This window comes from Motacilla alba, chromosome 4 (assembly GCF_015832195.1).
Source record: "Motacilla alba alba isolate MOTALB_02 chromosome 4, Motacilla_alba_V1.0_pri, whole genome shotgun sequence".
Lineage (NCBI taxonomy): Eukaryota > Metazoa > Chordata > Aves > Passeriformes > Motacillidae > Motacilla > Motacilla alba.
This window is the reverse complement of record NC_052019.1, coordinates 47,044,902-47,116,990: the sequence shown is the minus strand read 5'-3', so window position 1 is coordinate 47,116,990 and position 72,089 is coordinate 47,044,902. Positions and strand designations below refer to the sequence as shown.

At 39.9% G+C, this 72,089-nt stretch overlaps 1 protein-coding gene across 3 annotated transcripts; it reads right to left on the bottom strand.

Moving 5' to 3' along the window:
- Positions 1–14,390: 14,390 nt before the first annotated feature.
- On the bottom strand, positions 14,391–69,779 carry DKK2 (dickkopf WNT signaling pathway inhibitor 2). Of its 3 annotated transcripts, XM_038136438.1 has the most exons (5): positions 69,688–69,779; positions 54,944–55,152; positions 20,252–20,462; positions 19,451–19,600; positions 14,391–18,922 (listed from the first exon to the last, which is right to left on the bottom strand). In XM_038136438.1, exons 2-5 carry the CDS (start codon positions 55,076–55,078, stop codon positions 18,672–18,674), a joined length of 747 nt encoding a protein of 248 aa, XP_037992366.1. In that variant the 5' UTR covers positions 55,079–55,152; positions 69,688–69,779; the 3' UTR covers positions 14,391–18,671. The 3 variants fall into 3 exon arrangements, with proteins under 3 accessions (XP_037992366.1, XP_037992364.1, XP_037992365.1); XM_038136436.1 differs by lacking the exon at positions 69,688–69,779 and having other exon boundaries at positions 54,944–55,773; XM_038136437.1 differs by lacking the exon at positions 69,688–69,779 and having other exon boundaries at positions 20,252–20,402; positions 54,944–55,764.
- Positions 69,780–72,089: the final 2,310 nt, after the last annotated feature.

Here is a 72,089-nt window from a genome sequence, read left to right as displayed (position 1 = left end):
CTGCTCTTCTGAGGGAAGTGAAGCACAGGCATCATAATAATTGTCGCATTATTTTATTAGCAATGAAGCCTCATATGCATTTTGGAGGTTTTTGACCACGTGCAGTTATACACAGAGTTTTGATTTTTTTTCCATGTGTCTCCAAAAAATCTATTTTCACAGAATCATATGATTGAAAAATTATATTTATTTTATAAAGAAATTTAGATTAATTTTATAACACTGCATGCAAATGTCAAATAAATAAATACAATTTCTCAGTAAAATCAGGTTTATAATCTGTTACACATGGTTAAAGAAAAACTTTTTTTCCTTAGACCATAGATTTTTTCCTTAGACCATAGAGCCTTAAGCACTCTTTCTGATTTGTCCATATATCCTTCCTAGTGTTCATTGTTTTATAACTATATTTGAATGCCTGTGGCAAAAACAAAAGCCAAGCATTTCAGCATGTAAGAATATATTTAGTCTATATTTATATATGGACCAAAGTTCCTGGAAGAAAAAGTTGATAGGCTCAAGCATGAGCCCGGTATAATGATAAATTTTGACTCCCTGTGGATTGCTTAGTGCTGACAGAAAAAATACCTTGGAATTCTGCTGACCTTTTTCCCAAAGGACCTGGCCCCAGTTACTCCTAGTTACTGGCTTCATATAGTACTGTCAGTAAGAATAACTGCTCTTCATTCTGTGCAAAACTTTGTAACTTATCCAAAGTACAGTGTTTGTGCATGAGATAGAAGCAGGTAGGGAGGGAGAGGGAGCAAAGAGGAGTGGCAGGACTTGTACGTTGAGAAATTGTTTATTTTACTTTTTGAAAATGACTTTTTCTCCTATCATTCTTCTGGCATTCCTTTCCCCACAATCATTATTGCTTTTTGCTGTATTCCAAGATGAGCAGTGTGCAAAACAGAAGGTGGACCACGCAGTAGCCTAAGTGTGATTCTTGGAAAAAATGTAAAGTATCTCTGAGAAGACGTTTTTTGTTAGAAACAGTGTTCAGAGGGGCCTTCATTCAGATAAATGGGCTGACAGACAAGAAGGGAAAAAATGGAGAAAGCAGTTAATAAAACCTCTAATTCTTAGGTTTTTTAATCTGGTGGAGGAAGGGCATACGTGTCTGATTCCTCAGGGCCGGTTTGGGTGTGGTGGACGTTTCTGGCTCCATACTCGCTGGACGCGGCGTTGGGTGTCAATAGCACGCAGAGCAGCACATCTGCATTTTCTGGCCTGGGATAGCTTATTTCATTACTACATCCGTTTGTGGGGAGTAGAGAGAGAGAGTGAATCTGCTCCTTAGGGAGGCAAATCCAGTGAAATGCTTGTGCCAGAGCTGTTCTGTGCTCTGTGCACAAACTATGTAACACTCCAACTGTGTAACTGAGAGGTGACTGCAGTTCTGTTCATATTAACTTATGTAGTTTTCTTCATTAGAAGTTCAAAATTTATTGTGAGAGAGTGAGAAAGTAATCTTCAGAGGAAAAGCAAAGCATTCAGTAAAACCTGAGGATCTGTGCAATGCTCTGCTACCTCTTTATCTGGACAAAGGGCATTCCGAGGACATGGCAGAGGGGCTGCCAAGCCTCAGCGCTGGTGCTTCCTGCAGAGTGGAGGGGACCTGCCAGGTGATGATTCAGACCACCTGAATTAAGGACTTAGCCTCCCCCCAGTGCTGTCAGAACCCCAGCTTCCTCGTGTAAGTGCTTGATTTAGATGCTTTACAGGAATTACACTTTCCTCTATTATTTCTCAGCTGAAGGTTTCTGTCTGAAAATTTTGGATCTACACATGTCATAAATCAGTGTAGCTCAGTATCAAGTTTGATTCTGGATGACATTTCCTCGTGGGGACTGCAGTTTAGCACCAAGGCTAAATGTATTCTTATGCTGATGATGCATTGAAGTAAGTGGAAGTCCTGAAAGTACTGAAGCTAAGGGCAAAATTATTTGGCTTCAGTCTATATTCCAGTCACACAAAGATGAACTTAATCTCCTGTTAACTTCTAGGGGCTTGGGGTGCACATCCCCAGAGAGCATTTACTTGCTCTTCCCTGCTGACCACCAGTAACTTCTTTCTGATTTTATGATTTTCTCTCTGTCATAGCTTAACATCTTTATGATGCCGTCCCACTCTCCATCTGTCAAGCACCAAGGATCTCTCTTTGTGTCATTCAAACCTCTCTTTGGAACAATCTTTCTCTGTGCAGACCTCTCCTAGTAAAACTGCTTTTGTCTGTGGTCTTATGTTCCAACTTCTTTGGGAACAGGGAGAGATTGCATGTTTTATCTAGTGAGTGAGATGTGACAGTAGTTTAGAGCATGGAGTCTTGAGGCATAAATCTATCTTGCCTCCTGTTGAAATACTAGATACAGTTACACTTCTTTGCTCCGTTTAATTCTTGTTTCTTTGATTTTCCATAAACATTTGATACCCTCAAGTATCAAAGCAAGATTCAAATGAACACATAGTCTATAAAAATATTATTCCAAGAAAGGATTGATTTCCATTACATTCAAAGCCATTTTTTTTGCATGTACTATGGGCACAAATCAATATCCAGTGCTTTTGTGATTTATACCCTTTTTAATAGCAATAGATTGTGTCAAAAATACCATTTCATCCTTTATAACATTTTTTCTTTTTTTTTCTTTACCAGTAAATGATGAAGATTGCAGTAGTGAAAACAATGTAAGCATAAAACTTGAAAAAATTATGCTTTTGTACAATTCCTGCACTGGTCTATCCCCAGTCTATTTAGGTAAGAGCATTATCCTTTATCCTAAGGCAAAAAAATTGTGTATTTGTTATAACATGTAGCAGAAGATACATGATCTGTTACATCATTGTTGACCATGCAAATAACTCTTTCTACTCTGTAAATTGGTCTTCTTGATTATGGTAGTTAGGAAAACATCTGTTTCCATTTTCACATGTTCACTGTTTTGTTTTTGGGTTTTTTTTATGATGAAGACCACCATTAATGTATACCAGACTTTGATTAGGTATTGCATTGATGAAAACAAATCAATTTGCATGCACATAAGTCTCACTGGCATGTGCAGAGGACCAGGATTTATTATTATGATAAAGACGGGGGGTGGGTCTGTTAGGTGAACATATGTGAGTACAAGAGACCCTAAAGCTTTGGTTTGGATATTTATTAGGATTTGTGTAATTTGACAAGTCTGTATTTTAACGTAGCTTGTTAAACTATAGTATATTTTATGCAAGTTAGGAAATATAAATGTAAGCACATTTTAGAAGCTGATCTTCAATAACAGTTGGTAAGCAAGGAGACAAGTTAAAATTAAGAAAAGCATTGCAACTTGCACATATAGAAATGAAGTGATTTGGTCAATGATCAGAGAAATGAAGGACATTTAAGGAAAAATCTGCTGCCAAAAGAAAATTTAAGCAAACCATTAGACCCCAATAGTCTCAAGCCTAAGACAGACTGGGGAACTCCAGATTGTCTTGAGTTTTCTCTGACTGCCTCTGTCTTCTACAAGCTCCCATTGTCTTCTGTCCTTCCCATGAGCTGGGAATTAGTAAGCACAGTATTATCTCACCCAAGGGAGAAGCAACCTGACATTACCTAAAATGAAGAAGAGGGGAGCCTGAACGAATTAACAGTAATGAGCTGAAGGCATGGTGCTTGCAGATGAGTTTAACAGTTGGGCTAGATGTTATTTATAGCAATGCAGGTAGAGGCATGGTCGCCTGGGGATTTCATGGGGTTTAACTCAGAGAAGCTTGCTCTGACCACAGGTTGGTCTGGATCAAGCATTTGTTTTGCAGGTAATACAAACTGTCATAGGTAACTCGTTAGAGTGACAATGACCAGGATTGCTAGTTGGAAGTAAAGTTCAGAATATGGTGAAGTATGTGAGGGCATGAGTTGGCCATCCTCCCATCTCAGGGCACCCATCTCCATGCTTTGTGGTACCTTGCCATGCTCCACCTAATGTCCAGGAAAGGGCTATTAGCTGACCATTATAACTAAAATTAATATGGGATGAGAATAAACAATACACTGTGGGACTCATTATTTGTCTTCCAGATGCAGGGGGTGAAGAAAATATGGGAGTTACTGTTTACCTTACAGTACTCGTATTCTGATGGCCACAGTCCAGGCCCTGACTAATGGATTTGAAATGCTGAGGACAGAAGTTAAACAGGCATCTACATCCCAGACCCCACTAGGGAAACCCTGATTAGTGTGCAGAGGGTGAGAAGCAAGGGAAGCGCTGGAACTTGAAGCCTGGCCAGCAGCATAAAACCCACAGGGCTTGTGGCTATTGCAGGTAATAACAAAGGGACAGTGTCCATAGGAGGGTAAGAGAGACGGTTCAGGGAAGGGCAAGCCAAGAAGGCAGAAGACTGAGGAGCCAGATGGTCTGTGCTGCACGTTTCAGTCATGGCTCAGGGAAGGCACAGCAGCTGAGCAATGGATCTGCAGTGAGACGGGCCCACAGGGGCGACCCAGTCCCCACCGCGCAGGACCGTGCACAGGAACCAGGGTCGGGGCAAATGGAAGCTCTGAAGAGCCTCAAGTGCCTGTTGAGAAAGAAAATGGGTAAGAACATGAGGAAACCTGGCAAGCACTGCTGGCAGTTGTTTTTTATAGCTTCATTGGAGCAAGTTTCACAGGTTTCCAGAATGCTGCACTCTTCTCATACTCTTCTCATACTGTCTGATTTCTCATTATGTTACATAGATTATCTGGGTCTTGGTGTAATTATTCTGTTTAAAAATGTCCTATAAAAATGACATGCAGAAATTTGGGAGAAATGGAAGTCTGGGTTGCTTTAGGTTTTAGGTTTTCAAGAAACAAAGTATTGCAGCTGTTCTATCTGAGTAATGAAGAAAAATTCAAAAAGAAAAGGTGGTAAACTTCAGAAACTGAAGCATTTTATTAGGCCATGAGGAAAGAAATATAGCCTGTGCTGTGAGTATAAACAACATTTAAGTCAACTTACTAAAAATATAATTTTCTACTTAGTGAGACCATGGTACTTTCTGTCAGAGAATGGCTTGAGAAAATATCACCATCAAAAATCCGGGTGAGGAAGTTTCCTTGCTTTTCTTCTTGCAGAGGTTTTACTGACTGTGTTATTTACGAGGGACTGACCAAAACCAGGCACATTTTGCTGGGCATGATACAAAGGGTAGGGTAAGAGGCAATCTTCCTGCCTTGGAGAGTGGTATAGGAATAGACAAAAGGGGGAGAGTGGTAATAGACAGCTATTAATGTTGTGATGATAATGGCATGTTAATTCTCCCTTTTTGGCAGAAGAATATTGTTTAGGGATTAGAAAGACAAGGAATAGGGGAAATTTGTAGTAAACAATAGGGAAAGAGAAGAAGATAAGGGCTGAGGAGCACTGCAGAGGTGGAGGGACTGAGATGAGATTGGAACAAGCTTGGATCAAGCACCAAGAATGACTTAAGCCCAGTCTGAATAGAAAGAACATTTTCAGTTCCTGCTTTTGCTTTTTCTACATCTTCTCTGCTGGTGTCGGTGCCTGGTTGTTGACTCCACAAAGTTCCTTTTGTAAAGCTTCTGTGGCTTGAGTCAGGGGAAATCCTGTCTGAGGGGACACACTGCCCTTGACAGAGAGTGTCCCAGCCCTTAGCACGGCGTACATCATGGGGGGAAAGGGCTGTGGCACCAGGACTCCCCCCCTCTCCTTTCCTCCAGACCAAGTCCCTGAGAAGCTGCTCTCCCAACCTGAGTCAGGCTTTTAAGCATGCAGAGGGTATCTTGCACTTCAGTAAGAAGTGTGGCACAATATGCAGGATTTATAAGTGTTACTAGAGTAAATGGACTGTTTTGATACCTAGGTTATTAGAAGTTTATCAATAGGATTTCAGTTCAAGTTGCAATTCTGAAGGTATGTCTGCTAATGATACGACAGGTACAAGGGCTGCAACGGCAGTGTAACAAATACAACAGCCATAAGAAAAAATATGTAATTTAAATTATTGAAGAATTCAACTTAAAAGCCAGGAGAATTACTAAAAGGTAAATCTTTCTGAAAGTCTCATTTAATTCAACATCTTCAGCTATCTTAGACAAAATAAAAATGCCCCCCATCTCAGGACTGGTATCTTAGAACTTTTTAAGTGTTTTGTCTCTGCAAAACATTTACCTTGTAGAAACAAGTACTGGAAAGTTTGTTTTCCTAGGATTGTAAATTTAATTAAATCATTATAACCATTTAAAATGTGATCTCATTCAAAGACAAGATTAGTTCAACTTACTGCATATACAGGAAAAAACACAGTAGAAATCTAGCCCTTGAAATTTTTCATATAAGAACAAAGTAATTTAAAAGTTTAAGCCTTTTTTATTAAGCTCAAGATACATAAATTAGATTGTTGTATCTGTGTTTTTAAACTCTGGCTAAGAACATGCCTTGCTTTAGAACAGCTAAGTAGTGTAAATATCTTTCTTCACCCTGTTTATTGTCTATAGTATATTCCAAAACCATTTTTACCTATTGTGTTAAAGTGGCTGCCTTTCCTTTCATCAATCATTTCCAAAATACTGTTTCCATATTTGTGTCTCAAAATACAGATTTTTTATATTTGTCCTTGGTTTTCCTAGCTCAGATGTGTTTGAAATACAGTTTGAAAAAGGTCTCTGAGGGACAAAACTAATACAAGTAGAACTACACAATTTTTTGTTAGAAACATGATGTCAGTGTTTGAAAACATTTGAAAGAGGTTGAAATTTTTTTAAAAAATTATATAGAAATGTGGTCATAAGGATATTTTTTTTTCTAATAAAACCACAGGTGCACATGGCTTCCTCCTTTCCTGAGGAGACCCCTCCCCATGTGTGATGGTCGGGTTGTGTCACTTTTCTCATCCCAGGGTGGCATGAGCTGATGGCTCAGCTCACATGGCCACAGCAGCGTGCAAGCAGCTCCCTTGAGAGGCATTTGTCAGGAGGAAAGCAGGAATTCATCTCTCCAGCTTATTTCCACCTTGGGTCTCGTTAGAGCAAAACTGAGGTTGCCAGTTGGACCGAAGCTGAGAACTCCACGTCTCTGGGAACAGGTCCAAGACCAGCAACCACCGGGTGAGCAGAGCCCTCACCAGCACATCTTCAGGACAAAGTGGAGTCCCTTGGCTGGGCTCAGACCAGGGTGCTTCAGGTGAAAGGTTACAGGGTTTGAAACTGGCTACACAAAGCGCCCTGTTCTTGTCACCCTCCTAATTAGTGGGTCTGTCTGGACCCTTCCTGCTCACAATCAGCTCCTCCACCTGCTCAGCTGGCCAAAGCCAGCACCTGTCCTCACTTCTCCAAGCAGGCTGTTTTTAATTCACAGTTTTGAAGTCTCCCTTCCATCCGTCCAGGGTTAAGTTGCTGTATTTTCCAGGCAATAGATAAAAAAAATAAGATTGATGAATGAGTTTAGCATATGACCATCATGCATCAGTTATTAAAAAGAAAGAATAGCTGGAAGGTCCATCTACAGCTTGTTTGCCTTGTCCCTATGGGAAATGGAATTTAAATCACCACATTGCTTGAGGAGCAGTTTGTAATCCCAGTGTAGTGAAGTCATGTTTTTCATGGGATGGGAACAGCAGATAGTAAGAGTTTCTGCAGTTAGCATGATATCAAGTGTGATGGCAAGATACTTTAAAGTGTTTTTGTTGTAGATGGAAATGTTCAGAAGCAGCAATTCTACCTCCAGACGCAGAACCAGCAATTCTACCTCTCTGGGAGAAGACACTGAGGAACTGCCATCAGTTTGCTCGTGTTTGCAGCTTGTCTTCCAGGATACCCACAGCTTGATTCACATTCTCACTGCAGAGGTGGAACAGCTTTCCAGAGCCTGTATTAGGGTCACCTTTATGCAGAGTATGAGGTCCTTCCTTCCTTCCTTCCTTCCTTCCTTCCTTCCTTCCTTCCTTCCTTCCTTCCTTCCTTCCTTCCTTCCTTCCTTCCTTCCTTCCTTCCTTCCTTCCTTCCTTCCTTCCTTCCTTCCTTCCTTCCTTCCTTCCTTCCTTCCTTCCTTCCTTCCTTCCTTCCTTCCTTCCTTCCTTCCTTTTTAACCATATTTTTCTGCCTTTTTTGTTTTGAAAACTCCTAATTCTTTTTCAACTTACTGACAACAGGCATACTTCCTAGTTTAAGGTCTCTGAACATGGAGGGGTCATGAAACAACTTGAAAACTGTTGTAGTGTGAGGCAGGACAATGCTCTGTATTCATTTGGCTCTAGGAATTGTTAACAGAATAATCCCATCTGAAATTTGTAGTAAATATAAATATATAGTAGTAAAAATAGGGATGGTAATAGACTTTTGTCTGTGAATTTGTATGCGCTTGTGCTAAGTGCTGTACAAATACAGAAAAAATATTCAGCCCCAGTACCAAAGGGTTTAGACTTCAGAGAGGTGGCTGCAGACTGGTGGGGGAATAAGTAAAAACAAAACAACAGGACCATGCTGGTGGTTCAGCTGACATCAAAGACACCTGTGGATGTCCTGTGTCTATAAGGAGTGTCTTCCAGAAACAAAGGATTAATGAGAGTCAAAACTCTGGCTGAAAATTTAATGATTAGTTAGTGAGGGGGGCATCATCAGGCAGAGCCAGGAGGGAGGGATGCTCAGGAGGGCATGATAGATGTCCTTCAAGGGTCAAGGCAGCACTGAACCCTGTTAGAGGTTTGAAGAACAGATAAAGAACCAGATGCAAAGAGAAGCAGTTTATAAAATATTCATTAGGTGGGTGCAAAAACTGTACCGTGATAGCGTGAGATATGGGAAGGTTAAAATATAGCTAGTGATAGATCTTCAAATATTGATCTTAGGCAGTATTTGTCCCACTCTTCCTGCTGTGCATATACTGCTTAAACCTTTCCCTCCTATGCACAAAGGGTACAATTCATCTTCTCTGTTCCTTACTCATCTGAAAGCTGCAGGTGTGCTATGAACTCAGTGTTGAAGTTCTCCCTCTACTCGGTGGAGAAACAAAGGCAAGCACCAAGCACCAGGCAGTCTTCTACAGAAGCAGGCTCTGACATGGGGCAGGTGAATTATTTTTTCAGTGTCTCTTGTCTGGATAATCTTGTCATGACACTTAATCTTCAGACAGTTAAAATTTGCTGAAAGGAATCCTGTGCCAGGTCTTGTCTTTGGCTAAATCCTTTATTAAGTCCTGTACATTTTTAAGCCTTAAAAATAACATGTTTAAAAATATAGTACAATCTTTTAGCAAACTATAAAACTATTATTACTACTGTTATTATGTTGTTGTTGTTATTGTTTTTATTGTTAATACACTGTACAAAAGTCTTCTACCAAACTTTTTCACTAAAGTTCCCAGGGATAATTCAAACTACTTTTTCTAGAGAAAATGTATTTTCCAATCCTTATATCAAATAGAAGGGAAGTTACAATTAATTTCTCATTGCTAATATTTCTCATTGCTAAGAACTGGAAACCATTCCTGTGACTTAGGGAGGCATGGAGTCCACATTTCCTGCTATCGTGTAAGGAAATTTTCTAAATATCAGTGTTGTAGTGGGTTGTTTGTTTGTTGCAAAAAAAAGATGCAACAGCAATATTGAACACTTGGTTAAGAGTAAAATAAAAAATTTGTTTGGCTTGGAAGGAACTTTAAAGATCGTCTAGTTCCAGCTCCCCTGCCACAGGCAAGGACACTTCCATGAATTCTGGTTGCTCAAAGCCCTATCCAACCTGGTATTGAACACCTCCAGGGATGGGGCATCCACAACTTCCCTGAGCAACCCATTCCAGTGCTTCACCACCCTCATAAGAAGAGCTTTCTTCCTAATGTCTAAACTGAACCTGCCCTTTGTCAGTTTGAAGCCATTCTCCCTTATCCTGTCACTACGTGCCCATGTAAAAAGTCCCTCTCCAGCTTTCCTGCAGGCCCCCTTTAGGCACTGGAAGGTGCTGTAAGGTCTCCCCAGAACCTTCTCTTAGCCAGGCTAAACAATTCCAGCTCTCCCAACCTGTCTGTAGAGGAGAGGAGCTCCAGCCCTCTGAGCATCTTCATGGCCTCCACTGGACTCACTCCAACAGGTCCATGTGTGTCTCATGTCCCAGAGCTGGATGGGGTACTCAAAAGGAATTTTTATCTAGAGTTTTCTAAAAATAAAAATTACTGATAAAAACCCTGCTTTCTAGCCTCAAATGGAAGCAGTAAAAGAGCAAAAAAAAAATTTCAATAGATTTTGCCACAAGTTCTAGTTCTGAGGAGCTGTAAACTGCAATATTTGACTGTCTCCACAGTTACTAATTTAGGTGTGAATGAAGCTGATTTGAGCTGTTGATCACTTTAGCAGTTTCTGCGCATGTTTCAAACAGTCTCACCAATTTCCCTAGGGGAATTGAAATGTGAGTGGCTAGATGCGTCTTCTTCATCCAAACAGAAAAAAAAATCCAGTTTAAACCAAATGGAGATAAACCAGGTGTATTTAAACATGAAACAAGCTACCTTCTCTCTTAGTGATTTCAAAGTGAAATTACTTTGAGGGAAATATTATTTGGTATCATGTGTGAGCTGTGCTTTACGACAGCGTTCTTGACTGTTTAAATGGGCTAAGTAGGTAAAATAAAGTATCTCATTATGCACATGAGTATTATGAGGACCGACTGCTTCTTTCTAACATGAAGGATTTTTATTTATTGCATCAGGTTACCTTCTTTCAACCTCTCATGACTTTATAGCACTTCATCATCATCTTCACAGTAATTTTCTTTCTAAAAAGTCGGTAAACCCTCAACCCTTGAACCAAACGCCCTTATTCCCTTCCATGAATCTTTTCCTGTAACTATTTCCTGTTTCTGTAATGTTGTTACTCCTGACCACTGAAGTGAGGGGATCACTGCTAAATCAGTCTCTATATACTCTGTTTGTATATCAGAGATGTAGTTAAGGAAACACTCAGAATGTACTGAAATAAACAGGAATTCTAGCATTTCTTTCAAGCTATTGCAAGCTTTATCTCGCATTTCCCTGCCAGTTTGTCTACTTGATTTTTTTTAGTGCTCAGTAGAAATTAGAAATGATAGTTCAGTTCTGCTTACCCCTACATTCCATGCAATTACTTTGATTTAAATTCTGAAACTGGGTTAGAGGTGGAATAAACCTGAAACAGTCTGAAAATTAGAACAGTTTATCTTTTTTAATAAATTAAGATATGTGAAGGTATAATCAAAAATAAAACTAGATTTGAGCTCATAGATGAAAACTAATTTCCTATGTTGTCTTTAGGACACGTAAAATTGCTCTGATAACACAGCTGAGAAGCTCATTAAATGTGTTTGGTCATATAAAAATGAATCTCTTTGTCCAGATGGGAAAGGCAACACCAGGGAAGTTGACTCTTATTATAGGTAAGTAATTTCAGCTTTTGTTAAAATGAATGCATGCAAAGCAACATTTCTTCATATGAGTGTCTTCCTGATTGACTAATTAGAGAGATTGTCAATAATTATAGTAATGACTGTCAACACACAAATTGTGTGGACAGGTTTATGGCACCAGGATGGGAATTGCCTATTTACAACCAAATATTTTCAACAAGTAATTTTCACATGGGTGAAATCCTGTTGTTGTAAATGCTGACAGGTATACAGCAGTGCAATGATTAGGTAGTGAGGGGGGCATGAAATTAATTACTACATATATATTTTAATATTTATATAGTTATAATTATATATTTATTTATATTTATATATTATATGGCATATAATATTACAGTCTTGGTGTCACTAGCATTCAGATGAGTTGTGCTAACACATTTTTCTATTTTTGGTTTGAATCATTCATATAGTCCCTATAAAATACCAGCTGAGTGCTGAATAATTGCACTTTGTCATGGGTGTCTTTTCATTTTCAGCATCAGATTTGGAAAGAAAATTTCTTTATTTAATATTTTCTGCTTTTTGAGTATGTAGTTTGTGCATTTCACAATATGGTATTCAATTGCAATCACATAAGGATACATTTCTACAAGAGCTTTTAAGATAGGAATCTTCACACATTTCAGAGTTGGTAATTGAACAAACATAAGGAATTCTGTATTCTGCTTCAAAGCTTCTGAACATTTTGGATTTATGTTTTGAGCTGAAAATCTCATGGAAACAAGTTCTGCAATGGCATTTATTATTATGAGATTCTAAAAGTTGTCAGGCTGGAGACAGTATGAAAATTGTATTTTGGCATTTTCCCATCTGACTCTGCCAAAAGGCAAAATCCAGAGATGCAGAGAAATCAAAATTAATCTGATGAATTCATATGTTTGGTACATTTTGAGTTCTCACTGGAAGCTGCGGTAGCAGAGGGAAGGCCTCTAGCTCCGGAGTTATTTACAGCCATCCTGATGAATTTCTAATGAAATTTCTATTTCTATTCATCTAAGGAAATTAATCTATGACCTGCAGAATGTTCCTTCCATAACCATTGATCTCCACGCAGGTTGGAAGGAAGCTCCAGGATAAAGAGCACTGGCTTTCAAGTAATTAAAAAGTCTTTATACCTTAATCCAACAGGTCTCCAAATGTACAGTACTACCAGCTATCTGTGTGCTGCATTGGCAAGGACAGTTATCACCCTCTTCTGAACTGCACAGCCGAGTGAAATGTTTCTTGAAACAGAAGAGTTAACTGTCCTTTGAGAGCACATACTTTAAGATTTTCCTTTAAGCACTGTTGCAATATCTAAAACTGCTCAGATATTGAGAAAAAGACATTGCCCAAATAACTTTGAGGTGGATTTTTCTAAAGCTTTGGGTGGTCATTGGATTCATTAGAGTGCTGCATTCCAAAATTCCTGGCAAATTTCTTCCAGAACTCATCGTGTCATTCAATGCTTTCAATGTATCTATATACTTTGGTGGCTCCATTAAAAATTACCTTCACTAAGGAAAGAAACAACACTTGTGAGCCCTACAATTAAAATTGTACTGAATAATTTAATGTTTAATACTTGATTTTTTAAAAAACATTTGCAAGTGAATATTGCTGAATAAGATGCTCTCAGAAATAAATAGCTTATGAGGAATAGAAAATTGGAACAACCATACCATAGCAACCACACTGGTGTACATTTCTGATTTGTTAACTAATCTGCAGCCAACTTTGATAACAGCAGTGGAGAATTAGAGTACAAGCTTTGCCAAAGACCCTAAAACTACTATTTGTGTCAAGAAATCTTTGTGTGTTAATGGTGTTTTCTTCCTTTTTTCTAAATATTTTTTTCCTGACAAGGAAAAAAAAAAACTTAAACAAAATCCATCCCTGTGCTTATTCAAATCTTAGTTTCCTCAAAAAGATTATTTCCTCTGCTTCAGGAAGTTGGCAGGCAGCAAACCACTTCTAAATGAAGCTGCAAGCTGGTACTGCAAAAAGCAGAGTTTATTGGTACCAGACATTTGTAAATAAGAAATTGACACTCATGCTATAACAATAAGCAATTCCAAAAAAAATCCAGGGAGCTGCCAGAACAAACAAATTTGCAACGAGCTCTATCCAATGCTATACATCCATCCAGGTCAGTCCCATCAGTGGGGGTCAAAACAACAGCTCCAGGACCAGCTGGAGCTCTGTAAAGAGCAGTTGTCTCCTGCTTTTGCCTCTTACTTCCTTCTGCACAGAATTTCAGAGGCATCCCCAGGCACGGGCAGGCTCTGAGCTATAGCAGTGCTATCCAAACAGTGTGCCTGAATCCAAAGCCTCTGGAATTACCAGGATTTGGATACATAGAGGACCAAGGTGAGAGGCACACTGCTTCCAGGGGAAATAGGCTCAACACTTCAGCTTTTGAGGGACCTGAGTCACTAAAACACACCTCCCCTCTTTGGGTCACTGCTGTGGGGTTGTGGCTCAGGAACAAAGAGAGGGCATTTGCCTTTCCCCGCTCTTAATGATTGTGTGGGATACCATTAACATTCACAGTGTTTGCAATAGCATCTAACCCCTTTTTGAGGTAGCCTGCCCCCTGTACCCACCATCTCAAACTTTGGGCTGGCTCCCACCCTTGCCACCTCCAGCTTTTTCGGTGCTTTCCCCTTACCTCCCTCATTTCTGCCACAAGCAGGGCTGTGAAAAGCTGGCAGAGCAGAGAGAGGAGCCTGCAGCAGACATCTGGGGCTTCCCAGTAACTCATAAAGCCGAGCCTAAACAAATGGTAAGAATGGAGACAGGGTCTGTGTTGTACTGTAAGCACTCTTTGGGAGTGGTGAGCATGTGAAAAACTGTATTAGCTGACAAGGCACTTGAGCTGAAAGTCTTAGTTTATCTCAGTGAAACACTGGGAGTGAGGGAGCACACACCTTGAAGTTAACCCAGTTTCTTCACTCCTGCCTTATGCAGCAGAAGAGAGATATCACACCTCAGACAGGTAAGCAAGGTAAGAAACCATAACTTTATTATAAAACAAAATTAATTATTCCTTTGGGTACACTGTGCCTGGAGCAAAAGAAATCCAAAACAACTGCTTTCCCTTTGTCAGGGACTACAGGTAAAGTTGCCTGGGTGAGGAAGAAATGTTTGTTTTTACTCCACCACTGTGGGCAGTTATATGCAGAACATTTGACTGACAACCCAAAGAACAAGGTTTCTTTATTTTTTATAAATGTGTTCTTGATATGACATAATTCTCCTAGCAATTAAGTTTTAAAAGTTAGAGGACAGATCTCAAAATTCCTAAAAGCCTCAGCTTAGAGCCTCTGTTATATGAGTTTCTGCTGACTTTCACCTTCAGGACCTCTTTCTTAATAGGCTTTCTTAGAAGGAAAGCAAACTGAAAGGGATGAAAAATACAAATTTTCTTTGATGGCACTCACTTTTGCTAGTGGGGGTGATGATGCAGAGCTCTAAAGTGAAAGCAGAGAGGGAAGGAATAGTTTAGGAATGTCTCTTCTCAGCCTCTGCCCAAGATATTTTAGGGTGTTTGGTGAGGGCAATTTTGCTGTTGCTGAGACAATGAGCTGAGCTGAGACAATGACAAGTCAGAAAATGCAGAAGATGGCTTAAATTTCAGTGAATTCTGGTTTAGGTGGCAGATGCTGGATGTATGCTGTCGAAGTGTTGTTATAGAACCAGATAAATAATTTTAATTGTTTTCATTTAAAAATGTTTAAAATAATAAATACTATAGACTGCAAACAAAATGAGACAAAGCAAATAGTACAGTAATAGATACACACCCACATTTATAATGTAAATCAAATATACGTAGTTATAAAGCAGAAATCCATTATTTTTAGGAAAGTTAGTAAGCATTTCCAAAGAGATGTTGCATTGCTGAGGCTATTCTAGGCTAATAGGAAAATTATTTGAATTGTTCAGCAATAACATCTTGTGTACTTGTGTCATGACAGCAGATTTCTGAAACGTTACTGAACCAAACTCATTCTTAATTCCTGTGATGAGTGACACAGTGAGTGAGAGCAATTATCCCAAAATTTAGCTGTTCTTTTATTCTCAAACTGATGTATATTTCCACAAAACATTGACTGACTGTCTTCTTAACAACCAAAGTTCGGTCTTTCGAAACTGCTTGCATGCTATCCCATTCAGCTATGTGGCTCAGCATTTGTGGTGTGCAAGGAACTGCCTGTGCCTATTGTTTTTGTTCCCAGATTAAATCTCTGAAGGCTTTGGCAGTCTTTGCTGAAGTCATTGGGCTCTGAAAATGCTCACAACTTTATTATGTTGATGTTAAAAGTGCTGGATTTTCAAAGGCCTACCAAACAAATATTGCAAATGACAGTAGCAAAACCTTTCCATTTTGTATGATCACTTGTTTGATTTGGAGATCATTCCATCCCCCAAATGTACATCTGTTGGAGCAAAGAGTTACCAGAAACAACTAACAAGGATATCAAGACCATTGCTCAATAACCACAGGCATTATTTTGCAATATTTATTGTGCTCTGCAGGAGTTTTCCTGGGATCAAAACTTGGCTGGTTTTATTAACAGTATGTGCAGTTGTGGCACATGAATTGTTTCTTGTTATTAGAGCTGAATGCTGTGAGGTGCTATTTCAGAATTGCAAGTTATAGATTTTGCAGGAGTGCATTTGCATGCTGTAGCCTCTAACAAAATGCTATGTAATTTGAATACCACCTTTATCCAGCATGAGTCCCTCTGGTATGTATCACTATCCAGGAAATGTGTCTGGATACCTTTCTGACTTAACCTGGTTGATTTTACATGACACAACCAGGTGCATTATGTTCAAAATGCACTCTTGAGTGTTTAGGGTTGAACTGACCCAAGAGAAGCATACAGGTAGCTGTCACTTAAACCAGTTTTGTAGAAATGATGTATGGGGATTTTAAGATGACCTTCATGTTCTTTACCAGAACTCAGCTTACATACAGACACAAGTACAATCAGATGTTTTTACTTGCATAGCTAAGATACACGATTGTTTTTCCAATTGATTTGCATGTCTTTCTGTAAAGAACTATTCTTCTTAAGCAGCAGGTAAGGAAAAGAATATGGGTAAGATACTTGGGGAGGAATGTGAAAAGAAATTTAATATATTTAATCTTATTATACATTTTTCTACATTAAATTCAACAGGCTGCAAATATATTTTGCTACAAAGCTTTGTGTAAGAAATATCTCTATAAGAAAATACATCTCATTAAACATTTCCTGTAAATAAATTATCCCAAATAACTGTGTTTTGCAAGAGCAAAATGGCGGGTAGGCCAATAAAAAGAGCTAAAAAATGCTGGGACAACCCCCCTGCTCATTTTCTTTTCTATGTAGTGAGCACTTGAGCAACGAAAGCACTTGAGTTCCTCTTCTGAGTATATGCTGTGTCAGTGTAAATAAATCTTGCAAAATTGGTTCCTGGACTTTTTTAGTATTTTGCAATTTCTGAGCCTTATTTCTGTTTCAGTGACATTGGAAAATGCTGGAGTAAGAAGAGTTGTTTCCAGTAGGGAAGGAGGTGTGTGAAATTCTCTTCTGCTTTAGACTCTTACGAAAGATAAGGGCAATGAAGACGAGGTCTGTGTTCCAATTAGGAAGGCTGAGTCAAGCAATGTAGCTAAGCTAAAGCTTTAAAGCATCCCACTGGTGGAAAAATGTGTCAGGTAATGGTAATGTGGTCTTCAAAGTTGAACTACATACTGGCCTACCCAGGTTGTGCAGAACTGAATAAACAGAAAAGTATCTTTTTATCTTTATATCATAGAACATGAAAATGGGTAATTATAAATGGGTAATTACAACTTAGCAGTAGGTCAATTATAGAATTAGACTTTTTAAAGTAATATCAGTCTCTTTACCGAAGTTTATACAAAGGAATATTTGAAAATAAGTAAAATTTTTAAAGTTTGAAAAGACCTGGGAGACAAGTCACGGGAGAGAGGCTGTCCTTTTTTTAACCAGTACACAAACAACGTAGGGTTGGCAGCTGTTTCCACAGTCTATATATTTCTGTCATTCCTGGCAGAACATTCCAGAGTGAGAGGACATCAGTTTCAGTCTGAATACATGCTGGAGGCTGGTATGCTGTGACATCACATGATGTTTAACAAGTCATTTGTGGTCATGCCATCTTCTTACATCCTTCTGCAGGAGAGGAGATGCTCACAAGACCCAACTCCTCTTTCTTTGCTGTCTCGAGAACAAATCCATTATACTGCTGCAGAGTGCCATAAGATGTAAAAATTTGAGTTTGTAGCACTATGCTCAAAACACCTCAACAAATGTTGAGGTGTTGAATATATTATATTATAACAGCAACAGAGAAACAACTTCAAAGCTCTTCGTATTAAGCACTTCAACACTCTGCTATTTCTTTTGGAAATGTCTATAATGCGAGAATGCTTAGGCAAGGAAAGTATATTTAGGACTAATGAGGAACTGCCTGTATATAATTCTGGATTCAGCATACACACATATTTGCTTCATCTGTTCAACCCCACGCATGTTAGCAGTAAACTGAGAAAAATACAAGTAATTAAGTGCCTTTCTATGACATTGAATTACATAAAGCATTTCAATTTACCCATGTATAGGAAACAAAACCCGGTTTAGATGCCTCCTCTTAGGTAAATTGCTGCTCTCTTGAAATTTTGAGATGGCCAGTTTTCACCTTCTTCATAGGGGCCTGGAAAACATAGCACTCTTGTCCTGCAGGAGTGCTTCCTTGCTGAATGTCAGCCCTGAATAATGAGGGCATGTGGACATTCACAGTAACTTTATTTCCATTTCTCACACCTGCAACATGGCCAATAATGTGTTGACAGATGAGTCTTCCTGGCATGCACTGCTTCCTGTAGGAGTACAATGTATACAATTTCTGTAGAAAATCCTTACCACGCTGTAGACCCACTGTAGCCCTAACACTGAACCCCTGAAACATCATGGGACAACACAGCGAGGTAAGTGACATTCATTTCCACTCTACTTGTTTGCATACTAGCAATTCCCACTAACTGGAGAATTATTTACAGGAGAACCGCGCGGTAGGTGAACTCCAGCTACACTTGTGTCTACCACCAGCTCAAAAAGAAATGCATTTGGTGTGACTTCTACTCATACTCTAACTGTTACTTTAGCCACTCCACTTTCATTTGCAGTCCCCTTTTTCCACCATGCCATAATGCACTAAACACAAAGCCACAGTCACTTAATAATATCTTCCCAATCCTCATTCAGATCTTCTGGCACACATGAAGTCTTGATTTGGAAGAGGAGGTCGCATCTTTCCATACTTTACAAGACAAACCCTTGGCACAGTCACATCGTTGGAAAATCTCCAGTCCATGGGACCCTTTCTTGCGCTGTTTGGTGCACACCTCCCCCTGATGCAACACAGGCTTGCAAATTTTGGTCCAGAAGTGGCGAGCACAGCAGTGTCCCTCAATACAGTCTGATGACCGTAGGCAGGGATCGCCTTCGTGTCCTAAAAAGAGCAAACAAATTACTTTATCTCATGGAAAAATGTGAAACTACAGATTCAGTGCAGACTTATGCAAATGGAACTGAGAAAAAGGAAAGGACATTATCCACCTGTGGACATTTGAAGGATGTAAACACAAGAGAAAATATTAATTAGGTAGGTTCAGGGGGGTAATTTATGAGACCTGCCATAAGACTTAGAAAGGAGAATTCAGTTGCAGGATTGTAAGCGGAATTACAAGTATTCAATTACATGGCTGTTACAAGAGGAGGATGTCTGCAGTCTTGCACAACTGATAACATGATTGTCAGTCCACATCTGATACAGAGAAGAAAGCAGATGCTGTTTCAATCACAGGAACTGTCGGTTGACATTACATCACTTTCTGAGTCATGCTGTGATCTCTCACAATAGACATTCACTCCCTGTGAAATTACTGCCTATTTCTGGTTTCCACTGCTGTATCTTAACAGCAATAACATGATTCATGACATGAAGGAACAGAGCAGTCCAGTCCAACTGCGATCTTACCCTTTATGTGTGACAGCTTGGATCGCGGCCTCCCCAGGTTGTGCCATCCCAAATCCTTGCCCGCATAATGACCATTCTTCTTGTTGCGTGGCCCTTCCAGAGCAGGGATGTGAGGAGTAAGGATGCTTTCAGTTACTGGTATGCAAATACCTGCAAGGAAAAGACAGCCACTCAAAGATTTGAGTAAGAGGAAAAGCAGCTAAGAGACATGCACTGACCAGGTCAGAATGATGAAAGCACCGGGGTTTGGCCTCAGTGAAGCTCAGCTCTCATGACACGTTCAACTCTGGTTCATGGCACTTAGCCTCACTGCAGCTCTGCTTCACTCACTGTCAGACAGTCTCTCTATCACTCTGGCTTTATAGTCTGAGCTCCTGGAGAGCTCCTTACAGACCTCTCTCTCCAGTCTCCATGGAAGTGCAAACAGTATGGCTATAACCCTCGCCAGGGTGAGTAGATTTAGGATTCATTAAGTTTCCTTTGCTTCCTTACAATATGACTTCTGTGAAGTCTTCCAGTGAATCAAAGCACATTGAATGTAGAGCTGTGATTTTAGGCAGCATTTTTGTGTTCCTCCACCACAAAATATAACAAAAGACTGGTAGTACCTGAGCCATAAACATAGAAATACTATTAAAGAAAATTAGGCAGAGTGGAACAAAGTAGACTATTAAGTTTTCTTGGCTTAGAAAAAGAAGAGCTATCACCTAGGAAAAAATACTGTTGCTGGTAACACTCATAGAAAAGATGATGTCAAGAAGGCTGATTTTCTGCAGGAAAGCCCAGAGCTGGCAGCCGTACCGTTGTTGCAGCGGTTCCCGGGGCAGCACATCCCATCCCGGTGGCAGCGCTTCTTCTTCCTCCGGCACATCATGCAGGCAGATGTGGCCTGGTGAGGGCTGTGGCAGTACCGCCCTACTTCGCACTCCTTGTCGTTAGTGCAGGGATAGGCCTGGCGGGGAAGAGAAAAGTCTACAGTGAGGCACTCCTTTGCACAAGGAATGGATGCAGCCTGTTTAAAAAAAAACCCAAAAAACAAAACAAGCAAACAAACAAAAAACAAGAGAAAAAACTACCACTGAAACCTCCAAAATAAAACAATATCTGAGGTAACAATTCACGGTGCTAGGAGATGCAACTAGGGGTGCTGCACTGCAGACACACAGCAATCTCTAAGCTCACACAACTGCTGGTCATTGCTTAAAGAATAAGAGATAGAACCTGCTTGCTCATGGTTTCATCTTTCCTTACTTCAAACGTATGTGGGCTCAAGAGAATTCATATTTTTCTGGAATCAGGGATCTAATTCATAGGCAAGAACTTAAAACTCCACAATGAACAATCAACACTGCCATGAAAGCCAGTAACAATACTGAAACACACCCTCCAATAGGTAACACTTCGTTTTAAACTGTGAGGAGGCATTCTTCCTTTGACAGTTGTCAAACATGCAGGTTTATTATCAATAGCTCAGTGTTGTCACTGTGAGTATCTGCATCACACTCATTCAAATGTCTGTAACTGCACCACTCATCCCTGGCCCATACCAGTGGGATTCCTTGGAAGTGAACAAATGTCACTGGCCAGCATTTCACTTCGATAACCTTTCATTCACTTCTGGTCTCAGTATACTCTTTAAACCTGCCACCTGCTAAACAGCATCCTACAGTATGCAGCATGGAATGTATTACAGAGCACAAAATATCTTTCACATATAATTCCCTGCAAGCAGATACAAGGGTATACAATTCTTCTCTATTCATCAAAACTAGCATTACCTCACAGGAAAACAGAATTTAAAAAGAGAAGAAAAAAAAAGCAAAAGCACTGCATTCTCCCATAAAGGTAAAGAAAACTTTATTCTCACAAAAGGAAAAAATAGGATTCTTGAAAGGCACACAATAACACACACTGCCACATTCCAGGATGCTTTCTGCTGACTCCCACACAGCTACAACAATGCTATCTGTTTGAATCTAATTTTACTGCCTGTAGAATTAATTACAGATTTTTTTTTCCATTCCTCAAAATTATTCTTGGAGAATTTGTTTAAATAAAAAAAAAAGATGACAATAAATTTTGTGCACTTCCTGGAAAATTATGTTTACACTTCCTCAACTAATTTTCTCAAGTATTTTAAATAAATAAAACTATTGCTTTTCAAAATGATTTTGCAATTAATTGTTCACCCCCCCAAAAAAGATCAACTGACTGATTTCGAGTGTAGAATGATTCGTTTTTGGTAATCATTTTTGAAATCAAGACTTGTATTTCTCTCAGAAAATAAAAACTTTGAGGTCTTTGAGAATTCACTTTGAAAGCTGTTTCTTTAGATGGAGAAATTCTTGTTTATCTCTCTTCATGAAATTCTGTTGAGAATCACATAAGAAACAAGAGGTCTTCCAAGAAAACCTAACAAATTTCTCTTGTGTCAGTAGTGGGAGAGGAAACTATGCCATTTCTCATGTGACTTCATGAGTTGTTTGTCAAAATTTACTTTAGAGTACAAAAAGTGCTGGCTGGGTATTTCCCAAGTGCTGTTGCCTCATTACTTCTGCCCTCTGAATATGTGCCTTTGAGAATTTTTCCATGGTGCAGCTGTTTGGAGTAATCCAAACTACGTGGAAGTCTTTTAGCCTTAAGAATGGACATTTCCTCAAGAGGATGAAATCAAAGAAGGCCAGATCTTTTAAGCTAGAAGTACCAATAAGAGATAAATAAAAGTACCTTTTTGGTACTCTTAAGGCATATGCAGATTCTACTTATTCTAGCAAAGTGGAGCTAAAGTGCTCTTTCCTCAATCCCATCACTTCTTTCCCTCATTTTTCCAAAACTAATAAATAAAACTGACTTAAAATTTATTATATAGTCACCATAAAAGTAAGACTTTCCTTATTTAAATTGTACCTTACTAACCTATGGATCTTACAATGCAAAAAAAAAGCGATTTTATATAGACTTGTGAATGCTCTTGGAAAAGTTTGGAAAATACTAACTCTGCTAGCTGGAGGAAATGCAAATAAAAAACAGATGGACGGGCTAAAACCTGGAGATGAAGGCATTTTAGACCCTTGTCTGTCATCAAGACCTTCATAACCGCATCTTTTTTCCAGTATGGGCATGTGGCATACACCTGCAACTTGTCAGCAAGAAACCTACTTGCAGTTTTATTTTGGTTCCTCAAATAGCTTCTTAAAAAATGAGTTCCCTGATCCCAAATGGTGCTAATGAATGCTCTCACATACCATATCTGGTGATTGTTTTCCTTTTGGCTTTTAAGCTGAGTGACATGGAAAAGATATTTTAAGATACACATCTAATTGTCAGCTCTATGCTCTGTCCTTGAGAATGTTAAACATAATAAAAGACAACTTCAAAAATTGCTAGGAAAATCAACAGAACCCAGCCTTTCTTCCCAATCTAGACCCATTCCTAAATAAAAATGATACTTCTGAATTCAAATAAGCCAAAACTGACCTACCTAAGGCAAATGACTGCAGCACATCAAAAAATAAGTCTGTTACATGTAGCTTAGATAATAACTAACAGGTCCACCCAAAAGACCAGCTACCAGCCAGCCATACAAGAAACCTTCTTGCAAATGCCTGCTGCCATCAACTATTTTGATCTGCCAAAATCACTATCCATTTATAGCCTGGCTATCAATCACAGGACCTTGAAACAAAAATGCCTATATAGCTTGTGTCTGTTTCCTCGTCACTAGATATTCATTAGAATAGGCATAATTCCTGCTCTCAGCAGAGTAATTCCTATTGCTGTGTAGTATTCATTATAGAAACAGAAAAATAAAATAACATATTGTGTACGTAGCCTTGGCTAGCAGGACGGAAACGCATCCATAATTATTCCTTTGTTGTCAGTTGAGTCAATCTAGGTATACGTCTTTAAAATACAGGGTAAAGAAATCATACTTGTAAAAACGTGCATGTTAACTATTATCTATGTATAAGTCAAGGTTTCCAAAATCTCCTGCACCACAGTGCCTGGAACAGAGTCTTTACGTTCAGAGAATTGTAGAGAACATTTCCTATATACAACACAAAGACACAGATCAGTCCCAGATGGAGAGGGAAGAAGCAAGCTGTAAACCAGCTCTACTTCCCCAGCAATGATAACTAATTCTATAAGGCACATCATTCCTTCACATTCTTCAGCTACACATATCATTTTCTGGTTGTAAATCTCCATCCACTAAACACAGCTTTGATAGCATGGGAAACCAGATCAAACTGAGATAAAATACGTAGCACTCCCTGAAGCTGCATTTAAACAATCTTATTTTTTCATCCTGCTCGCAGGCAATCAAGTCACCCATAGCATGACATGAACTAGATTTGCCTGTGATAATGAGTCACATTTTCAGAATGTGTTGTCTGATTAAGAGCATTGTTTACTGACATGGTTTTTCCTCAGCCATTTCAATTAGTTTTGTATCCTTGTATAAAAGATACTGTTGATTACTTGTCCAAAACTGTACAGCAAAGGGATTTTTGCAATGTTGGAGGACTCCGGCCAGATGTTGAAATGGGCGTTGCTTTGTGCTGTGCCAAAATGTCACCTGCATCAGTCCACCAAGACTGACCCTTACAAGTCAGGTCACAACAACACAGAGATGTTAAACTTTTCTCTCAGGGAGAAGGAGTATTCCTTCCCTTCTGAATTTATATTCAAAAGTTCATGAATGCATGATAGAAATACTCAAGGAAAATTATGCAGAGGATAGAGGACAAAAGTTGGGGACTTTTAGAGTTGAACAAGTCGTTCCAAGCACTAAGATCTTCCTTTTTATATAAACTTCCAAGGAACTAGTGAGGAACTGAGTAAGCTGAGTAAGGAACTATCTACATTTTGTGACTAAGTGGGTAATGTCATTCCCATGATTTGAGAATCATGAAGCAGTGAGGTTTATGCTTACCTTTGTCTTTCTCATTCTGACAGAGGAGCTCTTAGCCCCTTTTCTCAGTGCAATGACACTTTCTTAATATTGTTGCTCGAGTCATTTGCTATCACACATATTTTATAGGCACCACAGAGTTTCACTGCGAGTTGTAGCAATATTAAGTGGTGAGATTGTTGTGCTAAGAAGTCAAACAGTTTGAGTCTCTCTGTCTGGCACTATAAAAACGTAATGGAGAAGCACTCCAGGGGGAGAGTAAGACAGACGCTGTAATGTGCTGAAGGGTGAGAAGACTGATGGCAAACATACTTTATTGAGCTTTGGGAGATAAGGTCTTGAATTTCAGCATGGCCTCCAGCAAATATTTGAAGACAATATTCCCAGCCAGTGTCTTAGTCCCAGGCTTTCATCTGCTCGTATTAGGATGTCTCATTTGTTTTTATGCTGAAGTACTCCACACAGTACTAGCTAATCAAGTCAGTGAAAGGCAGGAAGAGCCCCTGGCATTTTTACCTAGACTGTGTCATCTCTTATCCAGCACAACCAATTGAGACACTGCTGGATTCAGATCCACCTTCAACGCTGAGAGGAGCTGTGCCCAAATAGGTGTTTTGATGGAACAGATATCAGTAGTGATTCCCCCAGAAGCAATGAACTTTTTTTTTAAAACACATCATAAAATCTAAGTGCAGAGTCAGTCCTGGCAGAAAGTCATGGCTACTACCCCTCCCAGCAGAAGAAACAGCATGGAGATTGTCCATTAGCCTTTCACTGCAGATGCCAAGCAGCACCCAGTAAGACAGATGAAGTTTCATGTACCACAGAAATGACAGTACCACTGCATGTATTGTTCTGCATACTCTGCCAGATTTGGTCCATACAATCATCCCCTGATGATAGTGGGGAGTGAGCGGAAGAAGAGGAGAAAAGCTACAACCAGTTGTACAGCCAGGAAGTGAGAGCTCTCCAGAGCTGCCAGGTCAGTCCTTCATCATCCTCTCTCACTTGGAAAGAGGCAATAGCTATATTGCAAAGGTGAGACAAGGGACTGAAGCAAATGGACACATACATTAACCCAGGAATGGGCTTGCTTCCTAGGTACCCATATATCAGAAAACTAATTTAGGCTTTTACTCAGTCTTGTACATACTACCCCTATTTATTAATATCCTGTGCAAATACCTGTGCCACTAGGCTGTGCTACCACATACTACAGACATCTTCTTCTGCTGTCAAAATCTCTTCTATATCACATCTACACAATCTTTTATATTCATACAGTGTCTGTGAAACAGGTTGCCACAAATGAATTGCTACTGCAACTCAGCTTATTACTCACTTGTTACTTAAGGAAAAATGTTATTTTCTCTATTTCAATTAATCGTACTTCTGTACATTTTAAAATAATGACTGCGAAGGAGGTGGAAGCTGACCTCTCTGTAGCCAATGTGCTGGCTAGATGACCAAAACTGTCCTGAACTATAGGAAAGAGGACAGAGTTTCCAACCTCCACTTGAGAGATGAACAAAAGAGCTTGTTTGCCTTTAGTCTTGGGCATATTGCTTAATATTCCAAAGCCATCAGGCACAATGAAGCAACCAACTGGCTCAATCATGGTGAGAGTCTTTCCTTCCCATCCTGCTTTGGACAGGACAGAACTATCTTTCAGAGCAAGGACTTGATCCCCATGGAGCAAACATATGAAATAGCCATGGGGGTGCCATGTTTTCTTTTTCTTTTCTCTTTCTCTGAAGAATTAGTAATCCAAATTAAAAGCATGCCAATAAATTAGGAAATGCAAACATATGCTTTAACCAAGTAGCCTGCTGTCAAGACTAACTACAAAGAATGCAAGTCATTGTTTGGCTCCCCAGTTGGGCCTGATTCTGAGTTGGGTCTCAAATTTGTTTTGGCTTTTAACAGATCAACATCAGTGGGACAGTTGTATGCAACATGTGGCCTGTAGAGCTAAATGAATACATCACATGTGGGATTCGTCCCACTCGCCTCTTTGGAGACAGAGTGAAGATTCTCTCAGAAGTCTGAGAGAAATCCTAACATGATCTCACAGGATACAAACCTTAGTAACAATGCAAATAGCAGCTCTTTATTCAGCACCACATGAATGTGATAAAGCAGAATGGAGGGGGTAAAAGGGGAACTCAAAGCTTTTTAATAACCAACAAACAAAGCAAACTCCCAGCTCTTTGTGGGTTGTCTTTTTCCCTGCAAAGCAACTAAACTACTTACTGATACCTTCTCAGGTGTACCCAGAAAAATCCACCTTTGACAGACTTCAGCCTAACTTTCTCTTAAGCTGCTAAGCAAACATGTAGGTTAAGATGTGGATTAGAAATTACCGTTATTTAATATTTTATTATTAATCCCAAACAAGAAAAGCATTTATCAGCAGCCATCTGGAGTGATGTATTTTTCCCACAGCACTGCTGATGTTGCTTTTTTCTATTCTTAGCTCAGCATAGGCATAGATGATAGCGAGGGATCTCACTGTGTGCAAGCACAAAGCCATGGTTAATTTATCCCACAGAGGAAATCATGCTGTGCTCTCAGACAGCTCCAGACATGGATCTTGTCTCAGACTGAGAAACCAGAAACTCTTAACTCTCAGTGACTGCTGTGGCACAGATCCTTCCTAAAAGAAAAACTTAACAGTAGTTGCAATGAAAGAGTTTTACATCTTTCAGTTGCCATAGCAAGCTTAATTCAAGATTCAATTTTTCTCACCAAATCTTGTTTTTGTTAAAATAATATAACCCTGACCCATTTCCCTGCCAGACCTAAAGAGAAAAGTGCCATATTCAGCCTCCAGATTCAGTACTTTCTTCTAGAGATAATTTATTTTAACTCTTCAATTTAACACAATACTGCTGTTACATGAGGTCTGATTCACAGAGTGCTACATCATGGATACATATACTACAGCTTCCAAAGATCATTCCTTCAAACTGTGTGGATAATGGTCCCAGAAGCCTACATTATTAAACAATAAATATTCATTTTTCAAAGGAATTCTCAATACACTGCTAGACCACCAGGGAAAGAACATTTCTATCACCTGCAGTAGTCCAGCTCCCATGATTTGCTAGAGCCAAAGAAAACTCAGATCTTAACAACCAGAAAACAAACCTCACTGAGGTCCCTCTGAACCAACTGAGGCAAGACTCACAGGGGTCCTCTTGTAAGTTTTCCTTCTCCAAACAATAATGCCATGGAAAACAACATCCTGTTCTGCAAGCACTAGGCAGTTGTGGAGGGAGCTGTGCTCGGGGTGGGGGAAGTGTGTAGCTGCATCTGGTGGAGAGAGAGTCAAACACTTCCAAATAAACAGGGGAGGTGTGCTGCCCTATTTCACACAGTACTAGTCAGTGTTAGTGGTGACTCTCCCAGTGTAGACAGACAGGAAAACAACCTCCAAAGATTTTCCTGAAAGATATCTCACTCACCTGTGACCCTATGGGTCTCTCAGCCCACATAACTAATTTCAACAAGCATTTTAGGTCTAGACTATCTAGATCACTCCAACTTATTACACACCTTATAAATCTACACCTTCTCTTACAGAACTACCTGCATTTTGTGTACTACTGGGAGAAGGTAGTATCTGTTTAAAGCTGGCCTTGTCTTCAGAATGGAGGAAGGTATTCTGAAAGAATGCAAGTGGATCAGCAAAACTTCCGGGAGACACTCTTATCTCATTTAAACCTGCCTCAATTTAGTGCATTTTACATGTGTCATGAAAGTATAAACATAAATGTTAAACACATTTAGAATAATCCACCTTAAAATTTTGTTGAACTTAATTCACCTTCAATTCCTCTTCATAGTTCTGTAAATTTTAAAATAATGACTGTGAAGAAGGTAGAAGCTGACCTTGGTAAAACCAGAAATGAGTTACATTTCCAAGTAACTTAAAGGGCAGCACAGTATGCCCAAAATATACACAGAGGTACATCGTTTATCACAGAACAGCATCAAACTTACTCCAGAATACGGTATATACATTGTTGTCCCTGATGGAGCACAGCTACAAGTTTTCCTATTCTATCCCATCTTTAAGACAAATGATCACCCTTAAGTCCATATTGGCATCACTCTGCTGAATCCTGTCTTCTCAAAGGAAGCAAACTCTGTTTCCTGCCCCATGCACAGTTTACATACAGAGGTGCTAAAGTTTTCCCTGTCTACCTGGTATTGTGACCATGATATTTCATAGCAGGGTTTCCTCCTCAACATTTGGAGAGATCACGAGCAACCTACTCTGCTTGATTTTGAAGGTGGTTTCCTGTTCTGTAGAACTGGGACCTTACAGAAGAGATTATTAAAGCAGGTACAAAAATTTGGGGAACATTCAGTTTGACCCCAAATCTTACAGGCTCTCTCAATGTGTCTGATTCATATTGTTTGGTGAACTACCAGCAGCAGCATCACAACAGAGCATCAAAACAATGTAAGTAATCTTTGAAGTCAACAGTGTAGTTCTAAATCAATATGACAGGAAGCCTCCAAGTCTTGATTTTATGGATGCTTTTAAGGATGCTTTTTTCAAAAGCATCACCAAAGGCTGCTCAAAGAATGAAGGTTTGTTAACGCATGCTTTGTTCTATGTCCAATCTTTTCAGCAGACTGTTCTTGCCCTTTTATCTCTGCCTTTTCCCCACTCTTTTTCTGAAGGTTTTTCTTTTTCGTTTTGTCTGTAATTGGCTATTTATCACCCATTTAAGCATGAGAGTCTTCTGTCTTTCTGAGCAACATGTTTACTGCAATGGATGAGCAGTTGGAATACTAAGAATACTATCCAGATGAAAACAGCTAGAGGACCCTATGGCTCCCAAAGTACCAGGTATTAAACCAGAGGGAAATACTCAGATGATGTGGTTGGGTGTAGAATAACACTGCTGGAAACTGGCAATGAGTTACTGCTTAACACCTGGGTTTGAACATCTACAAATCATGGCACACAGTCAAGGTGGAGCTTTTATTGGGAGCCATCTCTGCAAGCATGTATATAGAGCAAGAAAAATGAGATGACAGCTTTACCTTCTGTAGTATTCCTACTAAGCGAGTAAACTGCCTTTGCTTTCAAACACTCACACATTCTAGAAAAACCTATCTTATTGAAGTCAGTGCAAAAACTCTCCTTCGTCTGCTACACTGCCTGGAGAGAGAAAGCTTTCAGGTTATAAACATTTGTGCAGCATCTGCAACCATCACCCTGGAAATTACTTTAGTATTCCTTACAGAATACACTTTGCATTGCAGAACACAAAGCATTTAAGACACCATTTTTCAAAATGTGCTTTCTCTGCTTCTCATATTTAAAAGGACAGCCCTGAAAACATGAGTTTGTGGCAGCTGGAGATACAGTCAGATGTCTTATGTCTGAGAAGGAGGGACTGCAGTCTCCACCTCAGCAGACTGCTGACCACAATCTAACATCATTACTGAATGTCAGCATTATTGTCTCATTCCCTGATGGTCATCTGTGTGGGAACACCTGACTCATATGCCTCTTCCAACCCCCAGTTCTTTCTCTATGTGTCAGAAACCACCATTGTCATCTGATATTCCAAACACCTTCCCTCTTTTCCTGTTCTATGTGAGCCCCTCTACAACATGAATGCTGTGACTGCTCCATTGCAGGGGGAACTGAGAATGCCAAAGCACCTACAGAGAATTGAAATCAGACATCAAAATTCCATCAGTCCAGCTTTAATGTCAGAACAACCAACCAACTCTGGGGTACCTGCACCAGCTCCCACTTTCCAATCTCTTGTACCACAGATGATTCAGAGACATTGCCACAGAAGTCCATGAGTTTTAAGGAAAAAGAAAGGAACAAAAAAAGTTAGTATTTCTTCAGTTTTTACAATTGGTCTGCACGAGTGAGACTGAGAAACAGGACAAGTCAATAATGCAGCTTGGGGCTTTCCTTTTCATAGCACCAGGAAGAATTATAGTATGAGAGTGTAGCTCCTCATCCTGACTCATTCTAGGAGCAGTTGCACTTGGATGAGGAGCCAGCAGTGCTTATGCAGTGGGACTACCTGCAGAAAAGCAGCTGTCTTGGGAAAACACTTGGTCACAGTCCCCTGAGGGCACAGGCAACTTCTGTGAAGTGCTTAGACTCATACTGCTGCTCAGCTGACTCCTCAGCAAGAGTAAAATGAAAAATTGTAATACTAGGCTATTAAGGCAAATTATCACAGTTTACTCAAAGAAGGCCAAAGATGACAAAGGGAAAGTATTCCTAAAAGCTCCATTAAAATGCCATTGTACTCTTATTATATGATTAAGTTGGAACTGCCTACCAAACTTCAGCCTGTGGTAAATAACGTAGCAATCAAGGTTTCAACACTATTCACCCTTTTGCCCACTTTTCTTTTAAAATGCTCCTGGTTAATTTTGCACAAACAAGAAAACAGGAACAACACAACAAGGCAAGAATAGCTTGTGAGTAAAACCAGATGAAGACGAACATATTTACATAGTGTAATGACTTCACTATTAATTCAAACAAACCCAGACCCCAATTCTCAGAAGAGAGAGCGAGCACATGCAGTCCAGGAGGCAAGAACAGGGTGGCTTCAGAATACATTTATGTCTGCAGCCCCTGAGTTAGTAGAGACTGCTCTTAGTTTCAGTCTGCAATAGTCACTGGGGGACCATCTTTCATTCCAGACACTGTACTCAGACTACACCCTCTTCTCAATCTTATGGGCCCCTTTCCATTTTCAAGCAAGACTTCCTTCAGTGCTAGGGACCATAACACAAAAGAGACAGAACAGCAGGACTTCATAAAATATCTAATTTGTAGGAAAAAACACCCCACCTAATCTGAGAGAAATGAAAGAAAAAAAGAGAGGGGGAAGGAAGAAAGAAGAATCCTACACAATTTCTGAATCAAGCCAAAAAGGACATTATCCTATTCTAGTCATTGTTAGCAAGCAATTACCTAGAATTCTGGCATTTAACGTGCAATCAGCTCTAAATCTGTTCTCCACCCTCAAAATAAACTGTTCTGCTGCTGAGACATGCATTTATCCTCTTCCCTGCTACCTTTTTATCCTATCTTCTGAACTTCTGTTTTCAAGCACTCTCTTCTTGTCTGAAAATAATATTCTTTATGTGGAGTCACAGAATCTGTTTTGTTCCTCGATGTCTTGGATGTTGGTCAACAAAAAGTCATTAAAAAGTTTAATCCCCTATGTTTGGCACTACATCAGACTGAGAGCAATTTCTTTGTAACAGCCTTCGGAATAAATACACATTAAAGAGGGGGTGCTTTTTCCTTATACTGGTCACCCACACTTTATAGTGGGTGGCCCTTTCATTTATCCCATTACTATATTTCCACTTCTAAAGCTAAGCCAGATGCAGCAACCTGATACTACTTTTTAGTTCTCGCAACTGTATTGTAGTGAAAACTTCCGTGTATATCTGATTCTTGTTAGGAAAGGCAAAGAAGCAGGAACCATGGTAATATTGCACCACCTTCTTGACAACTTCTATCCTGCATGAGCTGCATTCCCCAGGGTACTGCACGCTTCGTTAGCAGGCATTTTTCACATTTATATGCCCCAGATTGCAAACGTAGAGTCATCCTGTATCTGAACTCCTCTTGCTGGCATTGTAACCTCACCCAGAGGCAGCTTCTAGGTGCTGTGCTGTCTAGGTGCTGTGCTTTCTTAAAATTGTACATGATCACTTCTTTACCTGCTAGATAGCCTACACAGCAAAACCAACAAGGGCAGAAAAGATTTCAAGTGTTTTACTTCATTGCTTTTGTCTGCCTTTTCTTTTTCCTTTCTTATTTCCTTTAAGCAGATGGGCCTAATGTAGTGAGGTATAAATGGCTTGCTGTGCCAAGGCCACATAAGAAGTACACAGAACAGAAATAATTCATTTAACTGTATGATTTTTTTATTTTCTGAATTTGTACCCTTTTCAGATGTGCTAAATATAAGTGATAGTGACTGCAACAATTATCTCCTTTACAGAGACACAAACACAAATCAAGATGGGCATATTTACCAGCCAAGTAGGAAAAAATGTATCCTACTCTTGAGTGATAGCCATGGAAGTATATTTTAGAGAAATAACTTGATTTTTAAAAGCATATTTTACAGACAAACTCTATTTATTTAACAACTGGCAAAAATCTTTTAGAGCATGTCTATGTGCAAAGTTCTCCTTAAATTTCATGCTGAAATCAAACATTGACCATGGCTATGTAATTATGACAAGAGAAGATTTCCTTCCTTACTTTTTGCTACAGTGTTTGCTGGAAGATATGGCAGATATGGAGATACAACTTACTGTTTCCCTATACTTCATATGACACTCCAGGGGGAAAAAAATTCAGTTAGACAGATAAAACTATTTATAACTAAGTCTTGGGTAGTTCAACTAGTAGTAGTGATGTTATTCAGATCCTTTCATGTTATTTACATATTTATATTTCTGACAATATATGTACATTTGTAATAGTTTACTGTACACAAAGCATGATTCACCTATTGGGCAACAGATTATTTTCCTACATGACAAGGAGGCAGAAAAACAGACCAGGCTGACAAGAATTAAAAGTAATTCATCACAGAAAAGCAATGATCATTAGGTGGTTTTCCTTAGTCATGAGAAGGGTATTTCCCAAGTCAAGCAATTCCCCTTCAGTTTCCTGCTCTTCTAAATCTCCAAGAGACAGGATTGCTCAGAATACATTGGAACTAAAACAACGAGACAGCACATTTCCCTTTGGGCCATGTCTTTAGCTCTGATGAGCAACTGGCCCTGAGGATCTCTCTCCACCTGCACTGAACCAACTCTTACATCAGCGGTGGTTACGCACCTGCTCTGCTGGAAGAGCTGCAAAACCCACTAGGCAGTTCTTGGCATAGCCAAGTGACTAAATTCACCTGAATGTTTGCATATTTTGTGAAAAATCACAAGGGGAAAAAAACCCAAACCAAGACAGAAAATGACCCCTTTTCCACAGACCACTCATTCTCAAAACAGGCACAATTCCTATTGTCCTAAGAAGTTTCTCCCAAGTAGGAAAATCAGCCCATAAAGTAGCTAAGTACCACTGTTTAACAGTTACGATTTTTTCATAAATCTGGTGGATTTTCCTTGAAACCAACTCAAAGGTTCATACGAGATAGGAGCATTCAGTGCTTTGCCTACTCAGAGGATCTCTCTAAACTGAGGCACTGGGGTACAGCCTTGTGCTACTTTCTGCCTGAAAACCCATAATTGGTCATTTTGGTTCACTATTCTCATTTTAATCTAAAGAACCTCACTTAAGCATGTCACTTCAGGACTTGGCCCAAAGGCAAGTCAGTTCTTATCTTAAAGGGTTAACAGCCAAGAGATAATATATTTTAGAGGGGTAAACTTTGTCAGTATAAGTAAATGATCAGTCAAAATTCTTGGTTTGAGAGGGTCAGGCTACCTTCACCTGCAACAATGGGGTATATTAATTACTCAATACTTAGCTCAAGCCTTAGATAGCACATGGTGTACTTTCAAAGATTTAATCTAATGTAAGTGTATTTATCCAGGTTTATTCAATAAAAGAGATTTTTTTTCCTCAGTTCAGGCTGAAGCCTACAGGTGGACTGTGTGAAAGAGCATGAGCATGGATACTGAGTAGTCCCTCAGAAATATGTCATTAGTGTACTGTCTATCAATTAGGTCTGTGTATACTTCAGAATAGTTCTTGAACATAAAATACAACTACATTGCTATTTTGATGTTTTTCCAACACATTCTGAGAGAACATAATCATTCTGCTCCAAAACATCCCTTTTGAAATATTTTCTTGTTTTTCCTTGTCTTGTATTAGCAAGACTTACCATGCTTGATCATGAGACCTGGAAAAAAACAGGAAGAAGCACATCCTAGTGCAATTAGTCCATTTTCCTTTAAACAGAGGACAAAGTTGGTCTTCACCCCCTTGCAATCACTGACCTACTCCTCTGCTGCAGTTTTAAATCATCATAAACCTGAGTGAAGCGAGATGGAAGGCAGTGACAAATATCAGCATTAGCAGCAGTGAAACAATTTGTCACACCACTAAGACCCAGCCATTTGTTGACTGATGGCCTGTAGAGAGTGCATGCTAAGAGCAAAATACAAACGTCTGTATCCTCCCCACCACCTCTTTCAGCAATTTATACGAACATTTGCTGACTTTCTTTCCTCATTTATTTTCAGTGTCAGCTGCTTTTTACCAATGCCTAAGCCACAGTTGTTTACAATGCACCAAAAATCAAAGGTAATGATCTTAGAGTCTTCAAGTCAAAGTACATCTGGTCTGGAAACATGACTCTGTCTTAGGCCCAACTTCCATGTAAATACACACACATCTAAGTGGAAAAACACCCTGTGTGTTACAGATTTGCTGAGGAACGTGCAGCAGTACACTTATCATTCCTATCGAGTGTAACTCAAGAAAGACTTTTGAGAAGTTCAAAAGAAAAGCAGCAAGCCACAGCTTAAATGAGACTCCATTAGGCAGAACTCTGCTCATGACTCTCCCAGATCACTGTTTTTATTAGCAAGCTACACGAGTAACAGTAAAGCTACAGGGCTTACCAGGCTGGGTGCAGGCACCCATCGTGCCAGAGAGCTTTTAGATGTTGAATCCAGCACTGCTGCTATCTGCTCTGTGAGAAAAAACCTGAGGTAAACAAACAGAAATTTTGTGTCTGGCTAACAAAGGGGATTTCTCAGCCAAAATCAGAATTAAGCTTTAAAGTTATTTGGTAAATCAAAAGGCTAAAAAGCCATGATCTTGTATTTTCTCCCAAAAGTGAGTAGTCCTCACAGTGATCCCATGGTTTCACTGAGCTTCAGAATAGATTTACTTATTACAGATTTAGCTCATGATAAAAGATTTGAAGAGCCAGTCACCAATATGTGACAGAAGAAAAATTATGAAATGAAAATTTTCTGCTGGTTGGAAGCATTCACTTTTAGTTTCTTTGAAGCAACTTGGACATACTTTTGAAAAGAGGCATAGAAAAGCTTTGTTTTGATCACAGAAAAGCTAAGACCATGTCTGTCAATTTTTCAGGAACACCACATCCACTTATCCATGTACTGAGTAATGTCATGGTCTGACAATGTCCACCAAAATCCATTTGGTACATCTGAAATAAAACTCTTAAAAACTTAAATAATCTGATTTGCAGACAAACGTAGTCTCTGAATATATGTCATTATAGCAGTACTTCATTCAAAAAGCAGCTATAGAGCACTCCATAAATCCATTTCTGCTTCCTCTGTGCAAAACCTCAGTTTCAGAGTTAGGAATCCAGTCCAATACTATGGAACAAACATATCTGAGAGAATAAACCAGATCAAAGACTCGATCCTAAGTGTTTTCCATTGGTAATTATGGCTGAGACAGTACTTCCATTTCGGCTGCCTCATACAGCCACCAAACCTACTCCAGAAAATCATTTTAAGTAGCTACAAAGTGTCCCACACACATGACCCCATTCATTTTGATGGGATTACTGACTGAAGGGTTTGTCTCCCAAGCACAAACACAGCAAAGAAGCACTGCTAATAACATTTCATCTCCCAAAAGGTGCAAGAAGTTAGTAGAGTCACCCTTAATTTGCTGCTATTCAATTAACTGCTGAACGTTGTTTGCAAAAATCAGGAAATTATACACCTCAAAAAGTATGCTATCTCAAAAAACCCACCACTTTTTACTAAGAGTTTGCAAGAAGCAAGACTATTGAAAGGCTACCAACAGTCTGACATGGATGCTCAGAGAAGAATCACCAATCAACACTAGCAGGAAAAAACTTCTTACAAAAAAAAAAAAAAAAAAAAAAAAAAAAGAAGCTGTTTTTATAGAATGGTCTTGGGAATAAGATATTAGCAAAAGGAAAACCAGCAACCATAAGTGCTAAGAAGCAGATATATAGATACAATTTAGAGGCTGGTCTGCACTCCAAAGCAGGACTGGTGAGTACCCCGAGCGGGCCAGGTGATCACAGGTTCTACGTGAATGCTAACACGTTCAGGATTCCAAGGGAGGGAGACATACACATGCTCCCATGCTTGAAAAATGTACTGCCTACGTGTGCATACTAACACCTATGAGAAAAGCAGTGATGAGTTCATTGTAAACATTCCTTCATTACCTAGATATATGTCACATGACTACATGGCAGAGATATAACGTGGGACCACGCTGGTGTATGGCAAGTGATAACAGAATATAGCAAACAACTACTTAACTTGCAAGTATCATTATAACCGTGCTATATCTACTTATATTTTTTTCTACTGAGGGGCAGTAGAGAAACCTTGGTTAGAGATGAGACCTGCATTGCTCTAAGCAAAGCAGAAATAGGAATTCAGCGCAAATGCCAAAAAGGTTCAAATCTAGCTCTAAAGGGGATTTACAAAGAGATGAATGAAGTCCAAAGCCTTTTAGGATATGACAACAAATCAAATTGAAAACACAGCTATTCCAACAAGCAATCTGTATGTACTTACATAGTGTATATTGGTGTACCTGCCGTGGAAAAATTTGGTTTAGCCATCCTAGTTACGAAACTCTGAATTTAAGTTTTATTTGCTTCTCCCTTTTGAAAACAGCATACTATTTTCCTCTTTTTCTTTTATGGGCCACCAAATAACATGTGACCAAATGTACCTTATTTAGTGAAAATGAGTTCCATTAGTATGTAATCTTATACTTGCATTGTTTTCTTCTGAAGGAAAATAATGGGGAACAGGTGGTGATGCTTAGCATCAGGCTCCTGTTTCTAGAATTACAATCTACTGGGAGCCACCAGCAATCTCTGAAAGCTGTCATAAGTGCTCGGAACTAGTAAGATCCAGAGCACACTCAATACATTAAAGCTTCTTTTTGAAAATTTAAGTAGGTGTGACAGGAGAAAACTGGCTGAATGGTGCAGGGATTCTAACGTGTCCCTGCAAAGGGTCGTGATTTCCTTCTGCATCCCACAATAAATAACTCAAGCTGGCCTCCATTTCCACAGCAGAAATTAGACATTTAAAAAATTCAAATAGGTACCATATGCACTATAAACCTTTCTGGTTTAGCATTCAAATGCAGACTCATTCACATTGTTGGAAAATATGGGATTGAAATTCTCCTAGAAGAACTTCAAACAGCTGGTCCTTTACACTTATTTATTCTTTTCTCAGTGCCACAAAAACAGCGGTGCCAATAAATATCTCCTTGATGTTGTTTGAAAACCTACTGTAGTCACACAGCATAAATAGTTTTACCCAGTGAGTCACAAAACCACATATCAAATGAACACTTCTTTGTTTTATCAATTCCATCCTTACCTTACCAAGTAGGAAGTGGTTTAGAAATAATTTGATATAACTGAGTTTTCCAACGAGTTTTCGTGATAAACACAAGACAGAAACACCAGCTAACAGATCTGTCTATACAAGCAAACAACCCTTATAGCCTTGTTTTAAAATGTGGCTCTGAAGCTGAGGGGTACGACAAAGACAACATATATTTGTAAGGCAGTTTCAACTAACATACAACTTTATACAAAAAGACATGGAAGGCTGGCTGGCATTCCTAACTACTGCTAGATGTCAAATATGCCAAGATGCACACTTTTAAGAGGAAAGAATCAATGCAGGCTTTTTTTGGTGCCAGTGTGGTTTAAAATGATAGGAATTAAAAGAATATAAAATTATTTGCAGAGCTAGATTTGCTGTTGGTAGAAATTTGTAATCTCCCACTAATTTCCACAGGAATATGACAAGTAGTACCAAGGAATCAGACTGTAGTTAACATTTCACATTTCTTGCACATCTATATGAGACCAATCTTACATTTATTATTACTGTGGTTATTTTTGGGGGAGGACCTTAGGCAAAGCAGTCCCTTCAAGTAGGAATTAGTTTATGTTTCAACAATGCTTCTTTAGCCAAATAAATGCTAGCTTTGTGCTACAAATGTCTTAGTTAGTCTTTCCACCTGAAATCAGTTTGCTGAAGTAAGGGATAATGTTGAATTGTGCCACCAGATCCATCTAAAATCAGTTGTTTTCCGAATTTCCTTAACACAGTAAATATTTCTCCTCATTTATCACACGTATTAACCTGAATCCAGACAGTAATCTTCTCTTGCATGTGCATAAACAGCAAAGCTCTTGACCAAAAAGCAATCACAAAATTATTACTATTGGTAATGAGTGAACCAGAAAAAGTGCACAGCTGGATCTCATAAAAGGTTTAATCTCCAAAAGATAGAATAATTCTCATCCCGTTTGTGAATGGATTAAATTTAAACTTTGGAAAACAATACACATGAAAGCACATTATGCCATTTTTAAAGCAAACTGGTTTATAATAATTTTACTTTATTTCCATACTCCAACCTTACCTCCAAAACTATTTAGAAAAGGAAATTTGCTATGCTTTGAGCATTTAGTAGGACTGAATAGTTAATTTAAAAATCATGAATAATTTAGTTTTCAAAAGACCTAATTTCTTTAAAGATTTTTTTTTCCCTAAGAAGAACTGAATGTTTTTGGTCTTTATCAATACTTCTTGCACTTTTATGGTGTTTTCCCTTTTCCTGATACTAGAGTTTGCAAAAGCAGTTCTAATAACAACACAGTATCAGCAACAACAAAAAAAAAACAAAACCAAAAAAACAAAACAAAACAAAACAAAAAAAAACCAAACCCAGAAAGTAAATTACAAACTTCCTGCTTAATCCACATATGATAAATGGTCTTGTATATATGCATATATGCACAGATATATAAGTCATATATAATATAAAAATATCAAATTAACATATGCTATTACAGTAGGAAAATGATAGATATTGTCCTTACTATTCCATGCCTAAAATTATGTCCTTGGCTGAAATTTTTGAAGTATTTTAAAAGTAGAAATGCTTTAGTTACCTTCTTAAAATCTTTTTCTGACTGATCACTTGCTAAATCAATTTAAGCACAAATTCATCTTAACCTGAAGCACAAAGATACTAGGATTTAGCTCTTGTGAGTATCACAAACTTACAAGTATTGTATTGTTGAAATTTCCTTTCAATTCAGATGACTTGCACAGGTGGAAAAAAAATCAGCGCAACTGAGGAAAAAATTGTATTTTCTAAATTATAATAGCTTACAGTGATTTTTCTTTTCAGAAAACAGCCCTTAGATTTCAAATTCACACAGCTGCTGGAAGAGGCAGCCGAGTTATAACACTGCATTTTGACAGGATAACTGGCCCTTAAGTCCTTACACCACTTTTCCTCCCTCCATCCTCAATAAGATTCTACTACTACTACTAAAGTTAGCTCCATGGAAGAAGTGATTTCCTTGCAAAAAAACTCAAAGCAACAACGATTAATTTACCAAATAACAACAATATTAGAGCAAAAGATAAACATGGAACTATGTGTCTGACCCTCCTAAAAGACTAATTTTTGTTTGCCTTTCAGATTTTACCATCTTTCTTCAAAAAACAAAAATCTACACTTTTCAAAACAAAGTGTTGAAAGATGAATCTGTTCTGAATTGCATCGTTCTGGTAGCTGGTGGATGGTCCATATGCATTAACCATTTATAATTCATGAAGGATAATATTCATGGTACCATGATTTCAACAGTTTGCTGACAAACAAACAGTTTAACTTTTGCCCAGTTTGCTTTTCCCCATAAGCAGAACATCAGTACCTTGTGGCAGCCCACTTTGCAAACAAACTGCATTGCACCGCTTATGACACAGTTGCTCACCCTTCCCAGTTTGTAGAGTCTGGATCCAATTTTCAAATGAAAGATCACTTTGCTGAACATTTATTTTTCCTGTGGAATTGCTGTTTGGTGAATAGGCTGCTTTCTGCCTTGGGGGTTATTTATTTAGATTTTCATTCTCTTCAAAATGTTGGTGGAAAATGTTTGTCTGCTGGAGGGGTACCATATGCTTCTGATCTGAAGACTGACTGACTCCTACTGTGTAAAAAGTGAGTGAGCAAGTAGAAACACAGACAGAAGATTGAATGATCATTAAGTATCTAAATGAACTGGGAATTACAGTCCCAGTTTCCAAAGTCTGTCAGATGAATTGAGTTCCAGTCTAACTCAGAGTCCTGGGAACCTAAATTTCTATACACTCAAGAGTTTAATATAATATCAGAAAGAGATGGATGAGAGACCATGAAAGCTGAGAAGGATACGAAATGAATGCTGCATAACCTGCTGATTCAAGAGCAAATGCAGGTTCTCAAAACAAATATTCTTCCTTTCTGCAATAAATTATGATATTGTTCTGCTTAGAATCTGTACCAATTGTGAAAACGGCACCTTTTTTTTTTTTTTTACATTGAACAACTAAACAGAAAAAAACTAGGTTCTTTTTATTCCAAGATTTTTTATGTTAGTTATGCATATTTAAAAATAAAAATATTCCAAGGCATGTTTAGAAAAACTACTGTTTGAAAGCATATTGACTTAAGTAGGGTCATATTCAACCTGTGCACTTCCTATTAAACTTTATGACATTTAATTTCTTCTGTCTTCCTCTTCTCTAAAAATACTCCCCATTGTGTAAATGTTTGGATTGGTCATCTACGTTATCATCTTCCAAGCACTTTTAGTTCCTTAAAATATCATACATTTGTTTCAAAGAGGAGCATTTTACTGATGGGGAAATTCAGATGGCATACACTGACAGGCTTTTGGAATCAATGCCATAGAAATTTAGCATAACTGATGACTGAGCCAACCAAGTATTATGCTTGAAGTCCAATCAACAAAGCATTTGTGGCCCCATATAACACCATAAAATACTATAGTATTTGTGGCCCTATAAAATACTATTTCACAGAGCCATTGAAAATGCTTTGCTCAGATAGCTAATACACCATATGCACAAAATGAACAGAATGAGCAGAATGAACAAATACACACCATTAGCTGGGATTTTTTTTTCACCAGCAAAAAAAGGCGTCAGAGATTTTAGCAAGCAGAAAATTTCAGGATAGCAAGTTCCTTTCCACATGTGCTTTAGAGAAGGGAGCAGACTGGTCTTGGTCTCATCTACCAAAATTCATGTACTGCATTAGCCATAAATGCACCAAGTATCTTCACATCAATCAACTGGTCACAAGATGTCACACCTTGCTGTCAAGCACAGTGGAGAGGCAGCACCCCTGGCAAGTTTTTTACTGAACCTGCATGGTTGGAATACAAGTTTGAATGCCAAAGTATTTAAACAAGTGGGTTAACCACAGCTTTTAACTCTTTTGGAGTTTGCAGGTGGAAGAGAAGATCAAAGGAGGGTCTAAAAATTTTTTTAAAAACTATCATACTCATTAAGTCAAAGATGGTAACCAGAGACTGCTGCAAGGGGAAAACAACAGAGGGAACACAATATTTTGTGAACTCCAGCTTTTGCCTGATGCAGAGAAGGATCTGGTGAAAGCAGGGAAAGACATGCACACAAACACACACATATCAGCACTTACAACACTGAATTCTATTTAGGTTCCTAAAACCTCTGGTCAAATTGACTTCAAAGATAAAACATGAGATTATTGGAGTTTGACTGTAATCCTGAGTTGTTCTTTGTCCTCAGCTTTTTTTATCTGTTTGTAGACAGAGCCAACCAACCCTGTACTTCCCTGGCATCAGGGTGGTTTCCATCAAAACTATAACAACTTTGGAAACATTGGACTTTTCAAAAATTTGAAGATACTCAGTCCTGTGTATAATGATAATATGCAAGAGAAGGATTTACTCATTAGCAAAATTCTTGAGGAAACCAGAAAGAAAAGCAAAAAGACACCCCCCCCCCAAAAAAAAAAATCTTTATTCGGATTAATGAATGACTTGAAAATCTTACCCTTTTTGGAAAGTATTACTTCTGTAGCTGATTACATTTTTGCAAAAGTCTTTGAAAAGTCTCCTCTGACTTGTGTATCCTACATACTTCGTGAATCTGTTCTAAGCCTCTTTGCCTCTTTCTTCTTTTTTCCATTTCCTTTTCATTGTAGTAATATTTTCCATTTGCTGCAGCAATCTCTTTGGACTGTTTAACATTTTGACTAAAAATGTGGATAACAAAGCCACACTGGCATTCATGGGAGTGTTAACACTGATGTCCATTGGCATTGGAGAGGATAAGAAAATCAGTGCCCACTGTCATTGACCCAAGGATTGGATTCAGCTCAGTGGTTCAGTTTTTGCATAATATTTGTATATTATGCACATCCTAACAGAAGTACACAAACCACAAATGCTTACATTGACCCAGATATGCTTAAGTTTCCTGATAAATTGAGGCAACAAGCGGGGCTACTTATGATACTGATAAAGAAAAAAACTACACAAGTACATAAAAGTTGCTATAACCTATCAGAGAAAAGTGGCCAGGCCAGCATCCAGCTAGATGCAAGTACTCAGAGGAATAAGATTATAGGCAAGCACAGAAGGACTTCTCCCAGGTGCATTCTCCCAGCTTCAGCCAACAGCCACTTAGACACATCTGAGGCTGGAAGTTCAGTGCCTACCAGTGCCATCTCTCGTCTCCATGCCTGTCTCCTCTCCATATGAGCAGTTCCCACACATGGCTCTCACAGCATCATGTGGCAATGAGCTCCACAACATGAAAAAGTAGTTCCTGGCTGTCTGATAATTTCACACTGTCTGCTCTTGGCTCTTCTTCTACAGCAACACTGAGCGACTGCTCCCCACCCACCTTCTTCTGACTCTTCAGTACTTTCTTTCTCTCTGTCCTGTTCTCCCAGAGGCATCTCTTTTCCAAACTGTGTCTTTGCATTCTATTTACTTTCTCCTGTATTTAAGCAGTTCTGGTGTTATGACCATCTCTTCTACATTTAATCCTGACTGCTTTTATATCTTTTAACAGCTACCCAGCACCATGAGATTAGAACCAGTTTAAAAATACCCTCTGTTGTTTTTTTTCACTTCCTGATATTCCACTTAGATTTTTAATAGGTTCTCAGTATTTAATTTTTGTCTCTCTGCTGCTGCTTCACCATGAAAGATAGCTAAATTTACTCCAAATTACAGGTTATCACTTATGTGCCAAATTGCCACCACATGGTGCCATATTATTGCTTTACACTATTAGAAATGAAATTTTACCCATGGGATTCATCTCTCAGGTGGTGAGTATAGTGGCATTTACTGCAACTCCGTGGTCCACTTAAGTTTTTAGGGTTGTGAATAAATTTTTGTAAAAATTTCTGTGCCCATTTTCCAGAAAATTTGCCAGAAAATAAGTTGAACAGCATCAGTCCTGAAAGGTTTATGTGAAGCTTTGCTCATAGCCGCCCTGCATAGTAAAATGTGGCAGTTTAATCCTGCTTATTTTTGATTAATTATAAGTTATTCTAATCAGCTATGAAATGGGTAATACCTTGGCAATTCCATTTCTTTAAAGTTTTTGTACTTGAGCTATGGCTCCATTGGCACAAGTATTTGAAGAGCAAAGATGGGGTAATTTTCACAAAATGCCCTCTAGTAGCTACTCTTGATTTCTTGACAATAGGGTCATTTAGGGCAGAAGGGGATCAAAAGTAAAAGCAGTGGCCATTTTACTAATAAATGGTCAAAACATACAAGAACCAACACTTCCAGTAGAGTCAAGAGCATCAGGAGCAGCCGAGCTCCCCGTACTAGAGGGACAGAGGTGTGCATTGTTCCACTGACAGGGCATGAACTCTGTCCATGGCTGCTCTTGTCTGCTCAGACTGTTCAGCAGTGTGGATCACCCTGCCTGAATTTCATTCCTGCACCACCTCCAGCTGCTGTCTCACAGAAAGAGGCTCACAGGCTGCTGGCCTGCCCTTTGATCAAGGGATAAAATTCAAATTTAAAGGGCTACATTGCAAAATTAAAACAACAACCCCCCTAAAAAAACTGAAACAAAAAAAAACCCCACCATTCATACATACACAGACAACGCACAAACTCTACAACTTCAGAACCAAATACTGACCAGCTGACAGAAGGAGCACTGGAGGTCAAACCAAGGAAAGAGAGAAAATCAAATCCAGAAACTGTCAGTCTGTGTTGTGCAATCTGTTTTCACAGAATCAGCTAAATCTGTACTCATGAATTCCATTTCAGCTTTTGCTCCTACCGGCCCTATATCCACAGTATCTGGAAAATGACTTAAACACTACTCTGGAGAACAGCATGGGACCAGTGCTTCCAAAAGGCCAAAGTCAAAACGTTCACATATCAGAGATATGTGCCAGGGTAGCCGTCCCAGCTGCACAACACATGATGTGTCAACTGCTTTACACAGGGTGGGTCAGGAAGAGGCTCATTAAAGACAAGCACTACAGCTCTCCTTGCAACATCTCTGCATCCATGTCCAGTTTTACAGAAAAAAAAAATTAAAAAAGATAGGCTGGTTTAAAAAAAAGTTACTCTGGATGAAGATTGTAACCCAGAGAGAAAGGCCAGCATAAACGTGTCTGCTACATTAGATATAACCTATAACTGATTTTTTAGATAATTATTTCATCCTTGAGGGAACAGCATAAATTATTCTGATTAAACTTTTCTGTAATAATAATAATTATGACAAATCATTCTGATGACCAAACTCGGACTACCTTACATAGGTCATAAAAGAGAAGAGAGGTCCTTGTCCCTGAGCATGCCTTGCACCAAGTTTTAGACAGATGACTTCCTCTGAATTTCTCTTGTGCGTGGAAAAGACCATGACTACACTCCCTAAATGCATGAAGAACCTAATTGCCACTGAAAACATTCAGGGAGTTAGGTACATATGTACATTTCAGACTCATCCTGTCAGTAAACAGGGCCAAACCTTTGAGATGGCTTTCTGTGCAGAAGTGTGTGGCACTTCTTGGATTAGAAGGACAATAAAGCAGCATATTTTGCAGAGCAAAGAGCTGAAGAGCTGCATTTCTGGCAGCATGAACTTGTGTCTATGGCCAAATTTTTTGGTGCATCTGCTGGAAAACAGTGTGGGAGAGGAGTGAGTTATATCACTTCTGTTTGGGTACTGAATTGTCACCACCATTATGGATGCTACCCTCAGTGTACCTGAAAGCTGTTCCAAACAAATTAAGATATCCTCACATGGCTGTTAATGTGTTTTCTCTCATTTTAGCCACCATCCTTGACCCTTCTGACCCTTTAACAGTAAAATAGACTTCAACCCCACCAAACATAAAAGTGACAAGGACACCCATATCTGGAACTGACACCCCACTATCACACCTTTCATACAATGTCTCCATTGACTTCTAGTAATCTAAAACCTTTAAAACAGAGTTAAGGCAGTGCTATCCTGCTTACCTGTGTATGCCTAAAGGAAGAGGACTTTGTGGGTAACTCTCCAAGACAACAGCCCGACAGTGGATAGCCCCTCCATAATCAAATGGCATCTTGGCTACCTGGGACTGTCTGTGGCACAAACCTATCAGAGATTTTCAGAGTGCTAATCTCTCTTACACAGACAATCTGCAGCCCATTTGCAGCTCTGTTTTGGCTTTATTTTTTAACAGGGCCTTAAAACATATTTTTCCTTAAAATGACAACGTTCTTTTCTGCCCTCTTTGTTCATGGGGGCTTTGTGTGCTCATAAACAGTTTAAGAGTTCCCTTCACACCTGGAGCACATATGTGTGCCTGAAATAAAGATTCTCTTATCTATTCTTCACTGATAACTTGAGAGGATAGTGCTTAGGAAAAGGCATCATCCTTTTAAATGCGTTGGACAAAACCAAACCCAAGCCCCAAAGCTACAGCAGTGACAGTGAGGCCAACATGTCTGGGGAAGGAGAGATCCTCAAAGTTAGAGCAGAGAGGCTGAGAGGAGGGCAAGCACACCTACATCTCCTTTCCAGGTGGCAAATCCTGCTCCAGGACACAAACATGCCTCCTGTACCATCTCAAGGTTTTGCTTCATCCTTCATTGACCTTCCTGGGCTCTGTATTGCTTATTTGGAAAATCATGCCAAAAATGCTTCCCAGTTAGCATAGCCTGAGCTATGCTGAAGCTGTGCTGCTACTCAAAACCCTCTTGCTCAGGAAATGCCCCCCACGGACTTGTTTCCTCAGCAGGAGGTGGACCAACACGCAATGGATTGCAGTGCCTTGACTTCTCAGCTGCCTCACGCTGTTACAGCTCTGCTTTTGCTGACATCGCTGACCAGCTAAAGCAGAGGAAAACCCTAAGCCAGCCTAACCACAGAACAGTTTGGGACTGGCAGGACTTTCTCGCCCTCTTGCAACTTTAGCATCAGTACAAAGTCTGAGAGAAATTTTTCTCTGCAGAGAAAACCTTAATCTTTTGGTTAGACAAGATCACACAATACAATTTGATACTTAATAAACTGTCGTGAAGCTATAATACAAGTATTCACTTGGTCACTTATCCTTTTAGCAATAAAAAACAATTGGGACTGAAGTTCAGTGGCAATTTGTTGCAGCTGCTGTGGCCAGGACCCTCTCAGAAAGTAATTTCCAGAGTATTCTTCTTGTTAAAAAGCCATTTTCCTGGCGAGGAGTGGGATGTCTGGAAGATAGCAATGGGGACAAATCCAAGCACAGAAGTTTACAAGCATTCCTAAAGAGCATTTTAAGAACTCTGTATTTATTTAAACAATTACAAAAACATTGTATGCAGCTAAGCAGTTTAGTACTACCACCAAACTATAAAGTAGACTTCTAAGCCTAGGCAGTTTTTCTTTTTACCTGTAAGATGACATGAGGTAACATCAATATTTGGCTCCATATGGAGAAAGTGTGGAGAGAGGATGGCAACCTCCTATATTCATGGTCCTTCCTTGGTTCCCAAAATTTCCATTCCTGAATTCTGACCTACACACACACTTTCTTACCCTACCACAGGAATTGGTTATTAATAATATACAAATGGAAATTTAGCTTTGTTGGGAGCAACAGCAACTGAACAGGTCTGAAAGAATAACTTTCAGTCTCACTGAGCAACCCCATAGCATTCAATTCACACAGAGTGGTTGGTTATGTGAGCCAGATGGTGTCATTATTGCTACCTCAGTGGATGATAAACTGAAATTTAAGAATGGCAGGTCTGGTAAAACATGACCATTTGATATGTCCTGTCTTCCCTCCCTCCTGAAGAATGACAGGGAGATGATGTTTGAAAAAGAAAGAAAGTACGCACCCAGTACTCCTACCAGAGGGTGAGTAAAAGACTCATAGCTCAGTCTCTCTGTGGGCAACCTAAAACCCCAAAAGATAGAAAGAAACACAAACTTATGCTTTTTGAGGTAGAAAACAGCATCCCGAGTCCACAACAAACTGGGTGGGAGGGCTCTGCACTCTCATTTTCAAGCCAAAAGAAAAGAAACAAAGAAATATGGCAAGTACACTGAAGTATGTACTAATCCTGACAGGTCAGGTCACAACAGAATGTCCAGTTTAGTATCTTATCAGACTGCCAAGAAGAGGTGCACCAATTTCAGTAGGAACATATAGCAAAAAACCCCAAAAACTAACCCAATTCTGGAAGCTACCTTGCTCTGTGCAAAAGGAAAAGTAAAGGAGATCTTCCCCCACCAGATGCACTACTTTCTCTGACGCTGTTCCAGTTAAGAATGAGATTCCAAGAATAAAAGTTTCCTGCTGCAACATCAACGTATTGTGTTCGCAGTTCCTTTAAGAGATCTCCACTGTAGTCATTTCAGATTGCAGAGAGGAGATCATGCTGACAGCAAGTCACTGCTTTACTCAAGGCAAGCTGCCAAAACACGTAGAACTGAACCCTGTCCTCTCATTCACTGGACCGATAAATATGCTTTTAAAAGCATGCACAGCCTGGTTCACACTTACATGATGCACAGAGAATGAGGCAGAGGGCTTGCAGAGTGAAGCAACACCTCATTCCCAAGCATGTGCAGAGCAGTCTGCCTTTGCTTACTGCTAAAAATGCTAAACCAGTGCCATTTGCACTACACATGTGCAACATGCATGTCTCAAAGATTCATTACTATGCATATGAAAATTCAATCATATCAAAGCTTAGCTTTAAGAAAGTCCCAAGGGGCTGAACCGTGTGCTTATGTGCTTTGAGGGGGGGAAACCCGACAACTTTCAAGTTTTTGGTTTTTTTTTTTGTAGCATTGCTCTGCTCTTTCCGTTAGTAAGAACAAAATAGCTGCTGAATGAGTGAACTCCACATTCCCACTGTGTGTTTGTATTTCATTTATTTTCCTAACTCAAGTTCTGTTTGTGTGAACACAAATGTATAAATCATAGATGGATTTAAGGCCTATCCCCAAAAAACTGTAACCAAGATGAACAAAATTCATTATTTTATTTGAAGATTGCTGTGATTTGGTATTATGCTGTTCTTTAGTAAGAACATATGTATCCTTTTAAGCCATCTCGCTCACTCTGTAACACTACATTCTGTAGCCTATTCTAGAGCAAAGGATTCTGCAATTAGCTTGGAAATACCATAAATCATCTATTTCCACATTTCATTACAATTTGAAAATTGCTTAATGTTCATTACAATTTCCATTAGAATAAATCTGACCTTCAACCAAAAAGGGAAAACGTTACACTGAAAAAAAGTGATGGTTTGGGGACACACACTGCCAATGACATCCTACACTTGGTGAAAAAAAGACGAGATGAAGTTCATGATCTCTAATGAAAATAAAAACTTTTGCAGGCAAAATTCATTTTAAAAGAGTAGCAAAGCAAACCTTCTCATCTTCTTGGCTTTTGTATTGGCCTTTCACATCCATGGATATTAAGCTCATAGAAGCTTCCTATAGGTTTCAACCTAAAAGTACCAGAAACACCACCTAGAACACAGCAGTAAAAGACAAAGATTTCAAAATAATTATCTTCAGTTCACTAAAAAAAAGAATAAATATAAAACTCCTAATACACTTGGGATTTCACCAGTGCAGGAAGAGCAGAATGATGGCTTCTAGCTTTCTCAACCATGTCTATGGTGTCACACAGACTCCAGCTCCTTAAATCCATCATAGACATTTCATGACTGCGGTGCCAAAACCAACACAAAGCTCCGCAGGACATGGTGACAAACCCCATGGCAATGATGGGCCACACAGGGGCTGCTGGCTCCAGGTGTGTCCCACCACACCCTGATTCCTGCCAGCCACAACCAGTGTGTGCACGCAGGCGGTAGCATGAACTTGGCTGGGACCTTGGCAAGCACGTGCAGGACGGGAAGCTCTCTGTTTTGAAGGTGTTCTCCAAATTAACATTTTTACACATATCTAAAACTTGTTTGGATATACTTAAAAAAATAAGCAGATATACAAAACCTGGGGAGAAAAGCCATGCTGGAAAACCAAACAGAAGCAGAAGCTTCGTGGGGCTCCTCCTCTGCAGAGCTAAATTCCTCCTGAACGACATTTCCAGGGTGAGGCATTTGTAAGAACAAGTGTAAAAGGACCAAAGGCTTTATTGACAAGCCATGAGATACGAAGTGCTTGCAAGATACATCCGGTGTTGAGATAATTAAGATCAAAATTAAACTTGTGCTATATTTGCATCTGCAAAGCATCAGTTAATCAAACATAATGAGTTAATCAGACTCACTTTTCTGAGGGGAAAATGTAATCATGCTTCATCATCTTCTGTGTTGTCATTAAGCACTGACAGGCTTTCCATATAGAAACTGACTCTTCCTAAGAACTTGCACACCCAGCAGCGCATCAGAGTTCTAGAAATTTTCTAGGCAATGTTGCAAAGCTAATAGGAAATACTGGTAGTAAAGCTACTTTTTAGGAGCTTTTGCTCTATATTATGACATCAGTTAATAATAAGAATTTGAAGGGGACACCAAGCATGACCCAGGAGGGAGATAATGCTCTGCACCCCATTTTTTGCAGTTAAAAGGGAAGCCAGTAGGTTATTTAGCAAGACTGCTGCCAGTAAACCAGTATGTCACCCAAATTTCTTACACCAAACAGCAAGAGCAAAGAATTAATCCTCTGGTGGATTTAGCAATTCTGTATTTTTTTAATTAAAAAAAAATAAAAGGCAGCTATTGCTGGATGTAATTTCTAGCTATTTTAATTAATTTATTTTTAATCCCATGAAGAAATATTTTTTACTGTCTTGGTTGCTAGCTATTTAAGATATTGTGGTTACATTTTTGTAGTCTTTGGTACATTTTATTGTAACATTGTCAGGGCACTGCATTCAATTACTACATCTCATGCTGTTTTACTCGCTACAAAGCATCATCCAAACATTTTCTAGCAAGTTCTTGCGGGTAACTATGTCCTGTCCAAGAAACACACGTATGTCCACGCGTTAATAGGTATGAGATCAGTATCAAATTAGTCATTTGAATAAATGCCTCTTTGGTCTGGCTTCTGTGGTCTCAAACATCTTAGCTCAAACTGCAATAGAATTTTAAAAAAATAAACACATCTTAACATTAAACCCTGTGCATTTGGAATACTAAGGCTTATCTGATAGCCGTCTGTTGTGCCTCTGCAGCACTAAAACTTGTCCCAGCTTTTCATTCCTCTCTCACTTTTCCAGACCTCACTATCTCTTAGTCAGCCCCACAGATGCGTCAGTTCCCTCTACTGCATGCCCCAGTTCTTCCCTTCATTGCTACTGCTCCCATCATGTTCATGGGGAAGGGAAAGTCTCAAGGGGAAGCACAAACCCAAACAGATATGCAGCAGCAAAGGGACACAGGGAATGAGAGACACATCTTGTTGGGGAATGAGCTGAAACGACAGCTTGTGGCCAGGAGGTGGGAAAGGAAGAAGATAATAGCACCCATAGATTAAAGAAGGAAAATAGCTGGAAATAAAGCTTGGTAGGTCACAGCCTACCAGATCATTAAAGGCGATTGAGTGTGAAGGAGTACAAACCCCAGCATTGACAGAAGGGACACGTCTCAGAGGAGAGAGGGGACTAAAACCCAGACGCAAGAAGTCTAGAAGATGGTGAAGTGAATTAAAGCGGCTACAAAGTCATCAACCAGGAATCTGTGGAAAGGCTATGCCTTTCAAGCATCGTTCAGTATGTTCTATTTTTCCTTTAAGGTTCATCTCTGTAGTTGAGCTAGATCACTCACATGGGAGACCTTGCCCAAACACAGTGGAAGCTATAGCTAACACACAGAAAAATTAATCTATCTTCACTGTCAATTATGACCCTGTTCACTGTATCATATTTTCCTAGAGAGGGGATATATCCAGAACACTTTCACAGACGGGTCATGGAACTGAGGTGTTGGATGTCTCTCGAAGCGTTTTTCTAAATCAAGTTTTGAAAGGAAATAAATGGCTGACAGTATATAATCCTGACTCCCCCCAAAGTAACCTAGATTAGCATGCACTGTACAATACTGGTTTTGAGCAAAAATTTCCCTTGTGCAAATGCTGTAGACACTTTCTGATTCTCCGTGAAATTGGGGAAACATTAACAGTTTGTAGAAAAGGAAAAGCAGCAGTGACAGTAAAGAACAGAGAAGAGAATGAAATCTCACCGATTTAGCACTCTCATTCTCTGCTGATCCAAGGCAGTAAAGGGAATAAGGCCAGAAAATAAATAATATTCCTCAGAAAGACATAAAAATGTTAAGTCTTACTAAAATCCACATTTGCCCCGCCAGTCTCTCTGCAAGCTGGATCAACTTGCTTTGCTCATGTGAGTATTTTCATTAATTTAAACTGGAACTTTGCCTGACAAAAGAGCGCTGGATCTTCCCTTTCTGGGCAGAAACACTGTTACTACCAGCTGAAAAACATCAACACTCCAGATAAGCCATCAACTGTTGTATCGGTTGATTTATTGCTGATTAAACACTCCCAAGTTGCTCCTAGTCTTGAGAATTAACATAATTGAAAAGCAAATAGGTTGTAGGCTGATGGTCCTTTCATCAGTTTTGGTGATTTCCACCATGTGTAAGTCCAGACCTGAAAGCACAGCTCAGAGACTTCACAACAGCAAAATTCTATTAATTTTTCTTTAACATGCATATCCTTGGTCCTTATTAAAACTATTTCCTAGTTGTAAACAAGACACTCAACTCACCATCTAATGTTGCCAAGAGATAAAAGATACCCTTACTTTTGAGACATTACAAATTCCACTAATTCAACAGATTGATTTAGAAAGAAATGCATAGGCCTGCTCTTTTGCAAGTGGCACGGTCAACTTCAGTGCAAGTCCCATAATCTAAACAAATTAAGCAACTAACCTAGTAAGAGAGTACTTTAAAAAAGATTACGAAAATGTCATGTCTTAATTGGTTGATATGCATGACACTGCTGTTAAAAAATGCAGCGGCTTACCAGCCCTACAGCTGGAAGTATCACCAAAGAGAAAACCTTTTCAGAAAAGATACTCTTTTTCTCTTTTCTTCTCTTTTTTCTTTTCCTTTACTTTTTTTCTTTTCCTTTTTTTCTTTCCTCTCTTTCATTTTCTTTTCCTTGTCTTTTCCCTTTTTTTCTTCTTTCTCTTCCAATTCTGCATTAACTGTGTTGCTTCAGGCAGATGGCCAAAAGTAGCATCTAGAATTATTGGGAGCAAATCTGTGTCATTTTCACATACATCTGTGTGAGGCCATGCAGGATCTGGGGACAGAATCTCAGGGAGAGAGGGAAAATTCAGCGCTGACAGCCCTTGATGGGAGGTCAGACTTCACTCCCTGGGAGTCACAGCCACCAATTCTCTGGGGGTCTTTGCTTATGCTACAAACACGAAGTCTTAACATGAATGACATCTCTTCTACCACTACAGATACTTACAGTGCTGTCTCTCACCTGAGGTGTGCCTTGTGAGTTCATGCCAGTAACTAGAAGCACTCAAAAATCCCAGTCCAGGCTGGCAAGTTAGGGCAAATCTTGCAAATACAACCAGTAGGTAGCACAAATTGTTTTTCAGGAACAAGGTGAATTATAGTCAATTATTCTCAACATTGTGCTAAATACACAGTGAAGTGCTGAGATGTTGTACACAGGGGAAGGTGGCAAGACTTCTCCAAAAGGCAAAAGCTGGGCAGCAGAGACTCACAAAACTCATGAGACTGCTAACACTCAGAGGGAAAATAGGACCTGAATTTGGACATTTTGTGAATACGTGGAAAACAAAAGCAAATCCAAGGAGAACTTATAAGAAGGTGCATTGGGCACCTCTATCTCCTCAAGGTGATTCAACAGAGCGATGTAATTGTAATTAGTAAAATGTGAACTAGAGAAGAGCACAGTACTTTAGTAACATGAAACTTCATCACAGCATCTCTTACTAAACTTTGCTTAGAGGTAAGGAGAGGCAACCAAATTCCGGGTAAATTATAAAGCAGTTGAGTGGCTAGGGAAAGGAAGCTTGGAAATTTCTCACATACAGAAACCAAAACTACCACTACTGTTACTATGCCTGCACACAAAACCAAATTATAACATTCAATTATTAGGAAGCTGATGTGAAACACTTTAGCAAATTCAGTGGATTACTTGAATTTTCAGCTTCTCTGCTGCTATAAGGAAAATTTAAGCAAGTACAGACCCTTCAGTCATTGAGTATTTTGCCTTTTTAGTGCTGAATGTTGGCAGCTCTCTTGCTGCTACACTGTTGCTTATGAAAAGCAGCTGTATTTAGAGATACTAATAATACCCAATAAAATCTACATTTTCTGAAGAAGTCTACTTCTTTCAACATCACAACACGCAACATTCGTACCATCCAAGTTAAGACTTGAGAGAGAAGAACAGGACGGATGACTTTAAATGCTGCTTTATAGTTTAGCGCAAAGACAGTTGAATGAAGATTATTTTCTATCAGACTTGAAAGTTTACAGACAGGGTACACAGGAAAGAAGACTGCACAAGCAGCTCAGGGTGTTGGGTTTTGTTGGTTTTTTTCCCTTAGCCTTCTTTTTTTTTTTTTTTTTTCTATAACCTTTCCTATTTTCTTTACATTCAAACTCTCATAACCAAACAAAACTTCCACAATCACTGGAGCATATTCTGGACAAGGAACATATAATTTTTCTGTCTTATTAAACAAAGGACTGTACTTTAAAGTATACCACAGGGATAGCATGCTTTTTTATTCTCACCAGGTATAAAGATACCAACTTTATAAAGAGATCAACTTGCCAGGTGTGATTTCTAAAACCAAGTTTGTTACACTGCTGTGCATTTTTACTTCACGCTCAAATTTTCCTCACCTATTCAAATTCAACTCATTTACTGTCTTGAGAGTTAATAAGAAATTTCTTCCTTTGCTTCTGGCAGCCTTTTGAAGGGGTCAAAAAAAGAAATGCTGAAGATGATAGTTTTTTTAGATTGCTCTTTCTTCCATCAGTTATTAACCCTACAGAGAAAAATGAATGGTTTAAACCTCCCACTTACACAGTTCTTAACATCTATTATGAGATTATATTGTCCCAGGCAAGCCCAATGAAGTAAATTAATTAATTTAGCATATTAAAGCTCTAAAAACAGTATGAGGGGGAAGACTAGCAATTATTTACATACAGCACACGGACAGACACTCAAGCAATGAAGCCATGTCCTACCTCTCCTTGCCGGTGATAGTGCTTGGGAGGTTTTCCCATCTGCTCTAGCATTTTGCCCTTCTTACTGCTAGCAAGCATCAGTCCCTGGTGGATGCCTGCAGATCTGTTGGTTGCCTGAGTTGGAGCCTCCCCCATCAGGGTGGACTTGATGGAGTTCACCTTGGAGCTGGAGCTGTCTAGCTGGGAGCTCTCCACGATCAGGACCGCGGCTAGTAAGAGGAGACAGCAGGAGCACTTATTCCACATCAGCATGATCATCTCCCCACTCCCAAAAGGATTATCTTTTTTTCTTTTTTTTTTTTTTGTTTTTCCTTTGGCTATGAAAACAGAAACGGGGGGGATGGGGGGAAGTTTCTAAAAATATCTCCCGAAGTTGATAAGGAAGCAATGGATTTCAAAGCCACTCAAGGAACTGCTGTTCTGAGACACGGGAGAAAAATACTTTTAAAAAAGAATCTCCTAGGAAAAAAAAAAAAAAAAGAAAAAAAAAAAGAAAAAAAAATGTGACAAGTCTATTGGCAGTGAGCAACTGTCAGGTCTGTGATGTCTTTTTCCTCCAGGTCCTCGAGAAGTCCGGGCAGTGAGAGCAATGTGCTGCGAAGGAACTGCAGCTCCCGGGCAGCTCCCCGCCAGCACAGGCACCAGCACGTTTGCTAAAGCTTCAGAGGAAAAGTGAGCGAGTTACTTCCCCCCACTCCTCCTTCTCTCGCTGCTCAAGCCAGCAGAGAGGAAACTCAAACCAGATCCAATCCAAGCAGCACCAGCAAAAGCCGGGCTTAGTTTTCTTTCACTCTCTCTCCCCCCTCTTTACTTTTTATTCCCCTCCTCCTTTTTCTGCCTTTTGCCTCAGCAGTCAGCAGGAGTGAAAGCGCCCGGTCTCCTCCTACTCTTCCTCCTCCTCCTCCTCCTCTCCTCCTCCTCCTCCTGCAGCCCGGCCGGTGCGGGGCGAGGGGTTCTGGGCATCCGGCGGCGGGGCGGCCCCGGGACCGGCCCCCTCGCGGCGGGAGCGCCGGGACCCGGGAGGGGAGGCAGAGCCCCCGTCGGGCTTCCTGCGCCGCTGCCCCTCGCACTCGGTGGTCTCGGAGTCTCTCGCTGGCCCCTCCGCAGCTCGCAATCCCCATCCCGGTGGGGACACGCCGCGCAGCGCCTTCCGTCCCCCTTCCCCCAGCCGGGCGGGTTCCTCCTCTCCGCGGCGGGGTCAGCCCGGGCCGGGCGTGCCCCGCTCCCGGCTGAGGCTCCTGCCCTGCCCGGCCCCGCTCGGGGGCTCAGCCCCGCCGAGCCCCCTCCCCGACACCGGGCTGCCGCACTGGGACGCGCGTCGAGGTGCCCCGGCTCCCCGAAACGCTCGGACGCGCAAAGCCCGTCACAGCCGCAGAGCTGGGAGGGCGCGGGGCGGCAAGCGAATCCTGCCGAACCGGCCGCCCGAGCCAGCGATGTCCAAGCTAAGGGCACGTCCAGCCGAGAAGGCTGCGCTGCACTCTTCCACACCTGACCCTTCTCAGTACCACAGTGCCAACATCAACCCAAGACACTTTCTTTGTATCCACCTTCTCCACTTCCTTGGCATGAGCACACATCCGATTGTAATAAAACCCCCGCTGCTACGAACTACACCCACACCATCCCCAGCATCACCAAAACAGTGTGTTTCAGAAACAGAAGGTATACAGGGACACAGAGCATAAAATTAGCAGAATGGTACAGCTCTTAACTTTTCCCTGCAAAAGCTCAAGAATGAAGCAAAGAACATCCCCGTGAAGCACTCAGTTACTGCCATGGAGCAGCTACAAGCCCTTGTCCTTCCCCTGGACATGTGAAAGTGGGGGTGGAAGGAACAAAAGATGGTGAGGGGAACAGCGTTCTTGCTGTCCCACATGTTCTTGTATGAACATTACCTTGTCTGGGAACAGTAGAGAGAATTTTCATGCTTTTCCCATCTTCTGGAGAGTCCCTCCTCTAATCAATCATTTCACCTTACTCTAGCCCTTCACACAGCAGAAGGGGGGGTGGGGGGTGGGACAAGAAATGTGCACTTTGAAATTTCATTTATTCTAAATTAACTGCTGGGCAAACTGCAGTTGCCAAGGCAAGAAAAACCAGAAAGGAACCAGGCACTATTGTGGCCTCCAGTGCTGCTGTTCCCTCGCAGTGAGCAGAAGCCCTCCTAGGGACTCAGGAGCTCTCTGCAGAAATGCCCCAGGAACCACACCACCTTGGATAAGGTTTGTCAAATGTTGTCTAGCTAGTGTCATGTGGCTGCTAGCAACCAATGTGTCCTAATCTCATGGGCTGTATTATATTAAACAGAGCACCTTGTGAAGAATGGAGTCATTTGTGTCTTTATCCACAGCTCAAACCTCTCAAACCTTAGAATTGTTTGAGAGAATTTAAATCCATCTCCTTGGGCAGTTTTTGGATGTTTTATCTTCTTTATCAAACGATCTCTTCAGGGGATTACTTTTTTTTTTTTTCTTTTTTTTTTTTTTAAGGAACAATTGAAATAACATGTCAGTGCCAAGACTGAGTTTTAAACTCTTCTACAGAGTATGGCACTTGCTTTGACTCAGGCTTCAGATGAGTTTGTGTTTACTGGGTTTGAAACTGAAAGAAATTTTATTTGACTTGATTTCAAAAATTTAGGTTTAAAATTATTTTTTTTTGTACTCATCTTGGAAAAGAGCAAGGAATGAAAAAAAACCCTTCAAGTTTGTCTTTTCATAGCATTTCCTTTTTTTCTATCTTTGTGCAGCTTCAAAGAAACTAAAATTACCTTTATGACTTGATCCTCAGTAATGTTTGAAGAGATTTTTAAGGAAATGTTTCTGAAAAATTAGAAAGGAATTTGCGACTTCACAGGAAAGAGATATAAGCCAGTCTTTTTTGATTGTTTTTGACTTGGCTTTTGACACCCAGGCCTCATGGTGCTTCAGCCCTCCCAAACCCAAAAGCAAACAGCTATCCATGCCCACAGGAAAAGCTCTAATAGGTAATGTCATGGAAAATTCTTATCTCACCTGTGTTTCTCTTTCCCAGGAAGGAACACAAATTTTTAAGTCAGTGGTAGAGCATTATCCACCAAAGTTTCTTGGAATAAGGGAAGATTATAAAGAGAACAAAATAATTTGATGAGACATGCAAAGAGAATTCATGCCATGAAAAACACAATACAATGACCTCATGCAAATATCATAAAACTCTTCTTGAAATAAATGGACATGGGTGGTATTAAAAGAGACACACAGCACCTAAAGGATCAGATAGTAAGTAGACTTTAAATTAATTAAATATATGTCTATGAATACCTTATTAAAAATTTATTTACATTAATAAATGGAAAATCCAAGCCACATTACAAGTCTTTAGATGTAAATAACAAAGTCCTTGTATATCCATAACACTTAGAAATTTGAAGAAAACTGGGAAGGAATGATCAAAGCTTTTCAGCTATCTCAGAACAGGTGCCCCAAGCTCATTTTGTCAATCAGTCCGGATTCATTGAAGTATGAAGTTCATCAGTCAGTTGTATTCAACTAAGTTTCCGGGCATTAATTTAAATTTAGTGGGAATAGAAATGGGTAACTTTACAACAGAGCAAGACCTATCTTGTGACTCACTGCTCTGAAGGGAAGATATTTTGCAGCATCTCTGAGGAACTGGGAACAGGTATTGCTTTATTAGCCTGCCAGACATTTCCCTCCAGAGGAAGCAACAACCCACTTCACTGCAGGGCAGCTGCTGCCAGACCAGCAGGATGCTCAAGACCACAGAAAGCAGAAGTAGATGGGCAGGACACTAAATCTGTGTTAGGGAGGAGCTTTTGTTTTTCTCCTCTTGACAAAAGCTTGTAGAGAAATACTTGCAGAGAAACAAGCTATTTGGTAGTTTGATGGGGAGGGGTTTTTTTTGTTTTTTCCCCCGCACTTTTAGCTAGCATTCAACCCATGCCTTTTCTACTTCAAACCAGTCAAATACAGACTTCTAAACTGACGTGTAAATTACCCATGCTCCTCACTTCAGCAGCCCTGAGAGTCTGTACACAGACTTATTTCACAATATCCACTTAAATAAGACAGTATGGAGGCAAAAATATCAAGAATCATCTCTGCTTTTCAGATTTTGACTGTGCCACTGCAACTTGGGTTTTGAGAAACATCAAGAACTTCTAAAACATTAAAATGCCACAGGGCACATTGTGTTTCACCGTGGGGCTCCTCTACCAGAGAACCAAATGCATGGAGTGCACTAAGCAGACGTTGTCATACTACAGATCATGCAGAAAGTCTACCTCTAAGTTCTCCACTAAGTTTGATGCCTATTCTGGAGAAGCTAAGGCCCACATACTTTGTGTGTGGTCAGTCGCACCACCCAGAGCAATTCAGTATTTTGTGCCCAAAAGGACACTTTGCAAGTAACCATACAGAATAATGGAAAGCAGTGGAAAAGCAATGGAAGCAGCATTAGCCCAAAAAACCAGAGTCAATGGCAAATCCTGCATCACGTATGGGAAGGTCACAAGAAATCTCTCACCGAGTACCATCCTGCAGGGACTGAATCTGCTCCTCACCATTGCATACATAACCACAAATCTTCCTGGGATGCTCCAGAGGTGGGACTTATCCCTCGACTCTGGGCATGTTCCACACTAACTGCTGTTTCTTCCTGAAGATTTCCAGTAGGCAGAAGGAGAGAGAGGCTGAGCTGGTGACAACCCAGGCACAGAAGTTTGACAGCAAGAGGGCCACGCTCATTAAATGCCAGTGAGACCTCCAGTGCAAACACTGAGAACTACATCAGCGGGTCACAAGGGTTCAGCTCTCCTTTCATTATAAAAGCCATATTTATTGCAATACAGAAACGTGCATTTGTATCTCTTTGGAGCTAAACCAGAATGCTTTCTGTAAGAAACATAGGGTTTTTCATTTGTCTCACTTGCACCCATGGAGAGGAGACACACCGCAGAGATTCTCTTTGTTTCTAAAGCTGGTATTCCTTCCCTGAACAAATGTTGGAGGTTTAAATGGTTCAAACACATACTTCTACTTCACAAATGCTTTGGTGTTTCTTTCAATTAAACTTGTTTATAAATTTAATGAGAGAATTGAGTAGCCTTAAGCAAACAGAAGTTTTACAGAATTTTTCCAGTTATACAACTTATTCTTGACAAGAAAAGGCATCAAATTTATTCAAATTTAGGGTATTTTCATTCACAGATATCAATATTTTATTTCCTTTTCTACTGTCTTTTTGTTTTTCTTTGCCAGGGAGTTCCATTAAGTTAATTGTAGGCCTTTTTTCATTTTTCTTGGGATGAGAATAGGATTTGGTGGGGGGAGGGTGTCAGGAGAGACACGGAAAAGAAAAGCAACCTTTTGTCCTCTTGCTTCCCCCTCCTTTGACTCTGAAAGTTTTAAAAGACGAAATATTTAGAAAGGGCAGAATCTAGCAGAAGTCAAGACAAAAGCAAGAAATAAAGGAATGCAAGAAATTAACAAACCAAATTTAAAGACAAAAGAGAAATAGGATGTAATGAAGAGATCCTTTACCTGACCTCCTCCAAAGGGGCAAAATTACACATTGTAAATGTAAACTATTATGGGCCAAATTACAATCCTGTGTATTTTACAGCATCTATATTATAAGCCATGTGACTTTAGTTGAACCCTTTTTGATTTACACCAGCTTTAGTTAACTCTAATGTCCGATGTTTTTCTTCCCCTTAAACAAACAAAATTACCTGTTCTTCAAATTAAATCTGTTTTTAATTCTTTATAAAGCATTTAGGAATACTTGTCATACGAAAGACATTCTATTACACAGAGGTGTATTGTTTTTTGTTATTATTTTTTAAGTTTACCAGCTGCACTGAATTTCCATTGCCCCTCACATAAACTCTAACAATTTGGATGTGGCCAAATCTCTCCTAGCACTGCTCCTGGGGCCTACTCTGTCTTTTATTTAATTTCTGACTAAAAAATTCAATCAGGACCATCAAACAATAACTAGTTTTTGCTAAGGCTACAGATCAAGAATTTTTTTTAAGTACCTTTAAGGATCTCCTCCTTGGGGATGACTTTTGGGTTCATTGATTTCCTTTTCCCACCATTTTTGTATTTAGCTCACAACCAAACCCTCTCAACAGAAAAGGCTTTGCATAGCAGTAGAAGGGCGAGAGTGCACAGGCACTGCTGGTGGAATGGGGACCAAGGGCAACAGGATGCCCCCACTGCAGCACTTCCACCAAATGTCTCATGGCCTGGGACTGTGGCCTCAGCAGAGCCCTCGGAGGACAAGCTGGGGCTGAAGCCATGACATGGGCGTCCAGAAATCCGCAGTAATGCAACCCACGGCCACCACAAACCCCTTCTCCACAGGTAACATTTCCATATTACCACCCCTCATCAGAGCTCATGTCACGTTGCACTGGAGTCCCTAGGTGGGACTCCTGCCCCAGGAACCGTCTCCCTGCTCCTCCCCCTCCTTCCCTCTTGACAGACGGTGTGTGAAAGCCGCAGCCATAACCCGGCGAGCCAAGAGCGCCACGGAGACCCTGCTGTGGATGCTGGGGCAGACGGCCAGAGGAGTAAAACTCCTCCTCCTCTTCCTCTGCCTTCCTCCCTTAGGGCTCAGTGCGGTGGGACACGCTGTCGGTGCCCCGCAGGGCGGCGCAGGGAGGGGCTGGCAGCGGTGGCATTGCCACCACAACGCCCCTGGCGGGAGCTCGGTGCCGGCTGCGGAGCATCCCCCGCTGACGTCGTGCCCGGCCACATCAAGCAGCCCCAGCTCACCTCTTCCTTTCCAGAGGTTCTCCTCTGTTGCCCCCAAAGTGTCAGCAAGCACAGCCGCTGGTGTACTTGCCGCCTGACCCGGCTGAGTCGCGGCGGGAGGCTCCAGCTGCAGCCCGAGCAGGAGGCACAACCGCAGCCCGGAGAGAGGCAGGCTCACAGCGTGCAACCCCGGGCACGGAAACAGGAGGAGAAATATCACGTCCTTTGAGTTCTGTATTTTTGGGTCTAATTCTTAACACCATGCTCCTCGTGAGCAGGAAGGCAAATGATGCAATAAAACTGTTTTGAAATTCTTATTTATATTTTTTTCTCCCGCTGATATTTTGTGAAAAATATGAGTACTGAATGTTACAGTTATTCCTCATAAATAACTCCTTTTCCTGATTAAAACAGTCCAGGATAGTGTCAGAGTTAATTCACAACACAGTGTCCTGTGACTAGCTTGGTGGCTCACAGTCCAGGATTTCAATCGGCCTCTCTGACAACAATTAACCCTTTGGAGCAGGAATAACTAACTTCTTGGAAGGATGACAAAGCACTTCCAGCCCATAAAAATTAATAACCATTGATAAACACTGCTTCAAAAGCCAATGCAATAATACATCATCTTAAATTACTTCAAGTCATTTCACTTATTTTCCCCGAAACACCTTCACTATGTCAGTGAACTAAATGCCACCCGACCACACTCCCAAAGCCACCCGTATTTTAGCACTGATCAGACAAAGAAGTTCTTTCCAAAAGGAAAGTTTCAGCCAAACACAATGAAGGGGCAGGTCCCACCCCTGGGAGACTACAAGCTAAATCCCCCAGTCTCCCCCACAATCTCCCTGGGTGCCAGCCACATGTGCAGAGCAATGGCCAGGCAATATTTCCTGTGTTCCTGCTGTATGTGTGAGCAGGAATGCTGCTGGCCCCACCAGAGCTTTCCCCAGCATCAAGAGCCGTGGGGAGGATGTATGTGAGCTACACTGGGAACGCTCAGCACGTGGTTTTCCAGAGGATCACAACTCACAAACCAAAACATGAATCCGCGGTAGCTCAGAAAGGCGGCTGGCTTGATATGGAAATAGCTGAAATTTCAGCCTCTCTCCCTCCCCCAGCTGCGTATGTTGAAGAGTTGTTAAAACAAGAAAAATATCTATAATTAGCAAGCCTACATACACCCATTTTCTTTGCAATATTTTTAGCAATATTGAGCCAAGTTACTCAAACTTTCCAAAGAAAAATAACCGTAAGGAAAATTCCCTTCTCTGAAATGAAAGCAGTAGAAAATTATGAGGTTAAAAAGGGTTAGAATGGAAACCATTGTGCAACCTTAGCTATAATAAGGACTGAAAAAACTGATTGTTGTTTATGGCATTTATTTCATGTTGTCTGATAAACAGATTCCATGTTGTCTTCAGCAGTCACAACTGAAGACTATATAAAAGACCAAAAGTAAAAATACGTTTGTTCATATGCTTTGGCTTTCAAACCTACCTTATATGTGGTTTTGGAGGTAGGATGGTGTATCTAGAGGCTGTAGATATCCCACTCTCAGGAAAACAGCAGACCCTCAGCTTTATAAATAACTATGCGGTTGCTTCCTTCTCTGTATGACTGTTCAATCTATGCCCTGTCTTTATTTTAAAAAAATAACTAAAAGATAAAGAGATAAAAATTTTAAAATAAGCTTCTTTTCACACCCCTTCCATCCCCCCACCCCCCAGTTTTTGTAGCACAAGTATATTGCTTTAGAATCTGGACATAATATGACAGGGCAAAAATTTCTTGCCCACAATATAAGAATTTATGCTGAATGTCTAGTTCATTACATAGACTCAAAATCTGTCCTATTAACAGGTTAATACAACTGTATTTGATTTTCCTGCTTGCATAGCAGAGAAAAAAGAACCTCAAGGCAGCACTAAAGATGTCACATCTCTTTGATCTATCTGTCACTGAAAGTGGACAGCAATAAAATAAGGAGTTCAGTCAATATTGTTTTAAAGACATTGTCTACATAGCTCCTAAATAAAGTAGGAGCAAAATGCAGGATTATGGTACATTTTTCTCCCTAAAATCTTTGAAGAAGGTAAAATTAGGATAGCCATTTAGTGAACTAGGCAGGCTTCATTCCTGGCTTAATGCACAGGTGATGGAGAGCAACTGTGAAGCTCGATGGTTACAGGTCAGAACAACGTGCTACAGTTTTCCTCTTGCCATATTTATACTCGGCTCCCTGGCTGTAGATATTTCCCCATTTTTCTCTCGGTGTAAGAAAATGACAAATAAAGGTGAGAAGGGGAAGAAAAGGGAGGCTCACCTCCTTGGTGTGCAGCCCAGTTTGCTAGCGAGAAGGGAGCTTGCTGCACTGCTCAAAGAAAAATAATCCTGGGAGCATCTAAATTTACTCCCATTCTGGCATTTGGTAAGCCAGCCTCACTCTGGCATTTGGTAATTCAAAGACAATGACTATGTAAACCTCAGCCTTAGCTTCCTTCCCAAGGCTTGGCTCCTTCTATCACTATGCTCCAGAGCCTGCTCTGTCCCAGAGTTTTCCAGCTGAAAGGGTTAATTGAACCTTTTGCCAGCCTTACTCAGCGTAACTTTATGGGACTTAGAAGAAGTTAGCACTTGAACCTCAGCTGGTGACTCCGAGACCCCCGCTAAATGAATTCCTGGTTTAAGTGCATTGACACTGATGGAGGAACAAGAGGAACAAAACTGGTCCTTTGCCTTATTTGCTGTTATCCACAATAGGCAGCTCTATTTTTCTACATAACAAGTACCAGAATACTGAATATACTAGCTGCCAAGAAATGCAGAACAAACAGACTTACATGTTTTTCCCTTTATTTCCATCATCTGACCTTTGCTTTTTATGTCTTAGGAGCAAGCTGCAACTTTATTTACATGTATAATCTAGATGAAATGCTAGTTTGTGTCTAGAAAGCTATGTGGACTTTGGTCTTTGAATTTAACTTTCCTTTTTTTTTTTTCAGAGCATAACATAATTAATTAATGGAAACATGGAAATGTTAGGTTTTAGAATTATTCTCATTTCAAGTTTCTGATTCTTTCAGCCCAGACTTGATCCTTTATTCTTCCCTAGAGGTTTGAAGCATTAGTTCATAGTCTAAAATATAAACTTTTGTCCTGACACAAAAGGTACTATAATCACTCTAATTGCCCAGTTCAATAATAATAGCTTTGGAATCCCCATGAAAAGATCGACTGCAACAAAACGTGCTACTAGCCATCTCAATTTTGCATAAAGTATCAGTAGAGAGAGAATTAATTATTAAAACAGTGGAATTCAAATTCTTAGGAAGAGAGAAAAATCTAAGAAACTGAGTAAATACTAAAAGAGTCAACAAAGTGAACCAGATCATAATCTAGGTATGACTTATGGGGGTGAGAAGAGTTTAAATAGAATCACAGAATCACAGACTGGTTTGGGATGAACAATCCCAATTCCCTCATCCTTTCCTCATACGAGAGGTGCTCCATCCCTCCAATCAACTTTGTGGCCCCTCCTTTGGACTCACTCCAACAGGTCTATGTCCTTCCTGTGGTGGGGACCCCAGAGATGGACACAGCACTGCAGGTGGTGTCCCCAAGGTTTCAAACCTGCAGCTGAATGCATTGACTCTGGTTTTCTTCACCAGTCTGATCAACTTTGGACATTTAACTTGTATTTTCCAAATCTCCAATTTTTTACTTCTATGTATCTGCCTAGACTTGGCTCTGATTGTTAGTGAGAAAGAACTACCCCACACTTCTACTCCATACTCTATGTCCAGGCTATTTTACATTCCCAATTTTACATACCAAATGAAAAACAATATGGTACTGAGACATGCTAAATCTTAGTCTTCCTTGGTTAGGAATTTTTCACAAAACAACAAGTAAGTAGCCCACAACATTGAAACAAGGGGAACGATGAATTAAAAAAAAATAAAGTGCTAACTTCTACTTACAGTTCTTATTAAAGCAAAGCATCAATTCTGACATACATATTTAAATTCTGTATATGTTTACTGAAAAAATCTTTTATATCCATGCCGCCGTACATCACAAGAACACTATTGTGATAAATCCACTTTATCTAAAACTGAACAAGAGAAGGTTCTTCACAGGGATTCTGTGCATAATCAAAGAAAAAACTAATTTGGGTTAACTGACATACCTGTTTTATTAGTTTTTTTTAACATTCACAGGGTATTATTATGTGAGGTTTTTTGTTGTCTCTGTCCCCACCAGTTTACAGATGATCATCAACTCAGTATCTCTGGGGCAGGAGCTGGGAGCTTCTCTGTGGAAAAAAATACCCTTCCAAATTGCATGGTACTATTTATTAATCAGTGGCTAAGCGACTGCTTTTTTTTATGTGCTACCACACACAACCCACACACACGGTCAGCAACAAACCATCAAAGCAGTCCAGATGGTTATTCCCAGAGTTAGGTATTTTTCAGACAGGAATGTAAAAAAACTAACAAACCAAAGGAGCGAGACCTAAGGCATTTTTGAAGGGACACCATTTACAACTCAAGAGCAACAGTGAGATTAACTCTAAGGCACAAGCTCAGCATGAAGCATCTGGGTGGTGGAGCTCTGCTGCTTCAATGAAAGCCACGGTTACCATGCATTCACTATCAAAGAGAGAAAAATCCTTCCCAAAAAATAATAATAAAAAAATCAATCAAGATGATTAAAGATGATTAAAACTTACTCACATCTCTCTGACTTCAACATTATTACCTCTCATCTCCTAAACACTGAATTTACAGGTGACCGGCTAATCACAGCACCTTTTGATAGCTTTTTCATTCTCCAGCAACAATGCACCCCAGTTTTGACTTGGAGGTTGTATTATTTTTTGATTGCATTGATTAAAATTAGAAGAAACTTAATCTACTCTAGTTCTAATTCTTCATGTGATCATAGGAAATAGGACTACATTTTCAATACCATATTTAACAATACCTGTAGAAAACTTACATTCCCACAGGCCTAGTGCTTTTCACAAGGTGGAAAAGATGGGTATTGCTTCCAGAAAACAAGTACAGTAGCTGGGGATGTGGTACAGCAAACTTGGTTAAAGTCAGTTAAATTCTGAAGTTCAGAAAATTTTGTCTCAAATTGCTCCTGGGAGGAGGAACGCAGTCTCAAAAAGCAGCTCCCCATAAAAACTGGCATGTTAAAGCCTCTAGGAAGTGTTGAGCAGATCTCCCATCAGCCTGTCAGATACTGAACTTCCCAAGACAAATGAAACTATCTCAGTTTCACAAGACTTTTAAAGCAAGAACGTATGTAACCTGCTTTTTCAAAACACACATGCTGCAAATACAGATACTGACTGTACTGACATTTCTCCATTACAGCTTAAAATAACATCCTGTGTGATGCCTATATGCTGAGCTGTTAGCTCAGTTTTGGATTTTCTAAACACTGGGTTTGCTTTCAAAGAACAACACTCCAGTCTCTGTACAATACATGAGAGCACACTGGCTCTTCAGCTGGGAAAAAAAGTTAAGAATGTGTGGGCTTTGGCTTCAAAATTAACCATGCTTTAGTAATCTAGTATACTAAACTGTTTCTTATTAACGTATCATGCAAATACTCTCCAGTCCTCCCACAAGTCTGACACTTTCCCAACATATCAATAGCAAATGTTCTGTGAAATGCAACTTTTCTGATGTAGGCCACCCTGACTTTCAGTGTGATCTCAACCCACCATCCAAATCTTCATGGCAGATGCAGAATGGGTTCTTTAGCAAGGGAAACAATATAGGGGGGGAAAAAAAGTTTTGTTGCTACTTTGATACATCAAATTAATTTTCTACAGCGGAGAGACTGCTTTTGTTTACTCTTTTTTTCTTAATTATGGCAGAACAGCATCAGGTTTGTTGTGTTCTCAGAGTCAGAATGTAAGGTAACGTTGAGAGATGGTCAGCACTAGCCCTTCATTACTGTAACTAGCTGATTTTACGTACAATTTTGAAGTGCCTCAGCTTAACCCCAGCTGTTTTCTGTCTTAATGCAGAGGAGATGGAGAATATACCCAGGGACTTTTGTTACATGACAAATATGCTCTGCAGAGGCTCTGCCACCACGGTCCCATCTCCCACAGCAGATTTTTATTTGACATAGCTGCTGCCAAGCCACCCGCCAGCCTCACATCCCTTCTCCAGGTGGCAGATGGGACAAGGGCATTGCACAGGGCAACGTCTCATTAACCAAGAAGAGCTATTTGTGTGCAGGCTGGCTGCAGCAGAAAGCAGGGGGACCTGCCCTGCTAGCCAAGAGACTTTGTGGTTTTCCCCAACAGCTGCCCCATCTTGGTTGCTAGCAGCACCAGTGTGACCCTTACCCAAGCTGTTTCAAATCCACCAGCCTGCAGCCCAGGGATCACCACAGGTTGTGGCCCTAACAGGAGGCCATTCAAAATGAAGGGTATGAGAGCAGTATATAGCCACTGATATTTGGTTTTCATGTTTGTGCTTTACATCTTTTTATGCTACAATTAAAGACACAGTGTGATCTACTCTCCTCTGACTCGGCCATGGCATCTTTCAGGACCTTTCTGTAGGCACTGCTGAAATGGAGAACCTCGAGAATGATAAAGGAGGGTAAGGTATTCTAATTTTTAGCTTTTTATCTCCCTTCTGCTTTCAACATTCTCTGTTCAGTTGCACTATGGTTTTCCCCCATGAAATGCAGAGCTATCACTTCACAAAGGCTACACTAACAGTGCAGGAGACAAAAGCCATGTGAGCTGTGCAAAGGCAGATCTGGGGTGACGCAGTGGCTGAGCAGAGGAGTGAGCTCAGAAAAATAACAGTGCATACATCAGAGGTGGAAGGCAAATTAAAGAGCTTTGGAAGCTTAGGTGGGGCTGGATGCTAACCAGACGCTGGTACCCAGAGCACACAAAAAACCAGAGAGAAGTGCCATGATAGTGACATGGATCAAGGAGAAAAAATTAACAGCTGTGTTTCAACTGAACTGCATTTCAGAGGGGAGCTGACAGGCTCCAGTGGCCACTCATGGACCACACAAACATTTCACCACTTGCCTCTTTATACATGGATGGAAGATGCAACAAAAAATCTCAGCAAACATTAGTCTCTCTGCAATACTCTTCACTACCTAGTCCTATAGAATGCCTGGACTTCTTTTTTTTTTCTTTGCTCCTTTCTAGATCCAGGTCTTAGAGTTAGGAGATGATGAGGAACAATGTTTTGGAAAAACATTGCCACTGCTCAACAAAGCTCTGTCTGTACTAGTAAGAGTTTGAGCTAAAACAAAAGCTAAGTGAAGTAGTCCAGAATTTAGCCCAGGGGTCCCAAAGCAATGTCCTCTGCCATATTTCATTCTGCATCCATACTTAACTGATAGGTGCTATACCTGTGTCCTCTAACCTCAGCAAATGCAAACTCCCCACACTTGTAAAGGACAAAGAGCTTTGCACTTGGGCTTAACGCGAGATACAAAAGAAAAATGAGGGGGAAACTGGTTTCACTACACTTATTTGGATTATGCCTTTTTTACCCCCAAAATTGAAAACAACTGGAAATACTTAGGAAATTCAGGAGATTTAGGGGTTGTTTATACAGCAAATGAAAACAACTGACCCAAATGCCTCTATATTTTAAAGCTCCAAGGTAGGGGCATATTAAAAATAACCAGGTCCTCTAGTTTCTATTGCCTAAAGAAAACTTAAATCTAAAATAATTGTTTTTAAAAATTGATTTCCTTTAACATGTGTACAAGATTAAGTGCTTACAAATAGAAATGCTAGATATTCCGAAATATTTATGGCAAATATCTGAGTTGCTTATTCTGGCAGCTTCCATAAGAAGGGATCATTATGGTACCTACATTTTTTCTCCCAGAGAAACAGCAGGAAAAAAACAGCAAGGAAAAAAAATAGGATAAAATGAATTCAGAGTAAATTGCAGCACATACCTCTGTTTCCGTTCCCTGGTAAAGAAAAGCCATTATATGCATACTGCAAGACTTATCTAAACTTCTTTTCCAAACAATGTACTCAAATAAGCAATTGCAATAAGTGAGTGCAATTCTTAACATTTTCTGCTTTCAATGGAGCAATATCTGGTTCACATATTCTTTTCTCCCCCACCCCCCCCACCCTCCCACCCCATTTAATAAGAATTTCTTTATCTTCAGGATTATAAAGCACGGCCACATGCCCTCTAGTGAGCTACACAACAACTGCATCTCAGTAGGTGGAGAGTGGTTACCTCATTTAAGAGATGCTCCTTTACACCACCATGTGCTGTTTTCCTCACAAAGGTATTCGTCGTGTTTTATGCTTAAGTCTTCTGCACCTTGTAGTATTCCGAGAATTCCTTTTTTTAAGTCCATGAAAGGAAATGTTCTGAATTAGGGAATAGAAATACTTAGTCCAGTGAGCAGCATTTAAAACAAAGCTAGACTTGCAAACTACTGAAGCCCTGTGGCTTCAGCTAAATATCAAAGGCACAGTGTATCAAGAACATTTTCCTAAGTGTTTTCAGATTTCTTCGGAGAAAAAAAAATCTAACCTAATAAACAAATGCCCAGAAGCTATAAGAAATGTACTAATATACACAGTACCATCACAGCTTGGACATGCTCTTCCCTGTTTTGGAAAGAATCTGTCCCTCCTTACACACCATTGAGTGAAGTGGATGGAGGCACATCTCTGAATGTCTTATGACATGAGGACCTGGAAAAGGATCTTCTGTATCGTGGCCTTCTAGGAGGGCTTATCTGTCCCCTTTTAGGCAGTAGCCATTTGAAAATGGAGCCCTGCTGGCGTTGAGGTGCTTGCAGCAAGCAGGTTTGTCCCATGCTAACACGTGACTGGAGGATACTCAGTCACCTTCTTCAGGGGGCTCTCAGATATGTGGAGATATTTCACAGGTCACGTGTGCCTCCCATGCCACAGACTGGCAGCTTCCCCTTAAAGCCATGCTCTTGTTCTAGATAGATAATTCAGCTCTTAGCCAGCAGCTGCACCACTCACATGAGCAATGTTTAACATGTGCTGGAAACTTTACAGGATTCGATTAAAACACAGGGTTATGCAAAGTATACTGCAGTTTCTTTTTTGTGCCGCTGCAATTACCCACATGCTTAAAGAGTCTTACTCTGTCATAATCCATAATATTTGGCCTGATGCTAACAAAGCCTGATTCAGATGAAAAGAATAAGAATTGCTCTTGCTACTGCCAGTGGTAATAATGAAGTATCCTATTCTCATTATACAAATTAGAGATGCAAGGAACATGGGATTCCTGTTTTATGATCATCATTCTCCATAATTAATAAAAATTGCAGCACAGTTATACCAAAAGCAGCAACAAATAAAAAGACTAGAAGGAAATTTCAAATTAATCCTTTTTCTCTAGATAAACTCAAAAATTACATAATATATCAGAAAAATCAACTTCTGACTTACAGATTATGTACAACATTTGGAATCCCAATCGCATGTGAAAAGTATAAAATGCCTTTTTGAAATGTTAAATTAACTTTTCATGTGACAAATGAGGAACTGTTGTATCCAGTTATGCAACACAAGTAACTGTCACTCCCTCCTTTGCCATTTTACCAGCTTCATACCAAAAAGCAGCATAGCAAATGCCTTTTCCAGTTTAGACTCTTGCATATTTTCCAGCTATTAACTTGTGACCTATACATTTACCCCAAGTCCTCCTTCAGCTGTGCTAGGTTCAACTGTGCACTTAATAGGTGGCTTGAACGTATTTCAGCCTGACATTATGGGCTCACCAACCCAAAGAGATGCATCAGTCCTAAAATCCCCTTTCCACAGGGAATATCTGCAGATTATAAATACGATTTTAATATGAGTCTATATCCTTTATGTAAGAGTTTACGTATAAGCTGTTTACTTATAAATTTACTTATAAGTTTACCACTGCTGTCTGAAAATCTTGTCATCCCAACTGGAGTAGGAGATGGAATTTCTCCATGTTGGGCAACAATAAATGTTCTTCATATGAAGATGTTTATCTGGATGCAGCAAGGCAGTTATTCCAGGGGAAATTATGGCTGAAAGCATAAAAAAGTCTGGTTAGTAATCCAAGTGACATCTTGGGATATGTAAAAGATTAAGTAACAATGTCTGGAATGGACTAGATCAAGACAAATCCAAGTTCAATGGGAACTTAAGCAACTAAAAGAGCACTAAATAATCTCAGGAATCCATCTAAAGATTCAAGATGAAAACAACCCCATTCCTTTGCTTATATTCCCTTGGTCTGGTTCACAGTTTTGTTGTTGATGGATGCCTATCTCTTTAGTCAATGTCTAGCCTGTCTCTTTAGCCAATACTTTATAGC

Coding starts and splice junctions, on each gene's coding strand:
- DKK2 (XM_038136436.1), bottom strand. CDS start 55,201: ATGATCATGCTGATGTGGAATAAGTGCTCCTGCTGTCTCCTCTTACTA. Junction 20,463..54,943: donor ACTATCACCGGCAAGGAGAG/GTAGGACATGGC, acceptor TTTTTTAAACAG/GCTGCATCCATTCCTTGTGC. Junction 18,923..19,450: donor CAAGCTGTCACACATAAAGG/GTAAGATCGCAG, acceptor TGCTCTTTTTAG/GACACGAAGGCGATCCCTGC.